The sequence below is a fragment of the Natator depressus genome, chromosome 20 (genome assembly GCF_965152275.1).
Source record: "Natator depressus isolate rNatDep1 chromosome 20, rNatDep2.hap1, whole genome shotgun sequence".
In the NCBI taxonomy this organism is placed as follows: domain Eukaryota; kingdom Metazoa; phylum Chordata; order Testudines; family Cheloniidae; genus Natator; species Natator depressus.
The window spans coordinates 11,406,665-11,477,494 of NC_134253.1; the positions used below are offsets into that span (position 1 = coordinate 11,406,665).

General features: G+C 48.9%; 2 protein-coding genes across 2 annotated transcripts in view; both read left to right on the top strand.

Annotated features, from left to right (window-relative positions):
- Window positions 1–18,716: 18,716 nt before the first annotated feature.
- SP1 (Sp1 transcription factor) lies at window positions 18,717–50,927 on the top strand. Its single transcript, XM_074934790.1, has 6 exons — window positions 18,717–18,740; window positions 20,827–20,927; window positions 21,824–23,312; window positions 42,754–42,919; window positions 45,095–45,294; window positions 46,418–50,927. Exons 1-6 carry the CDS (start codon window positions 18,734–18,736, stop codon window positions 46,732–46,734), a joined length of 2,280 nt encoding a protein of 759 aa, XP_074790891.1. The 5' UTR covers window positions 18,717–18,733; the 3' UTR covers window positions 46,735–50,927.
- Window positions 50,928–59,061: 8,134 nt separating this feature from the next.
- Window positions 59,062–70,830, top strand: part of AMHR2 (anti-Mullerian hormone receptor type 2) — a 12,334-nt gene continuing 565 nt past the window's right edge. The window contains exons 1-10 of the mRNA XM_074934975.1: window positions 59,062–59,171; window positions 59,330–59,512; window positions 60,332–60,484; window positions 63,910–63,996; window positions 65,433–65,572; window positions 66,828–67,055; window positions 67,491–67,605; window positions 68,113–68,273; window positions 68,762–68,909; window positions 70,647–70,783. Coding sequence (XP_074791076.1) covers window positions 59,093–59,171; window positions 59,330–59,512; window positions 60,332–60,484; window positions 63,910–63,996; window positions 65,433–65,572; window positions 66,828–67,055; window positions 67,491–67,605; window positions 68,113–68,273; window positions 68,762–68,909; window positions 70,647–70,783 — 1,431 coding nt within the window. The 5' untranslated portion in view covers window positions 59,062–59,092. The remainder of the gene's footprint in view (window positions 59,172–59,329; window positions 59,513–60,331; window positions 60,485–63,909; window positions 63,997–65,432; window positions 65,573–66,827; window positions 67,056–67,490; window positions 67,606–68,112; window positions 68,274–68,761; window positions 68,910–70,646; window positions 70,784–70,830) is intronic.

Consider the following 70,830-nt stretch of genomic DNA (forward strand, 5'->3'; position numbering starts at 1 on the left):
ATTCTACAGTCCCCTGAGAACCCTCTCTCTCCTACGTATCCCATTTTGCACCATGCAAAGTTGGCAGGTTTAGGTGACTCTTAGCACTGAGCACTAAGGTGTGTTCTACGTCCGAAATTCAGCACTCCAGAGTACAAGGGCTTGATTTCCCACTGCCCTACACCCTGAGTGTCTGTTACACCCATGCGAAACTGCTGCTAACCTGATTCAATAGCATTCAACAGCCACTTTCGCACTGGAACCAATGATTGACACGAGGGTGAGTCGGGGCCTAATTCTTTTGGAGAATGCCTAGATGGGGATAAAAAGTGTGGCTTTAAAATACATATGTTTGAAAACCTCAGGGCAGGCATGGCAAGTGGTAGTTTAACATGGGTTAGCAGCCTGGCCAACCCCAGGTATTCAAAAGCATGAGTCAGGCCCTGACAAAATTATGAGATTGTCTTAAAAAGAGTGATAGTTTAAAAACAAATACATTTGGGGTTCTTTCTGTTGGTCTTCTGGATTTTGAGCCTGTAGGGGTTATGTTTTCAAGCTTTGCTACAAAGCCAAGAGGGCTAGAAACTAACTTGTTATATTTTTTTAATGAAAGCTGAAATTCTCATGTAATCACATGACTCCAGGAGCTGGGGCTTTAATCCTCATCATCTAGCTCTTATATAAGCACCTTCTATCCTAAGGATTTCTAAGGAGGTCAGTATTGTTATGGGTTGGGTTAAAGCCATTAAATCGGTGGGTGTAACAGCTGCCCTTCCTTAGAGAAAAATGTAAGAAACAATTAAGCTCCTTTATGGAACCAGAAAGGTGAAACAAGAGCAGCCTCCACCCATTTCACAGGCACATGTAAGGCAGATGTGGCTGGTGGGGTTTCGCTGAGTATCATTTTAGTACAGGGGTATGTGTAAAAGAGAAGCAGCAAGAAAACACCACAGCCACAGAGAAGGAGCAGGAAGCCAAGCCCACAGCATGAGCAAACACTGGGACTGTGGCCTGAGAAAAGCCTAGAGAGAGAGCTTTTTGGGCTGGGTGCTGGCTTAAAGGGGCTTGGAATTGTGAGCACAGAAATTGTCTCTTTTGTTGTCTGATTCCTCCTCTGTGGTTCAGGGAAACAGACTTTGTACATTCTCTGTAAAGCAACAGGATTGCATCAAAAGACACTGGGATCCATCATCCATTTCTCCTCCTCATGGAAACAATGGGCAGGACTTGGCTACCCGCTCAGGTCAAAAAGGGGTAACAGTATCATCATTCCCATTTTAGAGCTAGGAAAACCAGGGCACAGAGAAGTGATTTCCCTAAGGGGCAGCAGAGCTGGGATCAGAACTGACGCCTTTTTAGGCTCAAGGCACTGCTCCCACCACTAGGCCATGCCACTTCCCTTTTAAAAAAATATCAACTATTCCGTGTCTCATAGGGAAATCATGTGAATTGGCAGCACTGTCTTGCTCCACCCGCACTAAGGTTTTAAAAACACACTGTTTACCCTAGTCTAGATGTCGCCTTAAAGATGCTGAGCCCTCCGCGCGTTGAATTCACCAAGGCCTTTTCAAGGCTGGGAGAAAAGACACTGTTCTAATCACGTTAATTGCTCCCCGTTATTCTGTAATTCTGTCTGCTACGCCACTGACCACTTCGGGCTTGTCTATACCTGAAACGCTGCCGCGGTGCAGCTGCCCCGCTGTAGTGCGTCAATGTAGACACTACCTATGCCAACAGGAGGTGTTCGCCTGTCTGTGTAGATAATCCACCGCCCGGAGAGGCAGTAGCTAGGCTGACGGGAGATTCTCCTGTCCACCTAGCGCTGTCTACACCAGGGCTTAGGTCGGTTGAACTGCGTCGCTCAGCGGTGTGGATCTTTCACGCCCCTGAGCAACACAGTTTTACCAACGTTATGCGGTGTCTATGCTACACGCACACAACGACACAGCTGCAGCGCTGGAGCTATGCCACTGTAATGCAGACACTTGCTACAGTGATGGAAGGGCTGTTTTCATCGCTGTAATAAAGCTGTATCCTCAAGAGGCAGTAACTAGGTTGATGGAAGAATTCTTCCATCAACATGATGGTGTCTGCACCGGGGCTTATATGGGCTTAACTAGCTGGCCTGGTCTACACCTAAACCTTAGGTCGACTTAGCTATATTACCCTAGGGTGTGAAAAAAAAACTTTCTCTCATTGTAGCAAGAGTCTACAATACTCCGGCACTACAGCATCTGTAAGTGTAGACATACCCTCAGAGGCATGAATTTTTCACACCTCTGAGCGATGTAGCTAGGTCAACCTAAGGTTTAGGTGTAGACCAGGCAGCTATGAGGGGTCACTTCGAACACCTAAGCCATAGTCTGCTACCAGGCCTGAGAAAGAGGAAGTGAAACTGACTAGCCTGTTTTGCTCTCTCAGAATAGGTGAAGTGCAGCTATTCTTTGTGTGGCAATAATCTAAAGTGTTATTACAATACCTGATGGCCCTGATTCACTATCTATCCCCATACACCTCCTCTATCTACCTATCACACAAGTAAAGACTATGGGGGAGCCTAATCTTTAATTTAGCCTGCTAACTTGTGACAACTACAAACTGCCTTGTTTTCACTAGGTTTTTACCTTGAGTTAATGTAACATGAGCAGGACTGAACCTGGGACCTCTGGAGTTTAGTGCATGAGCCTCTACTGCATAAAAGCCAACTGGCTGTTAGCTAAGGCTGTAGAGCAGACTCCTTTAACTCTCTCTAAGTGGTCTCAGCGTCACTAGATGGTACAGAACACCACACCCAGAAGGTGTGTGGGTTACATTAAGATCACACCTTTTTTTCCTCTTGGTAAAGACATGGCCTTAAAGGGCTTGTCCACACAGAAAGTTATCCAACTGTAAGGTAGGGTGTGAATGTTAAGTACTATCATTATACTGATATAACTCCCCTTATGGACACTCTTATTCCAGTATAACGCCATGTCTACACGACAGAATTATGTCATCCTAATTTATGTCGGAATCCAGCCACTGGAGTTCCTAAATCGCTTGTGTAGGCACACTTGGCTCCTGGTGTCGGCTGTGCACATCTTCACCAGGAGCGCTTGTATCGGTTGTATTGTCGGTACAGGGCATTGTGGGACAGCTCCTGAAAGCCAGTAACAGTCTATGTTAGCAATGCAGTGTCTACACTGACACTGCGTTGACCTAATTACATCGACCGTGACTCTGTACCAATCAGGGAGGTGGTGTTATTAAATCAGCGTAGAGAGGCACTTGTCATTGTGTGGTTGTGTTTCTTGTGGGGTCCCGTGGAGATTGCTTTTGGGCCCTATACTATTAAACATTTTTAACAATGACCTGGAAGAAAACATAAAATCATCGCTGATACAGTTCGCAGCTGACACAAAAACTGGGGGAATGATAAATAACGAAGAGAACAGGTCACCAATACAGAGGCAGCTGGATCACTTGGTAAGCTGAGGACAAGCAAACAATATTCATTTTAATACGGATAAATGTAAAGTTATCCATCTTGGATCAAATAATGTAATCCTTGCTTAGAGGATGGGGACTCTATCCTGGGAAGCAGTGATTGAAAAAGATTTGGAGGTCATGGTGGCTAATCAGCTGAGCAGGAGTTCTCAGCGCGACACTGTTGGCCAAAAGGGCTAATGCGATCCTGGGGTGCATAAATAGGGGCATCTTGAACAGTAAGGAGTAGAAAGGTTATTTTACCTCTGTATTTGGAACTTGTGCAACCGCTGTTGCAATCCTGTGTCCACTGCTAGCGTCCACTGTTCAAGAAGGATGTTGATATATTGGAGAGGGTTCCGAGAAGAGCCATGGGAATTATTAAAGGATTAGAAAACTTGCCTTATAGTGATAGACTCAAGGAGCTCAGTCTATTTAGTTTAACAGAGAGAATCATAGAATCATAGAATATCAGGGTTGGAAGGGACCCCAGAAGGTCATCTAGTCCAACCCCCTGCTCGAAGCAGGACCAATTCCCAGTTAAATCATCCCAGCCAGGGCTTTGTCAAGCCTGACCTTAAAAACCTCTAAGGAAGGAGATTCTACCACCTCCCTAGGTAACGCATTCCAGTGTTTCACCACCCTCTTAGTGAAAAAGTTTTTCCTAATATCCAATCTAAACCTCCCCCATTGCAACTTGAGACCATTACTCCTCGTTCTGTCATCTGCTACCATTGAGAACAGTCTAGAGCCATCCTCTTTGGAACCCCCTTTCAGGTAGTTGAAAGCAGCTATCAAATCCCCCCTCATTCTTCTCTTCTGCAGACTAAACAATCCCAGCTCCCTCAGCCTCTCTTCATAAGTCATGTGCTCTAGACCCCTAATCATTTTTGTTGCCCTTCGCTGGACTCTCTCCAATTTATCCACATCCTTCTTGTAGTGTGGGGCCCAAAACTGGACACAGTACTCCAGATGAGGCCTCACCAGTGTCGAATAGAGGGGAACGATCACATCCCTCGATCTGCTGGCTATGCCCCTACTTATACATCCCAAAATGCCATTGGCCTTCTTGGCAACAAGGGCACACTGTTGACTCATATCCAGCTTCTCGTCCACTGTCACCCCTAGGTCCTTTTCCGCAGAACTGCTGCCTAGCCATTCGGTCCCTAGTCTGTAGCGGTGCATTGGATTCTTCCATCCTAAGTGCAGGACCCTGCACTTATCCTTATTGAACCTCATCAGATTTCTTTTGGCCCAATCCTCCAATTTGTCTAGGTCCTTCTGTATCCTATCCCTCCCCTCCAGCGTATCTACCACTCCTCCCAGTTTAGTATCATCTGCAAATTTGCTGAGAGTGCAATCCACACCATCCTCCAGATCATTTATGAAGATATTGAACAAAACCGGCCCCAGGACCGACCCCTGGGGCACTCCACTTGACACCGGCTGCCAACTAGACATGGAGCCATTTATCACTACCCGTTGAGCCCGACAATCTAGCCAGCTTTCTACCCACCTTATAGTGCATTCATCCAGCCCATACTTCTTTAACTTGCTGACAAGAATACTGTGGGAGACCGTGTCAAAAGCTTTGCTAAAGTCAAGAAACAATACATCCACTGCTTTCCCTTCATCCACAGAACCAGTAATCTCATCATAAAAGGCGATTAGATTAGTCAGGCATGACCTTCCCTTGGTGAATCCATGCTGACTGTTCCTGATCACTTTCCTCTCATGTAAGTGCTTCAGGATTGATTCTTTGAGGACCTGCTCCATGATTTTTCCAGGGACTGAGGTGAGGCTGACTGGCCTGTAGTTCCCAGGATCCTCCTTCTTCCCTTTTTTAAAGATTGGCACTACATTAGCCTTTTTCCAGTCATCCGGGACTTCCCCCGTTTGCCACGAGTTTTCAAAGATAATGGCCAAGGGCTCTGCAATCACAGCCGCCAATTCCTTCAGCAAGATTAAGAAGATTAAGGGGTACTTACATAAGTAACAAATATTTGATAATGGGGGCGGCAATCTATGAGACAAAGGTCTAACAAGATCCAAGTTGGAGCGAGACAAATTCATATTGAAATAAGACGCACATTTTTAACAATGAGGGTATTTAACCTACGGAATAATTTACCAAGGGTTGTAGATTCTCCAGCACTGGCAATTTTAAAATCAAGATTGGATGTTTTTCTAAAAGATCTGCTCTGGGAATTATTTTGGAGCAGGTCTCTGGCCTGTGCTATACAGGAGGTCAGACTAGGTGATCGCAATGGTCTCTTCTGGGCTTGGAATTTATGAATCTTGTTCCAAAAATCTTGCAACCTGTGCAGATTGTTCCCATATTATATATTGATTGTCTCCACCCCGCCCTGCCCCCAGCTCTCTTGGCCTGGTTCAAGGTCTACAGAAGTTATTACTGAAGACCATTATGTTCAACAATAGCACAAGGGGTTACTTAAGGATGCAGATGAGAATTGGATGGTTTAGGGGGTTGGAAATGGGATAAACCTTCTGGATAAGATTTCCAGCAGTGACTTGATTGGGGGAGAGGGGCTGGTATTCAGTGGGGCCCAGCTTAAAGGGGCTGATTCTCAAGAATTGCTGGGCACCCGCCCTCTGAAAATCAGGCCCCTTTCAGGTGACTCATGCTGGGCTCCTAAAATCACTGGCTTCCATCTCTAGGCTGTTCATTGACATCTACCCCAGGTAGATGAAGGTTGTTGCCATCTGAAGGCTGTCAGGTAGCTTATGGGAAAGGAATTTGTGTGTGTGCAGCAGGGGGATTCTCATTTGCTAGAGGCACAGGTATCCATACTGCATTAGCCACTAGCCCAGTGATCACTGCGTAACCCTCTACTGAATGATCAGGCCAAGAGCTGAACGGATCATGGAGACTGGACTCTGTTAGGTCACGGACAAAGGTCACAGACAGGAGGAGGCGTGTGTCTGGCGGTGGGAAGGAAGTTTGTGGGACATCTGCCCACACTGGCGGAATCAGATGTCTTTTGTTCTCCAGTCTGGCACGTTGCACCAATGCTAAATTCATTTTAAAAACATAAGGCAGATTGGGGTTCCCCCCCCACCCCTTTGTTAAATATTGGCACGAAGTTCTGGTCTGGAGGAGGATCCGGCCCTTGGCGCCATTGTAGTCTCAGCATGGAAACTGTAAATTAAGAATCTCTGTTTCGGCCACGACACATGAGTGTCTCTATCTATCTAGCAGAGGCCAGGCGCCGCCATCGATTTCACCTCTAGGGAGTGTCAGATGGGCGCTCCAGGATGCTCTAGCTTTTGAAGTGCACTGTCTGATCCTAAGATAAGGCCAAAGGGGACTGGGGCAGGAGGGAGATGAAATAGACAACTCTAGAGATCAAAGGATGGAGAGATAGCAGCCTAAAATCCAGAGAGAGGCTCAAGGAAGTGCCAAAGGGATGTTTTCTCTGGTTTAAAGGGGCAATGCAAAACCATATTCAAACCCACTCAGAACAGACACAGGATTTTAGAGGGGAACTGAAAAGCTTCAGAGCCAAACTCTCCTGAGCAGATTGCGCTTCTCATTCACGCCCTCACCAGAAATTGGACTCCTTTTTCTGCCCCCACAAGCTACTGTTAGGATTTTGATTATGGGTCCCCTCTAGCATCCCCCAACACAAAAGGCACCCCATTGTGCTGGGGGCTGCCCAGTGATACTCCCTGCCCCCAAAGCGCTTGTAGGCAAGACAGATAAAGGGTGGGAGGAGGAGGGAAAATGAACAAGGAAAAGCACCAAGATCTCCTGACTCCCCATCCAAGGGCATACTCCTCCCAAGTACACTGCCTCTCAGCTGTTTAATTCACAGCATCACAGGCTTCGCTGAGTCCATTTCAATGTCAAGTTGCTGCAGCTGTGGATGCAGCTAGGTACTTGGATGTCCAAACAGCCTGAGTGCAGAAGCGTTTGCAATGATCTGTGCCTGCATTTTAAAGGCATTAAAAGGGAGGCCGGTGTCTGTACTGCTCATAGAAGCCCCTTTCTGAGGTGCTGAATGGCTCAGTGGCTGCAGAGTGGTCTAGGGCAGGGGTTCTGAAGAGAAATTATTTGGTGGCCTCAGAGTGCGGCCACCAACTCTTGCAGGTGGCCGCTCTCACACTTTTCCCTAAAATATTTAATTAGCTTTAGGAAAAATAAATAAATATGCACATAGACACGTCCAAATCATTGTCATTTATTATTTGCGTTAGTAAGTCTGTTGTGAAAAGCGATATTAACAAACGTACAGCTATAATTTTTCACAGCAGAATTACTCAGCCCTGGCAAGTCTTGGGCAAATTAAGCTCTGGTTGGGGGGTTGGGGGAGGCAGTGGGGGCCAGAGGTGATGTGGGTGGGTGGCTGGGGGAGGCAGTAGGGGGCTGGAGCCTGAAGCCCAGTGGCCGGAGGACAGAGCTGAAGCCTGGGGCCCACCACCGCGCAGCCAGAGCCCGGGGCTGAAGCCTGAAGCCCTGTGGCCAGAGCCTGCCGCCCCACTGCCCCAGGGCTGAAGTCCAAAGCCTGAGCCCCATTGCCCATGGGAAGGTGGGGAACTGACTGGCTGCCTACTCCTCCAGCTTTGTGCCCCAGGTGTCCCCAGAGGTGGGCAGGACCCAACCCCTGCTGGCAACCCCAGCAACCAACACCAAGGTGGTGCATCCAGGAGCACCAGGGAGGGGCTGCAGCTTCGCTCCTCTGCCCCCCTCCCCCAAATCACAGCCCAGGAGGCTCTGGCCCCAAGAAAAGCCCCAGGTGGCTGCATGCGGCCACAGTGGCAGCATTTGAGAAATGCTGGTCTAGGGTGCCTCATGCTTAAGTTGCTCATTTGAACCCAGCCCTGGTTTAAAATGACTTGTACCAGCTGACAGGAGTCTGGTGGCTTGGGCCAGTTCCCCGGGCCTGGTGCCTGTACCACAGTCAGCAGAGAAGCCAAGGAGTGTATGAGGCCCAGAGAGACTCTCTCCCCACGTCTAGAGGGGATCACCGGTGGTTGTGTGGGTGGAGGGCTGTTGTAGGGGGGGAACCGCCCAGACTGAATCTGCTGTGTGGCTGGAGGGATGACTCCAGGGATGTCAATCCGGCACTTTTCACAAGTGTGACATGCACTTAAAAATACAGGCAAAGAAATAGCCTATTAGTGTGAAAGTATTGCCTGATGCTTAGAGCAGGGGAGTGGCTGTGCAGACTTCGTGGCTCTATTCCCAGTTCTCAAATGGGAGCTATTGTCTAGAATGGGGGGGGAAGGGGTGTAAGCATCAGGACTCCTGGGTTCTGTTCCTGGGGAGTGGGATCTAGTGTTTGGTGAGCTGGCTGCAGATCAGGGCTCTTGGGTTCTGTTCCCAGTTGTGGGCGGGAAAATGGGCCTAGTGTTTAATAATACCTCACTCTTATATACCCCTTTTCATCCATAGAGCTAAAAAAATAAAAACACTTTACCACAGAGGTCAGTATCATTTGCCCCATTTTACAGAAACCGGGAAACTGAGGCCAAGAAGTGACTTGCTTATGGTGGCCCCACAGAGCAACAAATAGAACCCACAGATCCCGAGCCCCAGGCTAGTGCTCCATCGTCTGCTAGGCTTCACTGACTTGTTAGAGGAAGGTGGATGGACACCAGGACTCCTGGATTCTATTCCCAGGTCTGGAATGGGGATTGAGATCTAGCAGTAGCTGGGACAAGGCATCAGGACTCCCAGGTTTGATTCCTGGCTCTGCTGCTGCCTTGCTCCAAGTTACCTTTGGCCCCACTCCTGTGCTGTGCCTCCTAAGAGACAGGGCACTGGATCGGCCCTCCTGTTGCTGACTCAGGGCACAAAGGCTGTGGAGGGGGAGGTGCGCCTTACTTTCAAGGTGGGCAAAGGGAGAGAGGGACAGTTGGGGTGCGGGAGAAAGGGGTAGGGTGACCAGGTGTCCTGTTTTTTAAAGGGACCATCCTGTTTTGGGGGACTTTTTCTTATATAGGCGCCTATTACCTCCCACCACCCCCTGCCCCGTTTTTTCACAGTTGCTATCTGGTCTCCCTAGAAACGGGAAGTCTGCGGAGAACAGGACAAATGGATTCAGCAAGGCTCACTGCTTCCCATGTGACAAAGCCAGCATGGAAAGAGGGTGACCCGGGTGGGTGGGGGGATGTTGCTCTCTGATCCGTCCCCCCCCCCATCTAAGGCAATGTCCCCATACCGCAATGGGAGGAATGCTCAGCTAGAGGCTGGGGAGATACCTCCCCCCACACCCACACCCACACCCACTCCCTGTGGGGAGGAGATAAGCCTGTGGGGAGGGCTGGTGCTTCTGTCTAACCCCTCCCTGTGGTGTGCTAATCTAGATGACTAGCTGGGTGAGTCACCATCCACAGCACACAGTGCATGTGGGTGTGATGAGGAGGCTCAGGGAAGGGAGTGGGGGCTGGGCTAGTGCTTCTAAGCGGGGACTGGTTTCAGAGTAACAGCCGTGTTAGTCTGTATTCGTAAAAAGAAAAAAGAAAAGGAGTACTTGTGGCACCTTAGAGACTAACCAGTTTATCTGAGCATGAGCTTTCGTGAGCTACAGCTCACTTCATCGGAATCAGAATGCCTGGGTTCTGAGACCGTCTGCAGGAGGGAAGAGGTGGCTAATGGTTGGAGTGGGAAATTGTGGCCCTTCTGTGTGCCTCAGTTTCCCCTCCAGGCAAATAATACTTAAGAGGCGAGTGTGATGCTTGACAAAATCTTGGCTGTAATGTGCTTAGGGGACCCTCAGATGAGAGTCACTTGAGCAGAATTATTATGGAGCCTGCTTTCTGTGAGGCTGGAGGTCAGACCTCCGACTGGCTGGGGCTCAACTCAGCAAAACACAAGGCTGCCTTGAGTCCATCCACTGTGGTTCGCTGCCCAAGAACATTCCCTGCCTGGATTTTGGTGGTGGCAGTGGGAACAGGAGGAGGGGTTGCAAAAAACCCCACCACTTCTTGCAGAAAGAGACTATTAACTAGCAGCTGCTCAGAATAGCTGGGGCCACCCAGCAGCTGGGTGTCTGTGTCTGTGCAGTCTCTGAGGGCAAGTCAGAACAGCTCAGGCTCGAAGCCACACCCCAGCTGGCTGGGGTTTCAGGCATGCCTCACAGAGGTTTGCTTATAAAGCTGACTCCAACACTGGGCCATCCCCCTGCTTGCCAGCCCAGCCCCAAGCGGGAGGGGAAAAGGGATGAGAACTGGCAGCTTCACATGGCTTTGTTGTCTTTTCTTGTGTGTGGCTTAGTGGGATCAACCCATTGAACCGGGTTTTAAAGAGACAGGCCACCTTTTCAAACCATGGTGAAGGGTTGCTACAGGTCAGCTCCCTAGGTCATGGCTGTTAGGAACATTCATAGATTCCAAGTTCGGAAAGTTTCACTGTGGTCATCTAGTCTGATCTGTATAACACAGGCCATAGAACGTCCCCAGAAAATTCCTAAGGCAGATCTTTTAGAAAAACATCCAATCTTGATTGAAAGCATGAAGAGTGTCTGCTAGGAAGTACCTGTTGATTTCTTTTCTCCTTTACATTCTCCCTCTACTGTTATTTCATGGTGCTTGTACTCATATAACTGTAATATAATATATAAGAACACCTAGCTTTGGTCTGTTGCTTTTCTTCTGTTCTCAAAGCGCTTTACAAAGGAGGCTGGTATTGTTATCCCCATTTTACAGGAGGGGAAACTGAGGCACAGAGAGGCAAAGTGAGCCAGCAGGCCAGTAGCACAATCCAGGTCTTCTGATTCCCAGTCAAGTGTGCTATCCACTAGTAAACACTGCCTCCCATACTATGTTGGCTAGCATGTTTGCAGGGCTGCTTTCTACTGGATGCAGAAGGGGTCAGGATGGGAGACTGGGCTGGGATTCAGGAGACTTGCATTCAGTTCCTTGTTCTCCCACAGGCTAATCTAGTTCAATTGGTACAACTTTTGTATGTGTACAAGGCCAAAGAGAGGGGGGAAGGGGGAGGAATTAAGGCACAGAGAGGAGTCATACAGCAGGTTAGTGGTACAGCTAGGAAAAGAACCCAGGTCTCCTGAGTCTCCATTAGCTTCTTATGGTTGCATTATTCAAAAAAGTATTATTATCCCTATTTTACAATTGGGGAATTTAGGTCCAGAGAGATTGGGGCCATATTTTCAAAAGATCGCAGCTCCTGTTTAGGCACTTAAATTAAGTGGCCATATTTGTCCTCCATAGAAGAGCCGGGAGTAGAACCTATGCCTCTAATAGTGTGAATCAAAACTCACGCACTTAGCCACGCCAAAACAATCTACCAAACCTCCCTGGAAAAAAAAAACAGTATGTGATCAGGTTGCTAAAGCCTGTATTCTAATTGGTATGCACAAAGGGGGCAGAGTTAAGGTTGGAGGGACAACCTTAATGTTGGCATTTGCTACTTGTTGAGTGTTTAACTTTGCAAACTTAATGATGTTTTTGAACAAATTTGTTGTTGTTGTTGTTGTATGAGACAAGGTGGGTGAGGTAATATCTTTTATTGGACCAACTTCTGTTGCTAAGAGACATGCTTCATAGAGTTCTTCAAATTTTCACAGTGGGTGTGGGAGGGTTGTGTGTAAAATATATGCACATCCACAAACACATCAGCAGCTTTCACCAAGACTCTCCAATATACTTTAAAAACATGAGGCCTTGTGAAAAGAGTGCCCAAATCCCATAGGCCAGGGCTACACTAGAAACTTTTGCCAGCATAACCATGTCGGTTAGGGGTATGGGGTTTTTGCAACATTACGATACTGGCAAGAGCCCTAGTGTAGACACTGTTATACCTGCATAAAAGTGCTTTTGCCGGTATAGCTTATTTTGCTCACTGAACCAGTATAAAAGCTGTACTGGCAAAAGTACTTTTTGCTGGTATAAACGGTCTCTCCAACAGGAGAGTCTGCTGGCATAGCTATAGCAGTATGGCCTCAGGCAGCTTTGAAAATCTCAGCCTTAATAAGTAAAGCCACCTAGCCCTTGCTGCCTGGAGGCAAATTGTCTCTCTGTTCTATAGAGGGGGGAAACTGAGGCATAGACCAATCATGACATATCCAGCAAGTCAATGGTGGAGCTGCGGAGAGCATGTGGGTTTCCTGACTCCCAGTTCTGTTCTTTAGCCACATCCTTCCTTCCCTCTGTGATAATGATCTAATGTGAGGAGAGGGATGTTATTTAACTCTGCAAACCCTCTTGGGATATGGCTGGTATGACAGATGCTCTGCAGAACGAAGCTGCGTTGTAATAAATAGCTAGTCATCCCAATGGCTCATGGGCTGCTATTCCACCAGGTTTCTGTTTTCCCTATAATATCTGGTTTCACTTCCCGCACCAGTAGTTCTAGTTCCTCCATTTTGTTACCCAGACTCCTTGCATTGGTGTACAAACATCTTAATTGTTGCTGCTTGGCTTCACCCACATTCCTCGCCTAATTGGGTACAGTCATTCTACTGCCGATCTGACTGGTATCAGCACTATCCTTCCTCTTCATGTCCATTTGCATTGTCCACTGCTGTTCCCTTCTCCATTGCTGTATCCTTTCTTACTGTATTTTGCTCCCTCTCAATGTTCAAATCAAGTGTAGAGATTACCTGAGCATCTCCCAGCCATCTTCCCAGAATTTCTATCTTAAATCTCTTTTAATCAGTTGTGCTGGCCTCCATCCCAGAAGCCTATTTCCTTCAAGTGGAGTCCATCTGATGAGAACAGTCCTCTGTCCATGAATGCCTCCCAGTGATCAAACATCCCGCCAAAGCCCTCCTTATAGCACCATTCCCTGGGCTATCTGTTGATCATGTCCTTCAATGTCTTCCCTTTGTTCTTGTCTTGTAGGGACAGGCGGAATCCCACTGAAGATCACCTTAGCCTCCATTTCCTTAAGCATCTTCCCCAGTCTGGCACAGTCTCCCTTAATACGTTCAAAGCTCTCCTTAAAACTTCCCTGTATTGTGAACCCTCCAGAACACAACAGCTAGATGTCTGGTGTGCTCTGACCACTGCTTATTAAAATTACCTTGAGCACTTCCCACTTGTTTGTTGTATTCACCTGTTGTCTCTCATCTTATATTGTAAGCTCTTTGGGGCAGGCACCATGTTTTTGTTATGGGTATGTACAGTGCCTAGCACAACAGAGGCCCAATCCCTGATTGGGGCCTCTTGCCACCACAGTAATACAAATAATAAGAACCAGTTTGAATTTTTGCTTGTACTGGATCCTTGTATTTTAAAAACCCGTCGGCGTTATTTTAATCACTAAAGCTGTTGCAATCTGTTGGCTGGGACACACTGTTATTGGTCTTTTGCTGCTCTCTGATCTCCAGGAGTGAAAAAAACAAAACACAGTTCTGTCGGAGGTAGAGTGAGGTCATATTTAGTGATGGCAGAATTTTCCAGCTGCTGAGAGAAAGAAAAAAAAAGGCAAACAGCAGTCACTCTTAAGAGAGTCAGTCGAGGAACACTGAGAGGGATCAGACCAAGATTTTGACCTCTGACCTCTTGGTCTCAATGAAGCCTCCAAAATCAACAAGAAGAAAATGTTTCACTTCATCCCATCAGCATCAGGAAAGCCTATCATGAACTGCTGCAGAACTGTTCCGCTCATTTAAAGGGATTGTACTCATGCTGTCGCCACTGGCTGAGTCCACCAGACTTACTTGTATTTGTCATCATGGCACGAACAATAAAATACATCAAATTGTCTGCAAACCTTGCCATTTTCAGTTATCTCCATTTTTTATGTTGGTGTATTGCATTGCCACTAGACACAAGTGCAGTAGCATTCATACAGTTTATGACTGGTGTCTGTATGCAGCACACAATAAGAAGAATTGTGAAAGAACAGCTGCAGAAAGCTGCTGCCAGCCAAACAACAGCAACAGCAAAAGTGTCTTTATGCCTCTGCCTTGGGCCCATTCATCTCAGCTAGGTGTGAACTCTACCCATTCAGCACCTCATTCGTTCAAAAAGGTGTCAGTTTCACCTCTGTTGGCCCTATTGACTGCCACAATATTAGGATAAATCAAGAAACAACATACAATTGGGAAGGCAGTGCAGTAATTCATCCCTGGTGGAACTCCAGCTTCATTGTTGGATGTGAAAGAGATTCCCAAATGGCTGAGGATGTGAGAGAGATTCCCAAACCTGAGCCATTCTTTTTAGGTGACAAATCTGAAGAACTGTCCCAGATTGAGGTATCATTAGAGGAGGTTTTGGAACAAATTGATAAATTAAACAGCAATAAGTCACCAGGACCAGATGGTATTCACCCAAGAGTTCTGAAGGAGCTCAAATGTGAAATTGCAGAACTACTAATTGTAGTCTGTAACCTATCATTTAAATCAGCTTTTATACCAGATGACTGGAGGATAGCTAATGTGACGCCAATTTTTAAAAAGGGCTCCAGAGGTAATCCCAGCAATTACAGGCCAGTAAACCTGACTTCAGTACCGGGCAAACTGGTTGAAACTATAATAAAGAACAATATTGTCAGACATATATATAAACATAATTTGTTAAGGAAGAGTCAACATGGTTTTAGTAAAGGGAAATCATGCCTCACCAATCTACTAGAATTCTTTGAGGGGGTTAACAAGCATGTGGACGAAGGGGAGCCAGTGGATATAGTGTACTTAGATTTTCAGAAAGCCTTTGACAAGGTCCCTAACCAAAGGCTCTTATGCAAAGGAAGCTGCCACGGGATAAGATGGAAGGTACTCTCATGGATTGGTAACTGGTTACAAGATAGGAAACAAAGGGCAGGCAGTCCTATTCAACATATTCATAAATGATCTGGAAAAAGGGGTAAATAGTGAAGTGGCAAAATTTGCAGATGATACAAAATTACTGAAGATAGTTGAGACCAAGGCAGACTGCGAAGAGCTACAAAAGGATCTCTCAAAACTGGGTGCTGGGCAACAAAATGGCAGATGAAATTTAATGTTGATAAATGCAAAGTAATGCACATTGGAAAGCATGATCCCAACTATACATATAAAATAATGGGGTCTAATTTAGCTGTTTCTACTCAAGAAAGAGATCTTGGAGTCATTATGGATAGTTCTTTGAAACATCCACTCGATGTGCAGTGGCAGTCAAAAAAGTGAACAGAATGCTTGGAATAATTAAGAAAGGGATATGTAATAGGACAGGAAATATCATGTTGCCTCTATATAAATCCATGGTACGCCCACATCATGAATACTGTGTGCAGATGTGGTCGCACCATCTCAAAAAAGATATATTGGAATTGGAAAAGGTTCAGAAGAGAGCAACAAAAATGATTAGGGGTATTGAACGGCTTCCGTATGAAGAGAGATTAATAAGACTGGGACTTTTCAGCTTGGAAAAGAGACGGCTAAGTGGAGATATGATTTTCAGCTTGGAAAAGAGACGGCTAAGTGGAGATAAAATCATGACTGGTGTAGACAAAGTAGATAAGGAAGTGTTATTTACTACTGCTCATAACACAAGAACTAGGGATCACCAAATGCAATGAATAGGCAGCAGGTTTAAAACAAAAAAAGAAAATATTTCTTCACACAACACACAGTCAACCTGTGGAACTCCTTGCCAGAGGATGTTGTGAAGGCCAAGACCATAACAGGGTTCAAAAAAGAACTAGATAAATTCATGGAGGATAGGTCCATCAATGGCTATTAGCTAGGATGGGCAGGAATGGTGTCCCTAGCCTCTGTTTGCCAGAAGCTGGGAATGAGCGACAGGGGATGGATCGCTTGATGATTACCGGTTCTGTTCATTCCCTCTGGGGCACTTGGCACTGGCCACTGTTAGAAGATACTGGGCTAGTTGGACCCTTGGTCTGACCCAGTACGGTCATTCTTATGTTCTTATGTTCCCCAGGATGAGAAAATGTGATCTTATTTATAAAATATACTCATGATATTTTGACAGGTTTCAGAGTGATAGCCGTGTCAGTCTGAATCAGCAAAAGTCTCGAAGGTGCCACAAGAACTCCTTGTTCTTTTTGATGATATTTTGAGTTTTTCTTAAAGCTCCAGCTCCTGAAGTCTCCTCATTACATGAGACTCAATCTCAGCTTTCATTTAAAAAAATAATAGATCAATTTGTAGCCATCATCATTGCAAAGAAAAGCTTGGAAATATAAAGTGAATATCACTTAAAGGCTCAAAAAACAAGAGGCAAAGAAAAAGAAGACAACTTTGGTTATTTTGAAGCCATTTCATGATTTTTGGGAGCCTGAGTCATGATTTTTAAATGCCTCACGGGAAGCTGGGTGGGAAAGAACATGGCATCCATTCTCGCACAGTGCTGGGCCTGGCCTTCCAGTGAGGCCAGGCAGGGAGAACATTGTCCACACTAAGGTGGGCCCAGACCCTCAGAGCACTCTCGGTGGCAGCGTTTTAGGGGACTCAGGAGATGTGGTGACAACTTAGGAAACACCATTGTGTTTCGGGGCGGCAGGGAGTGGTGCAGGGAGAATTTCAGGGGGATGCACAGGCATCTAGGGGAAACACATGAGCATCTTGGGAGAACATGGAGTGGATGTCTTGGGGGGACGTCTGTGTCTCAGACATTCATGTTGACATGACAGGGTCTCAGCGTGTTGTGTCAGTATCTTGATGGGAGGCGTGCGATGTGACATCTCAGAATAACTTGTCTACGTCCTGGGGGGACATGGAAGGGCTCTCAAGGACACTAGAATTAGGTGACCAGATGTCCTGATTTTACAGGGACAGTCCCGATATTTGGGGCTTTTTCTTATATAGGTGCTTATTACCCCCCACACCCTGTCCTGATTTTTCACCCTTGCTATCTGGTCACCCCAACTACAACGTCCCATAACATTAACAATGTCTTGGGATGACATTTGTGAGTTTTGAGGAGACGGGTATAGTCGTCCCAGTGGGATATGGACGGCTACACACTCATGGGATGCTGTGATATTTGGGGGTGACCAGAGTCTCTGCAGGCCAGACTGTGACACGACTGGGGTGACGTGTCTGTATCCTGGGGATGGACATACTGACATGGCGGAGGCACAGGCTGACAGGAACTCTGGGAGATGTGTGGCTGTGACAGGGTGTTATGGGGGAGGTGCTGACATGACAGGATCTCAGGGGGACACGTTGTTCTGATGGGTCCCGGGGTGGGGATGCTGACACGACAGGGTCGGGGGGGGACACAGTTGCCATAGTGAGGGAGTCTCAGGGGAACGGGCTGCTGACAGGGCCTGAGTCCTGTGCTCGCTGTCGTGGCAGGGTAGGGAGGCTGTCGTGCTTGGTCTGGGGGACGCGCTGGTAACACATGTCCGTGGTGCGGACAGCGTCTGTGAGCACGGTGGGCTGAGCGGGGAGCGCCGTGCCACACGCCGCTGGTGCAAACACGAGAGCGAGCAGGGCGCCTCCTCTACTAAATGGGGGCGGGGACAGGCGCTCGGAGCTCGACATAAAATGGCGCCTCTTCGCCCACATTCCCCAGCGCCGGCCAACCCAACCCTCCAAGGGTTCAACCGAACCTTTTTACAGCCGCCTGCACGCAGTTCCCATAGGTCGATTTCGGTCTGCTCACCATCCTCATTGGGTCTGTGATCCCTTGGCCGGGATCCCGCCCGATCGCTGATTGGGCGCTCTACATGTCAGACTCTAATCCCGCCTTCTCCCGTCTTTCACATTATTGATAGCTCATTGGTGTTGTCTCGCGTCAATTGAATTTTAGTCCCGCCTTACCTACATAGCTAGCGTCTTAGAAGCCCGCCTAACGGCCGATTGGTCAAATTTCACGTCAATCACAACTTCGTTCCATGCTCTCCAAGCCTCTCCCGTACGGGGTTTCCTGAGGAGCCCGCATGATCGCTGATTGGCCATCTGTCACGTCAGTTGTTCTTTCGCCTCATCGCTTCGTCCCACCCTTCCCCGAAAGGGCCTTCTGATTTTCTATTGGCCACAGCCTCCGTCAGTTCCTCCCGCTGCCCTCCCTCATTGGGCGGAGCCGCGAAGGGGGCGTATCCTAGGGCCGGGGCTTTTCGTGGACTGCTACCACTCCCTCTTAGAATCCGCCTGGTTTCCCATTAGCCATGCAACCTGTCATCCGCCATTAGTCCCGCCCACAGGGTGCCTCCTTGCCTCCTGATTGGGCGGGGCCGAGTCGGGAGGCGTGTCTCAGGGCCGGGGCCGTGTCGCACAGCTCCCCCAGTCCCTCCCTCGCCAGCCCTTTGGCGGTCACCGGCGGGGTTAGGCTGCCTCGTCAGCGAGTCGGACTCCCCCGCCCCTCCCCCCGCCCCGAGAGCGACTTGGGCTCGCCCCCCGCAGCGACCATGAGCGGTAAGGACGGCACCACCCCGGCCCCGGGGGACGCGAGTCCGGCCGACTCCGACGGGCCGGCCCCGCCCCGGCCAGCCCCCACCCCCGGGCCGAGGGGACCTGGGAGGGGAGGGACCCGGGGGAGGGGAGGGACCCTCGGGGGGTGGGACCCGGGGGGAGGGGGCTCGAGACGGGGGAGGATCCCGGGGGAGGGGGTCGGGGAGGGCCAGGATCCCCGGAGGGAGGGGAACTCTCGTGGGGGCGGTCCCGGGAGGGATTGGTACCTGAGCCCGGGGGAGGGGAGAAACCTCGTGGGGGAGGTCACGAGGGGAGGGGGCTCGAGATGGGGGAGGATCCCGGGGAGGGGGGACCTTTGTACCCTCGTGGGGTGGGTCACGGGGGGAGGGGGGCAAAGATCCCGTGGGGGGGCCATCCTTCGTGAGGGTGGATCTCGCAGGGACTGGGAGCTCCCTTGGGGGAGGATCCGGGGGGAGGGGCACCCCTCGTGGGGGTGGACCTCAGGGGAAGCGGAACCCTTAAGGGGGGAATCCCTGGAGAGGAGGTAAGGATCCGGTGGGGGGGGGGACTCTCGTGAGGTGGGGTCCCCTGGGGGACGGTGTAAGGATTGGCGGGGGGGGGGGAAGCTGTTATGGGAGAGGGCTCTTGGACGGGGTAGGATCCCAGTGGGAGGGGGATCCCTTGGGCAGAGGGGTGGCCAGGATCCTGGTGGGAATAATCCTGGGGGAAGGCACCTGGAAGTGGGGAGGGCGGATGTGAGGGCAGGGAGTGGAACCTTCCTGAGAGCGAATCTTTCATGCAGCCTTTGTGGAACAGACGGGGGGGGGGGCAGGATTTTTGGGGAGGGGGAATCCCTTGTGTGATGGATCCTATGAGAAAAGGGGCTGGGATCCTGTTCCTTGGGGAGGGGGAGGGGGGAACTGGGGAACTCTCGTGGTTTAGTCCTGGCAGGAGGGGTAGCCCTTGTGGAGAATCCAGGGGGATGGGAGAACTATTGTGGGATGGATCGGCGGTGGGGGGGGCAGAAACTTGGGGAGAGAGAGGCCTAGTGGTGCAGGATCCTAGGGCAGTGGTTCTCAACCTTTCCAGACTACTGTACCCCTTTCAGGCATCTGATTTGTCTTGCATACCCACAAGTTCACCTCATTTAAAAACCACTTGCTTACAAAATCAGACATAAAAATGGCACAGCACACTATTACTGAAAAATTGCTTGTTTTCATTTTTACCATATTTATAAAATCAATTGGAATATAAATATTATACTTACCTTTTAGTGTATCGTATGTAGAGCAGTAGAAACAAGTCATTACTGTATGAAATTTTAGTTTGTACTGACTTTGCTAGTGCTTTTTATGTAGCCTGTTGTAAAACTAGGCAAATATCTGGATGAGTTGATGTATCCCTGGGGGTACTCAGACGTCTTCCAGGGGGTACATGTATCCCTGGGTGAGAATCACTGTCCTAGGGTGTAGAGGGAACCTTTGCAGAAGTGGAATCTGGGTGGCGGGAGGTTGGGAAGGTCTGTGGGAGGGGGAACACTCAGGGGAGGGAGGGAGCAGGTGCAATGGGGCCCTGAGGAAGGGAGGGCATGGGTGGAGAGGGGAGCAGAAGAAGGGACTTGCAAGAGTGGAATGGGGAGGAACCTGAGAGAGGAAGAGAGCACATTCCTCCCGTTTCCTCCTCACTGAGTTTCTATGCTAACCCCCATTTGTCAATTTCTTCCCCAGTCTCTCTTCTCTACAGCTTAACAGCCCCCCTCCCCTCTTCTGCTTTCCCTTTCTGTCTCGTTCACCATCTCCCCCTTCACCATCCTCTCAAGCCTTCCCTTTACCTCTCTCTGTCCAGTTGAGTGCCTAGATACTAGGGGTGGTGGGTGCCCTTTAAATACTTACAAAGACCCTCCTTCACCTTTCTAGTCCCACCTCTCTTCTTTCTGTTTTTACCTTCCTGGGTGTTCTCTTTTTCCTTAACTTTCTTGTTTTTAAACTGCTCTCATCACCCTTCTCAACCCTTCCCTGTACTCTGCTTCTTGTAAACTTTTTACAGTTTAATTGTAACAGTGTTTATCGTTTTCCTCCCCATGCAGACCAAGAGAGTCCAGAAGAAATGGCTGTTGTGAAGTCTGAGAAGGAAGAAGAAAGTGCTTGTAGCAGAAGCAGTAGTATTGGAGGCAATGGTGAGGGTCAGGTGAGTGGAGTCCCAGCATGGTAGGAAAAGAGAAGATTGTGTATGGTGTCGGTGGGGAATGGGATTTGAAAGGAGGCAGGTTGGTGGTACCCTGGCAGTCCTCATGCACACTGTGAGAGTGCAAAAACCTATGACTTCTGTGTGGCAAGGTTCCCTGTGATGGCCCCAATAGTAAAGGGTAGGGGCTAGCTTTGGGGTAGAGAGAGGAGAGTTTTAAGACTGGGGAAATCAGTCACTTCTTTGACCTTGTATAACATATAAAGTGCGTTCATGCATATAATTTCAAAACAAACGCTCCACTGCACACGTGTCTTCCCCTGGTGGAAGGAGGAGAGAACAAGCATGTGATGTGTTAGTCATATTGCTTGATGCACACCTAGAAGGTGCTCAGCTGTTGTGCTGATGAGCACAGTATGAGACCCTATAGAGAACGGAATATGGTTGTCCCCCGAGATCATATACAAAACCTCTGCCAATGTTAACATTTCTGCACCTCCTCCAAGAAATAGTGGTGTTAGCCCTTTCTTTAATCCTCTTTTCTTTCTAGGGGATGCATGGTCTCAGGGTCCATAGGTGCCTAGTAGCAATAGTACTGCCTCTTGGGATCTCTCCTCTGGAGATGTGCCAAATATCACGGCAAAGGGAAACTTCCTGGTCTTGGGCTGAACCATGAAGGCAGTTTCTACCATCTCTCCTTGTGTTCATAGAAATCCTTCCTCCTTTGATGTTCCTCCACGTGCTCATGCCTGACAGCCCTATGTTTGCTAGCTGTATTTTCCAGCTGTGTGTGTCACTAAGGGCTGTTTCCCTAGTCTTTAGCCGAACACTCCTCCTTGTTTTTGCTTAGTTTGCACGGGGCTGGCGATACTTAACTCCTTCTCCTCGTTTGTCTTTAGGAATCCCAGCCTTCCCCCCTGGCTCTGCTGGCAGCCACGTGCAGCAGGATTGAGTCTCCCAATGAGAACTCCAACAGCTCCCAGAGCCAGCAGGGGGGCTCAGGTGAGCTGGACCTCACAGCTGCTGCCGCTCAGCTTGCCCAGACTACAAATGGTTGGCAAATCGTTTCCACTGTCCCTGGGACATCCACCTCCTCCAAGGAGCAAGGGAGCAACGGCAGCGAGTCCTCACCAAAAAACCGACCTGTGACAGCTGGGCAGTATGTGGTTGCCGCTGCCCCCAATTTGCAGAATCAGCAGGTGCTGACCAGTTTGCCTGGTGTCCTACCAAACATTCAGTACCAGGTGATCCCACAGTTTCAAACAGTTGATGGGCAGCAGCTGCAGTTTGCCACCACCCCAGCCCAAGTTAACGTCCAGCAGGATGCCTCTGGCCAACTTCAGATCATCCCCGGGACAAATCAACAGCTCATTACAAACAGAGGTGGGACAGGCAATATCATAGCCGCCATGCCAAATCTGCTGCAGCAGGCTGTCCCAATCCAGGGGGTTGGATTGGGCAATAACGCCCTCTCGGGACAAACTCAATATGTGGCAAATGTCCCAGTGGCTTTAAATGGTAATATCACCTTGCTGCCTGTCAGCAGTGTTGCCACGAGTTTGGCGCCCACTTCTCAGACCGTCACTTTAAGTAGCTCTGGCTCTCAAGACAGCAGCTCCCAAATAGTGACTTCTGGTGCTGCAATCAGCTCTTCCAACATAGTGACGTCCCTTGCCACCTCTGGTGCTTTTTTCACCAATGCCAACAGCTACTCTACCACGACCACAAGCAGTAACATGGGTGTCATGAATTTTTCCAGCAGTGGCACCATGGGAACAAATGTTCAGGTCCAGACACCCCAGAGGGTTAGCGGCATTCAGAATTCGGACTCTCTGCAGAACCAGGTTTCTGGCATGGGACTTCAGCAAGGTCAGCAGAAGGATGCTGATCAAAATCAGCAGTCTCAGCAGCAGATCCTAGTGCAGCCTCAGCTTGTCCAGGGAGGGCAAACCATTCAGGCCCTCCAAGCTGCTCCACTCTCTGGCCAGACCTTTACCACCCAAGCCATCTCCCAAGATGCTTTGCAGAACCTTCAGCTTCAAGCAGTCTCCAACTCTGGGCCAATCATTATTCGAACACCTACTGTGGGGCCAAACGGGCAGGTCAGCTGGCAGACTATTCAGCTGCAGAATCTTCAGGTGCAGAACCCCCAAGCTCAGACAATCACCTTGGCCCCAATGCAGGGAGTCTCTCTGGGGCAGACGGGGCATACCAACACGCTCACACCAATAGCATCTGCCTCACTCCCCAGCGGCACTGTCACTGTAAATGCCGCTCAGCTGTCTTCTATGCCAGGCCTTCAGACCATTAACCTCAGTGCCTTGGGAGCGTCTGGAATCCAAGTACACCAGCTACAAGGGCTGCCGCTGGCTATAGCAAATGCTACTGGTAAGTTGGACGTTTTGTTGAAATGGCTTCTGAATTATTCTTTTTGTTTCTGATCTCGCTTCCTGTAAGGCAGTGTCTAAACCGTACTGTGCATTAGCTTTGCAGGCCCCCTAGGCAATTGCCCTGCTTCCTACCCCCTAACACTGAGCTTGCTTGTGACCCCCGCCCAAAGTTGTCCGATGACCGCCTGGGGGTCATGACCCCACAGATTGATAAACACTGCTAACGGGAGGAACCTAAAGACATGAAGTTTCCAGACAACACAGCCAGCTGTGGGAGAGGTGTCAAACACCCAGTCTGCAAGCCAGATCTGACCTTTTTCGTTTATGTGGGCCATGTGACAGGTTCAGATTCAGCAGAATCTAAGCTTCCATTTTAAAAAGTTTCTACCCTTCATAGTTGTGAAGATAAAGTCCTGCAATAGGAACAAAGTATTACAGAGGCAATGTTGGCTCCCTGAATCTTCAGACAACCTGAAATGAACTCTGAAGAGGTGTGAACTAACTGCCCACCCTTCCTTAATCATGGAATTCACACCTAAACCCAATTATGAAGGTTAACTCCTTCATTGCTGATCATTTTAACAAATGAAATGGAGGGAAGTGATTGTGGCAGGCAGGTCTTGTGTTCCAGCTTTGGGGTTTCAGCCAGTCATCCACAGGGGTTAGGATAGAAGGGGATTCTCACTCCCCAAATGCATTTCTGGGAGGTGTCATTTTAATCTCCTCCTTCGGAAGCATCCGGTATGGCCATGGCTGGGGATGGGACATGGGGCAGGGTGGGCCAGGGCTGGGTGGCACCAAGCATCCTGTCTCTCTCAGGTGCTTGGCTGGCTGGTTCTTGCTCACATGCTCAGGGTCTAACTGATTACCACATGTGGGGTCGGGAAGGAGTTTTTCTCAGGTCAAACTGGCAGCAACCTTGGAGATTTTTCACCTTCCTCTGCAGTGTGTGGATCACTTGCTGGGATTATCTGGGTATACCTCATTTAATCCTTTCCGTGTCACTGCAGGAGCTGCAAGCACTGGTGCACCTCAGTCCCTCTGCCTGTACCACATGGTTGTCTAATCTGTTGGTCTCATATATTTTGGTCTCACATCCGTTGTTGAGTTAGGTGTGCGGGTGGTGTTAGTGGCCTGCGATAGTCAGGAGGTCAGACTAGATGATCTGTGATCCCTTCTGGCCTTAAACTCTATGACTTTGTGAAGTGTGGGAGTGAAGCCCAGGGAAGGAGGGAATTGGGAGAGACCTGAGCCAGACAGGGAAGAGGGAGACAGACAGAAAGGAGGATGAGGAAAGAAGAGACACAAAAGGCAGAAATAGCAGTGATTCTAAAAGGGAACGTGTTCTCCCACTATGTACTGCTGAGTGCAACAATGAAGCCCTGAACAAATTACGAACAGCTAAAATTCAGTTTCTAAATAAAGCCTATATTCTCCTCCTGATCGTTATCCAAACCCCTTATTGACATGAGTAAAAGATCCATTGTATGTTGGAGGAAGTATGTGGTCATTATGGAGGCCTAAATGTATATGGACCATCCTTAAAAGTGGAATTCAGTATGAGTTTGACATCCCTTGGGTCAGGGGAAAGCCAGACAGGGTCGCAAACTCTACAAGGCAAAAGAGTCAAATTGGGGGAGCATTTATAATATTTCTTCCTCATCTTAAATTAGGAATTTCCATACAGTGACTTGAAGTTTGTGGCCAGAAGAAAGTAGGGGTGGGTACAAAATGCTATGATCTCATTACTTGGAGATGTTCAAACATTGAGACTGGCACAAAGCACCCTGATTGTTTCCACTGAATCAATACTGTCATCTCACAAGTGGTCCCTCTCGGCAATCGACACTGTAGTTGGTACAGCCTTATGGTGTCATAGTGCAATGTGCATTTATGGTCTTGCTAGTCTTGACACTCGGAAATTTTGTTCCTACTTTTGAGACAGAGCATTTCTTAATTTCTTTCACTGAGTGAACTTAATGCTGAAGGGTAATATTTTTAAACTATTGCCTGTACTTGGTAATAGCTTCTTAGGATGGTGCATGTCACATCATTTTGTATCTTACTTAAAAAGGCAACCACTCAAGTGAGTCACGTAATTTAGAAGCAGTTTAAATGTTGTGCAATTCAACTTCTGTTTCCTTCATGAAAGAGAATAAAGCCACTTCCTTGGAATTGTTTTGCAGTGTTTTATGACCTGTTGAACTGCTGTTAAATTGATTTGGGTTTTGTATGTCTACAAGCTGTTTTCATATCTGATTAACTGTAATTATTGGTTTTCCACTGTATGAAGTCAATGAAATAACGTGGAAATTCTCATAAGCATTGTGTGTGCGTCATATAGAGCCTGTTTTTGTCATTTCATTTGTCTGATTTCTGTGTTCAGTGGATTCACTAGTATTGTCTAGTATTCTAACATCAGGTTTCAGAGGAGCAGCCGTGTTAGTCTGTATTCGCAAAAAGAAAAGGAGGACTTGTGGCACCTTAGAGACTAACCAATTTATTTGAGCATAAGCTTTCGTGAGCTACAGCTCACTTCATCGGATGTCCTCTGCAGTTTCCACAGTATGCATTATATACACAGAGACCATGAAACAATACCTCCTCCCACCCCACTTTTGAGTGGGGTGGGAGAAGGTATTGTTTCATGGTCTCTGTGTATATAATGTCTTCTGCAGTTTCCACAGTATGCATCCGATGGAGTGAGCTGTAGCTCACGAAAGCTCATGCTCAAATAAATTGGTTAGTCTCTAAGGTGCCACAAGTACTCCTTTTCTTTATTCTAACATCGTGATCCTCCCAAGTACATCCTGTGCTGCCTGCTCTGAGCCTATTCAGCTTGTTTGAAGCATATAGGCAACTCCTAGTTCCTGTATTTGTGAGATGGCTTTGCCCTGGATGGGTGGATCAGGGAGGAACTGTCTTGGAGACTACCCATCAGATCAGGGGTGGGAAAACTTTTTGGCCCGAGGGAATAGAAATTGTATGGAGGGCCATGAGTGCTCACAGAATTGGGGTTGGGCGGGGCAGGAGGGGATGAGGGCTCTGATTGCGGGGGCGGTGTCCAGCTTGGTGCCAGAAATGAGGAGTTCAGGGTGTGGGAGGGAGCTCTGGGATGGGGCTGGGGATGAGGAGTTTGGGGTGTGGGAGGGTGCTCTAGGCTGGGATCAAAGGGTTCGGAGGGCAGGAGGGGGATCAGGGCAGGGGTTTGGGGTGCAGGAAGGAGTGCAGGCTCCAGCTGGGGGTGCAGGTTCTGGGGTGGGGTTGGGGATGAAGGATTTGGGGTGCAGGAGAGTGCTCCAGGCTGGGATCAAGGGGTTCAGAGGGCAGGAGGGGGATCAGGGCTGGGGCAGGGGGTTGGGGCATGGGGAGACGCTCAGGGGTGCAGGCTCCGGGTGGCGCTTACCTCAAGCGGCTCCTGGAAGTAGCGGCATGTCCCTTCTCTGGCTCCTACGCGGAGGTGCGGCCAGGCGGGTCTGCATGCTGCACCATCCACAGACACCAGCCCTGTAGCTCCCATTGGAGTGCTGGAGGGGGTCATTAGAGCGCGTAGGAGCTGGAGGCGGGCCATGCCGCTGCTTCCGGGAGCCTTGTAGAGCGGCCCCTGACCCTGCTCCCCAGCTGGAGCCCCAGACCCCGCTCCCCAGCGAGAGCTCGCTTAAAATGACTGGTGGGCTGGATCCGGGCCGCGGGCCATAGTTTGCCCACCCCTGCATCAGATGGCTTATTTCTGAGCAGCCATTTTTTTTTTTTTTTTTAACCCTTAAATCCATGTGTTAGAGTAGAAAGAGGGCTGCTCTTAGTGGAAAACCCCTCATTTGTGATGACATGTTTGCTGCCTTAAATTTTAATTGTCTGACATAATGCATTCCGCAGCAGAGATGGCCAGAGGCCTTTGTCCTCAACTTGGAGGATACGATGTTCAGGTGACTGATAGATATTGTGGTGCAGGCTTCAGACCTATGGGAACCTACTTGGATGTTTTTGGCCAAGCTCTCATGTGGTGAGATATAAATAAATTATAGGCCGAGCTGGAAGTGATGCCTATTGTTAAAGTTGCCTAACGTTTTCTATTATGATCCCCTGTTGCTTATCACTGTGCCAAACTTTGAACAGTTTGTGCTGGGACTTTCCATGCTTGCACTCTGTGTAAGGACTGTTTTTTTGTTTTTTTTTTTAAGTTTTGGCAGAAACAGTTAATGCGCTTCAGAGAATGAGGTGAAGGGAAAAGTGAAATTGAATTATCAGGGGTTAGCCATATATAATCATTAATGTGCCAGCCCTTATTGTCCGCATCAAAACCTAACCGGATCTTGCCAAATTATATGACTCTGAGCATCATCATTTGTATGTGCTCCGCAGAGATTGCTCGAGGTTTGCTGCTAAAATCGCTGAACATTCCACCCGCACTAAGAATACTTGCTGACCCATCCTGTACACCGAGCCTGCTCCCGGACCCCACAGAGCTTGAACTACAGATGGGGAAGAGCAGAAGCTGCCACCCTGTCCTCAGGAAAGTGGTGGGAGCTAAGAGAGCAGAGCTGTCAGCTTGGTTCTTCCACTAACTCTGTGCACTTCCTGGCTTTTGGCTGTATTATTGAGTAAGAATATTGTTTTTCTCCTTTAACAGAAGTAACTGAGTGGTTGCACAAGCTCACTTATAGAGAGCTGAGGGATAGAACCCTGGTCTCTAATATTAGAGATTCAAATCTTCTCCGCAGCCATTCTGAGTGTGCGTGCGTGTACGCGCGCGTGTTGGTGCTGTCTGTAACCACCCAGATCTCATTCCCTCGAGAGCCAGGAAATACAACTGTGGAATCCCGACTTCCACTTTGTTTCACTGCTTTGTGCAAATAGTCGTGTAAGCCAATAGTGAGGTGTGTGTTGTGTGTACCTTTAATGGCTAGCCCACGCAGAAAGCCGAGTCTACCACTGCTGCTATTTATACTCCTTTAGCTCAAGTGATAATAGTTTATACTGTGGATCTAATGGTTCTGGGTTCCAACCCTGCTGATCATCCATGCAGGGAATCGGTATGGCTCCATGTGATACAATTTCTGTCTTTCAGTTTTCTCTTAAAATCCAAGGGAATTATAAAAATTAAATGAACTAAGGTTCAAAGTCAAGTGCTAAAGAATTGGCAGGTACAGGTACCAGAAGTAAGGGTGCATATGCAGTCTTAATTCTGCTCCTGTGTGTTCTGCAATTTTTAACTGCATGGTCATGTAGTACTTGTTCTATGGGACTTCTGCTTCTTTCATTGTTGTGGATGAATAGTAAATGGGACAGAGGGTTATAAGAAGAGAGGATGTTCTCTTGTGGCAAAAGCACTGGATTGGGACCCAGGAGAGCTGGGTTCTTGATTGTCTCTGTCATAGACTCCCTGTGTGATCTTGGGCAAGACTCTTTTGTGTATGCAAAAGTGGGTAAAATTAAATTTGCACAGACTACCTGAATTCTAGAATTCCCTAACTCTTGGGTGGCTAAATCCTCTAGGAAGCCTTGGAAATCTCATCCACCCATAATTCTCAGAAGCTATCACGTTCCCAGAGTCCCCGTAATGATTTTCAGCCTTAATGGTGTTTTTAATATAGTTTGTTGCATGGAATAAATATATACATAAAATTAGGCTCAGTTATTGTGTTGAGGATGTAATAGTGCCAGGCAGTGTTGCCTGGTGAATAGAACACTGGACTGGTACTCAGGAGACTTGGGGTCTATTTCTGGCCTGCTGGTGACTTTGAACAAGCCACTTAACCTCTCTCTTCCTCAGTTTCCACATCTGAAAAATGGGGATAATGATGTTTATCTCCTTTGTAAAGTGCTTTGAGATCTCCTGGTCTGAAGGGCTATATAAGAGCTCAGTGGTGGTATTATCATCTCAATAGTCACCCTCAAACTGTGGCTGCTTCTGTTTCTTAATGGGAATGAGGATTGTCTCGATGAAGTGACAAAGGGGATTGTGGTCAAACTTTGTCCTACATGCAGCTCCAGAACAACTCCAGAATTTGGTTTTAATTTTACATGTTTGTAGTGTGGGATTGCAACCTTCAGATAGCTCATGAAAGCTTATGCTCAAATAAATTGGTTAGTCTCTAAGGTGCCACAAGTACTCCTTTTCTTTTTGCGAATACAGACTAACACGGCTGCTACTCTGAAACCTTCAGATACCACTCATCTAAGGATCAGTGAAGGGGACATCACTCCTGCTATACGTCTTCTAAAGATGTAATTAAAATGTCATCTGTGTCAAAAAATGTAAGCCTGCATAGAGCAGGGAAGCCAGTTTGAATGTTGATACCTTTTTTGCGATGTGGAAAAGACTTTGTGGACATTCTGGGGCATATGACACTTACAGAAGTACTCAATCCACTGTAGTTTCTTTTCCCCTTTCTGCTTCACTTTAAGAAACCAACCTTTTAGCTTTAGGACATTAACTGCAAAATCTGTGGCACACGTGGTGAAATGGACAAGGCTTGCATGTTGGACACCTAGTTAATAGTAAAGCACTTTTATATAGTACTGTAAGTACTGCTTTGCTTTTGGTGTTGGTTGCCTTCAAGAGATAGGGATCGTCTACTGCCTGGGTAAAGTATGTGCTAGGTAAACAGGCTACTGTAATGTGTTCCCATTAGGTGTCTTTGATGCAAGGCATTCAGGACCTTAACTGATGAATGCATGCATGAAAGTACTCAGCTGAGGCTCTTTTTGTAGTGCAAAACAGCTGAGTACAAAAGAGGAGGCTAACATTCATGCCACCTGCCAAGCCCATGCAGCCAGGGGGTGGAGAGTGGAGCTCACAGGGTTTTCCACCTTCCAAACACAGCGGGCTAGTGGCTGGAACAAGGCTGCATTTTTAAATTTCAAATCATTGTTTACCTTTTTGATCTGGATGGAAGCATTCTGTGTGAATTGCTGGAGAGCACAAGCTCTGAATGGCGGCTACTTGGGTCAGGGCACTTGTTTCCTAATCAGGGAGTCTCGCAAGAAGCAGCGGCCTGTGTGGTCAAACAGAATTATTGTAATGTGTTTGTTTACAAAATCTGCACCAAGGAAATACCCTGACTCTGTCTCATCAATTTCTCCTCCTACACTCAGTTTGGCTGTCATTCGACCACAGGGGCAACTTGGGCCCCAATCCTGTAGAGGGATCTGTGCAGGCAGACCCTTACGCTCTCTCACTGTCCCATTGCATTATGGACCGCACTGGATATTCTCCTTCTCATGTTCCCCTCAATCGCAGTCTTGAGACATTTTGTAGATACTAGCTTTGAGCCTATGCCATCAGTTATAGTGTGAGTTTCTGCTAAGAGTGGTGTAAAATTTTCACTACTTTAGTTTTCTCTGCCATTCTCGGACTATTTGTATCTCAATCCCTTGTGATTAGTTTTGCAGCAGTTTGTTTCCTGTGGCTTCAAATAGTGTTTTGTATTCCTGTGGAGCAGTTAGCAGAGATAGTGCTGTCACACTGGGGCTCTCTCTATAACCTTCATCAAAATATGGTGCATCATTCATGTTTCAGCCATGTTTGAGAATGTGAACCAGTTTCTTCTCCTCTTTCCTTTTCCCACTACCTGCACAAGCATGCTGGCAGAAGGAACTTGGCTTCAGGGTTCAGTAAAGTATTTGAATAGATGCATGCTAAGCCATTGAATGTAGGAGAGGAACAGAGCAAAAATGTTGTTTTTAAAGGCCCATGTCAAAGAAATAACCCTTTGAAACATGTTTCTTTGTGACAGGTTTCAGAGTAGCAGCCGTGTTAGTCTGTATCCGCAAAAAGAAAAGGAGGACTTGTGGCACCTTAGAGACTAAGGTTACCAAATGCATCCCTAACTTGCCCAACTGTGTGTCATAACTCTGTTCTTGTGGGGTTTCCCATAGCTGTTGGGTTGCCGGCATAAATACATGATTTTTTAAATATTTTTTTTAAAGAGACCTTGTATCTGGGGGAGATGAGACCTCCACATGGTACGTACTCCTGGGGGTGGGAAGAGGGGTAAATTAGGTTCCACTTTAGGGCAAGGAGCCTTGACAAGATCCCTTTTTAACTTACTGTAATTGTTTCATTGATCACATCAAATTACCCAACTTCAGAAAATAATTCAGTTGTGTAATACTTAACGTTCAGTATCTCAACTTCTTGTAGATGGTTTGTTTCTCTCCCCTCACTCTCCACAAAAGATAGTTTCATTTTAATCGAAGAAATATCCATAATACTGGTGATCTGAGAAGTCGAGTCCCCACCTTGTATGATTCAGTAAGAGGAAACCGGTTTGTTTGGGAGTTTTTCCCCTGAAACTGTCAAAACAAAACCTTGGTACTGCGTGGCTGGCTTCAGCCAAATTTGAACTCTGTTCAGCTTCAAACCCTTGATAATAGGAAGTGTGTACTGGAAATACTCAGAACATCTTGCCTCATATTACAGCATTGTATTTACATAGGCTTTTATACTGTCTTTAAGTCAGAGGAAAGTATAAAGGAAAGCCATTAATTAGTGAAAATGCCCATGTCTTTCATATAACAATGTTCTGGAAATTTTCACTCCATTTAATTCCATCCATTGCAGTGTTCAGGTTGTGCCAATTTTAAAGTCACTCTCCCTTCTGGAGCCAGAATGAAGTTTCTGAGAACTGTAACTGAGTTGATTTAGCAGACAGGTACCACAGGGCTGCTGCAAACTAGTCTGCTCAGAGACCTGTTCCTTAACTTGCACCTCGCTTTAGAACTTTGACTTGTACAACTTATGATTCAGGAAAATATTGGCAGCTATACTGGTTTGACAGGTTTGGTATTCTGTGCAAATGTCCTGCATTGTTTACATCAGATCTGACTGTAAGTAGCGTCTGTTAACAAGGGGTTAGAATGGGGGACAGGGGATGGATCACTTGATGATTACCTGTTCTGTTCATTCCCTCTGGGGCACCTGGCATTGGCCACTGTCAGAAGACAGGATACTGGGCTAGGTGGACCTTTGGTCTGACCCAGTCTGGCCATTCTTATGTATTACTCAGTTGCCACTGTGAAACCAAACTTGTTCTCTTACGTCAGGAAAAAGCGGTTAAAGTTTTGTGAGGTTTTTTTTGTTTTTTTTCCCCCGAAGGAATTCAATTTAATTTAACTTGCAGCATAAAAACCTCTAACAATTAAAGGATATCATAGAACTTGCTGAGTAGCTTCAAGTCATTAAACACCAAACTAAAATACAATTACTCAATATGCTTTAGTATAGCTTCGAAGCAGCACGCTCTTCTTCAAGGAGTACCATGTGTTCCCCACTCAGCTGTCCATAACTCAAAAGAATTAACATAGAGCCTCTCCAATTTACACAAATGACTATGATTGCAGATTAATGAATTTTGCAAATTAGCAAGTTAAGCAAACAAGATAAAAATCAAGGATACTGCATTGCAAAGTGTACTTTACTACTTTATGTGGCTAGTGTAGTTTAATTTTATTTGATCTGCTAGAGTATCTGTAGTGCAATATATTTTAGAGAAATTACAAATACTGGATAGTGTAGGATCTTGCTGTCGTTCTGGGCTATAAAATCTGCTGAGAAATGGGAAGAGAATGGGGTCTTGGGAGAATTATTGGATTTGTGAGCTAGAAAGCTTCTTTTAATGTGTTTCTGAAGCTACCAACTACCACAGACCAAAAATAAACTTTCGTACACAGAAATATTGCATGTATAAGAAATATTTTAGGTGCGTTTGGATTGGTCACGTTAGTTCCTCTTTTTGCTTTATTTGTACTTGGCAGTGTCACTTTAATTAAAAAAAATCTTGTGGCTTTTTTTGTCTCTTTGTAGTATCCCTTACATTTCAGAGTTAAAATTTATTTTCTCATTTAGTGATTTATTTATTTATTTATTTTGCTTTCCTCTTTATCCAGGATGGGTTTAACTGTTGCAAACATTGCAGAGTTTGCATAAGACACAGTTGTGTTCGGATCCTACATAAAGGTGAATATTGTGGGCATTTTTTTCAAGGTCAACAGTGGCGGATCTAAAAATATTCTGTCTAGAATCCAGAGGGCATTCCTCACCCAGTTTTAGAACATAAAAAAAAAAAAAATCCCAACCTATCATTTTGCTCAGACCAGTGGCTTGAAAAACAAGAAACCACTTTGTCTGTAAAAACCGTCTGCCAAGACTCTCTCGTTTTTGGGTCTTCCGTCTTTAGCTTGAGACTGATGCAGAATTAGCATAGTGCTTACAGCATTTTGAACCCCACTCCAGAGGCAATCATAGGCGCCCCCCCCCACCACCACCACCGTCCATCTTCATACACTGTTACCTACAGGATGTAGTTTGTCTGTTTCCTCCTGACTGTGGTCAGTGAAAGGGCTCCTGTTTTGCTGCATTTGTGTCATCCTTGCTCGTCTTACTTGTTTGTATCTTTCATTTGTACTTCATCCAGTTGGATTAGTAATGGCCACCTAAATTGTGAGACCTTCACCTTAATGCGGTGGCACATTTGGTTACCCTTTAATGCCTGCTTTGCTACCGCTTCACCATTTATTTTTAAGCACCGGGGTTCCCCTTTGACACTTACAATTAAGGTGCTCCAGTGTCTCTATCAGTGTACTGGCACCTGGTTGGTGTTTCAGCACCAGAAAGGGGTGGGTGTACTTTGTCTGCAGGTATGTCTGGGAGGAAGGGAGGAGGTATGTCTGTGCTCGGCATGTTCAAACTGTGTTCATACAACAGGATTATGTCCATGATAGGCAGTCTTGTGTGACGCCGGCTTTTGCCATGTCAGGTGAAGGAACAACAGATACATATGGCCAAAGCAGGGGTGAAACTGCTTCAAAATTAAAGGGACCGTATTAGAATTGGGTCAGCTTCATTTTGAAGATGCTGGAGCTGTACATCCATGGCAACTCTCTCATCAGTCTTATCTGAAAAAATATTCCTTATTGTTTGGAACCCAGAGCACTGAAAAATATACTTGCATAGCGATTAATATACATCAGTAGGTCTCAACATATTTACCGTGGTAGGCCACATATGCAGTTCTCTGTGTTATGTGGGCCGCATTCACACAATATATATACTACTTGTATGACCCTGAGGATGTCACATGGGCTGCAGCTGTATGCTGATCCTGCCATGGGTTGAGAACCACTGATGTACATTCAATGCTTCTGTAACCTGGGAATGGTCTGTGATCTGGGCAGAATGATTTGACAAGCAGTCTGTATTAATGAAGATGATAAAAGTAAATTGTCAGGCTTTGTTCCTTCTCCATAAAATACCGCTGTATTCTGGTGACTTCAGAGCATTCTGTTATGTGAAGAATGAAGATGCATGCCTTCCCTTTTTTTTTAGTGGTCTTTTTTCCCCCTCTTGCAATAATTTGTTTATGCCATGATTAGAATCAAATAATTGCTTGCCAGAATGCACCCTTTTTTTTCTTCTGTTTATGAAATGCCAACAGAAGATGGCGTAGAAATGTAGTTTTTTGCATGTTTGAAGATTGGAATGAGGCTAGGAGTCAGTAATGACAGGAAGCTGGGGTTTTTCAGGCCCATTGTTGTGTTTGTACATATCTCTTGTGCACATTTTTACTCATGTAACAGCAGTTCCTCAAAGACGGCACACAAATGATAGAGTGTATGCACAGTGCTATACAGGCTGTTGTTAATTTACGAAGTTTAAAAAAAAAAAATCCTTGTTTCCCTCCACTCTGTTGTCAGAGTGTAAACATGTTGCAAGAACTTGAGTAATGAAAATGTTCTGTCCTAAAATTGCTAAACTTTGTAGGGAGCCTGGAATGCTGCTGCTGACTAGTACAGGAGCTCCAAGCCAAGACTTTCAAAAGTGACTAGAAAGCTTGTGTGGGTTTTGTTTGGGGTTCTTTTTTTGGGGGGAGGGGAGCTTATCTTGAGACATCAGCCCTCTTTAAAGGTGTTACAGAAAGTGCTAAGCCACCTATAGTGGTAAACTCACGCATCTGATGAAGCGAGCTGTAGCTCACGAAAGCTTATGCTCAAATAAATTAGTTAGTCTCTAAGGTGCCACAAGTCCTCCTTTTCTCCTAGTGTAGATGCTTTTGCTGATATGTCTTATACCTGGTTCCCAAAGGAAACAAGCTGTAGTAGCAAAACCACTTTAACGGTGGTATAAAGGCATAGGGCTTTTGCCAGTAGAGAAATATCATTTAAAAAAATGACAGTCTCTAACTGACATTACTGTGCCAGCAAAAATTTCTAGTGTAAACCTGTCCTGAATCACTAGCCACTTAAAAAAACCATACTTCAGTTCATGGCGGTAGCTGTTTTAAATAATCTAGCAAGTGTTTTCTGGGGCAAGATACTGCATTTGTGTCTAAAAATTGTTACATTGTGTTTACCTGAGAAGCCAATGCTAGTACGGCCTGAAAAGGAAGGCCAAACTGTCCTAAGAACTTAAATTTAATTGTGTGAATGGGCTAGTCACATGGATTTTATTTGCAGTTTTTTTCAATTGGTTCTAACCTGGTCAGTCAGCCTGCAGTGTTTGTTGTTTCCTTTCCCTTCATCCTTCTCAGTGCTGTTTATATGATGCCATTTGTTTACATATGTTCCTAGCAGCATTGAAGAATTTGGAGTTGATTGTGTATGTTCAGATACCAAGTGACCAGATCAGATAATGAATTGTACTGCGCTTCAAAAATGTCTGAGGGAAGTGTTGTGCAATGCATGGTTGCTTCTGAGAGTTCCCATGGGGGATGCTTGTTCTAGGACTGATATTTTGTTGGGTTACAGAGTAGCAGCCGTGTTAGTCTGTATTCACAAAAAGAAAAGGAGTACTTGTGGCACCTTAGAGACTAACCAATTTATTTGAGCATAAGCTTTCGTGAGCTACAGCTCACTTCATCGGATGCATATGCTGTAGCTCACGAAAGCTTATGCTCAAATAAATTGGTTAGTCTCTAAGGTGCCACAAGTCCTCCTTTTCTTTTTGTTGGGTTAGTTGCTGCTAACTTGTGTAACTGGTAACGGAAGTGGTAGGGGCCACATGAATGCAAGCAACTTGCTGAAGAAGGCAGAGGATCTTGCATGGATTCATGACTTGTGGACCATCTGGATTTCCTCTTGTAGCAGTGGGACTACAGAAAGATGATTTGCTTTCCCAACGTGTTAAAGTATGATTACCTTTACATAGCTGCATAGAGTTGTACCTTACATCCACATTTGGGCTGAAGTGTTGATTTGACTGTAACTGTTCTTTCTAGCATGCTTATTCTGTGCTTTCACTTATTCCCCGGCATAAGGTCTGATTCCAGCACACAGAGACAGGGCAACTCAGAATCTCTCCTCTAACCTGTATTCTCAAAGTATTCACTGATGATAACCAACCTTCTGAGGAGTTGTGGTGGCTCTGTAGTTTTCCCCTGGGCTTCTAAAATGCAGCCCCATCATGCATTCACTTTCTGCCTCCTGCCTTCCTGCTTCATAAGCCCCTCTGTATCTTACTCCGGACAGACATGCTGAGCTGCTGCCCTTTTATTTTAAGTTCCCACTTTTGAGGTGCACACTGAGCTTATTTGCAAATTGTGACTGAGCTCCCTCATCCAAAAAATAGTGTTCATTAACTCTTTCCCTGCAAAGTAAACCATCAGGCAAGAGAGTCTGATTCTTCCCCCCCCCCCCCCCCCAATTGGTTTTGGCTGGTGCTCCTGGCCATATACTGGTTCTTGCAGCCTAAGGCCTCATCTGATTACAGCCATGAGTGCAAGCGCTTAGTGCAGGCAGGCAAAACCACCAATTGCACTAGTGGTATTTTCCCTACTCTCAAACAGTCGTCAGCTCCCTTGGTGCAAATAGTGGCTTTGCCTGCAGACAGTAGGGGTTTTATTGATGCAGCTGTTCTGATGGCTGTAAGCAGGGCAAATTCCGTGCTTGGACAAGGCCTAATTTTGGGGGTGGGAGAGGAAGAGAAAACGTGTAATGTTTAAAAGTATATATAGTCATTTTATACATATTCGCTTGCCCACAGTCAAATATGTAGCTTTTCATGCACTTCACAGGTCTCTGGAGCCCTTAACACATGGTAGATGGTCACTGACATCTGAAGTTAGCCATTTATTTATATATTGTTCTTAGCTTGACTCTTGGGCCTTCTGCCATGTCTTTATTCTGATAGGTTTAGGACTATAGTGACACCTGCTGGTGAAAGCAGACTTTTATTAATCAACTAAGAATAGTTGGTTAGGTCTCAGAGGGGTAGTAGCCATGTTAGTCTGTATCCATGTTGTAATCCTCGTTGTAGTAGTTGGTTAGGCAACTTCTTGTGAACCTTTTACCCAATCAGTATTGCTCAAAGTGGGCCACTGTTCTTCAGCTGCAGGAATAGAGTATAATACTGATCGTTAAGTGCTGTGTTTTGACTGGAGAGTCTCAACATTTAAATTCTATGTGACTGTAACATCTCATATCTCAGTGAAGGTGTTTTCATGTTTGAAGTATCTTAGAGTGAAAATTTCACAGTGGTCTGGGTTTAAATCTAATAATTTTTCCTGTCTTGCAAAGATAGAGGTGACCTTTTCACTTCACACCCAATCCCTCAAACAGTCTCATTCTTTCTTTTCAAGTCTTTGCTTTTTGTGTGTGTGGTGTGGTGTGGTGTTCTTTAACAAGCATGTTCTAACTATGGAGAGTGAAGCTTCTCGTCGTTATGTATAGAGAGTTATGGGAAATAACAGCTGGGTTGAGGCTGCAGAGCTGCTTGACAAAGAATGTGCGTGGGTGCTGCCTTTGGAGCCTCTGAAGGCTTGTAATCTGTAGCTCTGCTTCTCTCCATAATCACCTCGTAATCCCAGAGGAAGAATTGAATTTTCAAAGGATCTCAACCGAGTCTAAATGACACATGCAAGGTTTTGAGGCAGCTTTTGAAAATGGGGATCAATAATTCCAGGATAGCTGGGTGTTTATCTCTTCCGGGCAGGTTTCTCCAAACACTAGCCTTTGAAAGCACACCCCCACCCCACCTCCCCACGCGATATTACACTAGTACCTTGATGCACTCAAAAAAACCCACCTCCGCTAATGGCATAGCATGTCTCCCAGCGCTAGGGCACTGTCTACACGGGCGCATTACAGCACTAAAACTTGCTGCGCTCAGCAGGATGTTTTTTCACACCCCTGACCGAGAAAGTTGTAGCGCTGTAAATTGTCAGTGTAGACAAGCCCCAAGACAGCACAGCACTTAGCACAAGGCAGCTGCAAACATGAAGTGAGACGATCCCTGCCCAGCAAGCTTTCAGTCTAAGTAGAGGAGTCCAGCAAAGGATGAGAGGGGAAACAGAGGCATCAAGAGGTGGGGTTGCCCGACGCCACGCAGCAAATGAGTACTGGAGCTGGGAACAGAACTCTGGTCTTCTGAGACCTGGACTAGTACATTATCCGCTGGCCCATGCTTCACCTCTCTTCCTTGGTTTTTTGTGTCTTGAAGAAGACTTTAAATCAGGAATTTTAAATGGTCCCACACACTCTAATGGGTTTAAGCTAGTCCATACTGAAAGGCTTATTTGTGAGCTCTGTACAGGTCTGTTGTCTATATACTTGAATTGCTTTAGCTAAACTGAGAGAGCCTAGCTTTGGATCTGCTGAGCTTTAACTAGACTGGTCTGTATTGTGCAGAACTAATTCATGTGAATTGTCTGTGTCCAATTGGTAGGCCTGTCTGTCTGAGTTGTTTTTAAGGCACAGTTCCTTAACCTTGTGGTATTGTTTATTGATTTACAGCAGTGGTTCTCAAACTTTTGTACTGGTGACCCCTTTCACACAGCAAGCCTCTGAGTGCGACCCCGCCCCCCTTATAAATTAAAAACACTTTTTTTATATATTTAATACCATTATAAATGCTGGAGGCAAAGTGGGGCTTGGGGTGGAGGCTGACAGCTTGTGACCCCCCATGTAATAACCTCATGATCCCCTGAGGGGTCCCGACTCCCAGTTTGAGAACCCCTGATTTAGGGATATAGATAATCTTTTAGGATTCTAATAAAGACAAATTACTCATCTCACTTGGTTACAATCTGCATAAGTGCTCTACTTGTGGTATCCCAGATCCTTCACTTCATAACCCTTCTCCATATCGCTAAAATAATTCCATACTTTATCAGCAACCTGAGTAGTAGCTTAAATGGCTGTTAATGAGAGGGTTAACCTCTCATTTTGCTCATTAGTATTGCACAACAGAGGATTGATTCACTTTTGTACGTGGACATTAACAGTCATTTTGATTTGAATCAATGCAGACTGTGGCAACTCCACTGAATTCCTAACCATACCTTAGTGCCCAAATTCACATTGCCACAAGAAGCTTCCTTCTGCTTCTAACTGATAAGGAAACTCGCAACACATTAATCTCCTTCAGACTTGCCTACGGAGAAACTGTAATGGAGTGGCACCAATTGCAAGCTGACTGGAGCCTTACTGTCTTCATTTATTTGCTCTGATACAAGCCATCTGTGATAGCTGTTGGTGTACTGCACCAGTGCAAACCCCAAGCTGCTATAAAACAGTTTGCACAGGCTCGGCCTATTCCAGTTTCCTGCAGCGTGAGCTGCACCTGTGCAAACAGCAGCTGATGATGGTTGTGTTTTAAAAATCAGGTCACTCTTTGGGGGAGGGCCTGTATCTTATCAACCAAATGGCCCCCCAGATTTGCACCTCAGACTACACCCGGGATCCTGAAGCGACATTCCAAATTTCAAACTGATCACAGTATGGATTTTAGGAAAGGATCAAAAATTTGGCTTTAAACAGCAACCTTAACTATGCTACAGCTCTTACAATGCCATAATCACTTCATGCATCAGTCCAATGAAAACATATGAGTTTAAATCTGTCGTTGGACCTATTGGCATATGTTAATTGCAGCTGAAAACAGATTACACAGCCTGCTGTTTCTGCACCACTTACTGTGTTTTCAGCATTAAAATAATCACGCAGTGGAGCTTGAAGGAAAGTAAAACACTTGAGAAGTGTAGCTAGGGTTATTGAAGAAGCAATTAGATGACAGCATAAGCGTGGAGCAATAAAATGGAAATGAAAATTGATAGGCTTAAAAGCTTGCCATCCCTCCCACCCCCCTTTACAAATGTTTAATATGTTCGTCTGTATTTGGAAGCTTGTCGGTGACACGCTTTAGTTCCTATGGTTTTTGTAATTAGGTATCGCTCCTTGAGATGGAGAACGCCTCGCGTGAACCGTGCCAGACGATTTTTCAACTTTATACATCTCTTTCTGTGCTCACAGTCATTAGCCAGCTAGTGAGTGCCAGCAATATCTTCGCTGATAGACGCTACTAAAACTTCAGTCTCTCCCAGGCTGCTTTATTTATTGCTGTTCCTCATTTTATTGTTGGGAGGCTTTGCATCTGTTTTGTGGATTAGCTCCTGGATTGTTGCTTTAATCATTTTAAACTAAACAGATACTTAAAGGAAAACTGTCCTCATTCTGATCAGCCTAGCAGTCTAAAAGTACCAAAGAGAGAAACTTTTTTTGCCTTGAATAAACTGTGAGACGTTATTAAAACCTCTAAAATTTGCACACATCTGGCCTTTGTGTTGCAAGTGGAAACTGACTATGTTTTTTTCCATTCCTGCTTGCTGCCCGTATCTGAAGGAATGTCATTTTTAGTGTATGGCTAGCTCTGGGCACGGAAATGCCAGCTTGCAATGGAAAGACTACTCCATTTCTGTCTGGGCAAGGTGAGAACTGCCCTTCTGCTCCTGCTTCATCTTCGCCTGTAGGCTCATCAAACACACAATCTACAACTGTTGCCTTGACTTGGGAATAATGTTAGCTAAGTAGTGACCTTGGCGAAAATACAGGCTGTCCTATGCCCTAACTCTCTCTCCTGCCCATAAGACACAAGTAACCAGCATGTTAGGATGTTGGCTGTAATAGTGTTCTGGGTTATACCCTGTGTATTACTCAGGAATCTGCCCATTTCAGAGCTGTGCCAGAGAAACTGTACATTTTCCATTCAGTAACAATAAAGGAGTTCTTTAGTTTATGCTGATGCCGACTCTGGTAACATGTATTTAACATAGTTTGAACTTTTTACATTTGCAAACATACTGTAAGCACTTCTGAAAAGTTCTACTTACAACAGAACTTCTGAGACTGAGCTTTCCATTAATCCAAGGTCTGTTTTGTTGCCTTGAAATCTGCATAGTGTGAGAATTGTGTAGATTGTCTCTGGGGTCTGTACGTTTAGAATACTAAAGTTCTGGTTGGACTTTATGCTCACAGTTCTTGCCAGAAGTGGTACATGCTTGGCCTAGGGAAATGCTATGTAATATAACTTGGCTGCAGACTTTTGTGTGTACTCTCAGGTTTAGCTTTAAAATTGTAGACACTTTTTGGAAGCTGGGGGCAAGAGAAGAGTAAAGTCACAGTCAGTAATCCAGAGTGTGTTTTCCTGAAGTACATATTTTCATAGCTATGATTATGTAGCCCAGCTAATAAAGTCTCAGACTTACAAACAAGTAGGAGAAGAGACACCCATTCTTTGGAAATCTGAACATCTGGGGTGAAATCCTGGTCCCCGAGGAGTCAGTTGCAGTTTTGCTGCTGACTTCAGTGGTGGAGTTTTGCACGCTTATTTTGTCTCTGTTTTCCAGAGTGGGTTAACCGAAATAGTTTAAATAGTTGACAGATAAGAATATTGACTTACTCAATTCTATCTTCCTGAAAGACACATGCTCTACAACTGCCTTAAACCTCGATAACTCTGGCAAATCTATGGAGTAAAGAAAGGAAGTTTTGTTTTGATCTCCTCTCCTGGGTCCATTTTGGATAACGATGCCAGTGATTCGCTGGGGGAGGATAAAGGCAAAAAGTAACTTGTTCAGTGTTCCCTAAGGGGAGTGGGGGAGGATTGGACCAGGTTGTTTCTTTTTCACCCTGACAATGGTTTGTGTAAGGAAGCTTTGTACAGGAAATGGGGGTGGGGCAAAATTAATAACTTCCCAAATCTAAATTGAGACCGCAAAAGGGTCTGTAGGGGGCAGCTAACTCCTGGCCACATAACTGTCTAGAAAATACAGTGGGAGAATTCACCAAGATTAGTCCATAATAGAATCCAACTGATGCCATCAAGATCCCCATCCATAGGTAATAGTAGAGTTTGCTCGGGATTTTTACATCTACACTTAGCAGAGCATTTATGCTCTTCGCTCCATTTACTTGTATTTAAAGCGCCTGGGCAAGGGTGGAGCTGCTTTACAAATATCACTGTGGACTTCCACTCTTCACCCAGGATACCCCCTTCGTAGGAGCTCCTTCAGATGTGTGGCATGACTCTCCATCACATGTATAAAATGCCAGCTAGCAATTAGACTAGTGATTGTAGTTGTTTTTCCTTCTTTTTAATTTCCTCATTGCTTAGGGTTTGCTGGTTAAGATGCTGATCCAAAAGTAATGCAGATATTTCCCTCTAGGTGATCATGGTGCTCAGTTGGGCCTGCATGGTGGAGGGGGTGACGGAATGGGAGACGAAAACGCTACTGTGGAAGAAGGGGAGACTAGTCCAGACCCACAGCCACAAGGCCGAAGGATGCGGAGAGAAGCCTGCACCTGCCCATACTGCAAAGACAGCGAAGGACGGTAGGATTTGCTAACTGGGTACCTCAAACTGTAAGCGGGATTGTCAATATGATGGTAGGGAGTTTCAGAAACCCAGAGGGATGGAGACTGTAGGTCACTTAGCAGCCTTGGCCTTCAAGAACTAAAGTCAATCCAGGCCGCACCCTTAATAAAATAGGTTGACAGGTCGGATGATTGCAGTAGTGCTCTCTCCTGGGAGCCCTAGGCCAGGTCTGGTGAAGGGTGGGTAACAGTAATTTTGGGGCACATGCTGGGTGCCTCATTTTACACTGACATGGTCAGAACTGAGCAATCTTGGTCTCTCCGGTTCCCATCCTTGTAGGACTGGAATAGTGGAGTGAGGGGCTGATGATGTCAGACTGGGTTGGCATCAGCTCAGTTGCATGAGAGGAGGAGGGAAACTTGCACTAAATCTACTAACGTTCTGCTTTGGTTACAGCTAATGTGTTAGTCCCTGGGTGCTCCTGAAACTAAACTTACACATGAAAGCTGTTCAGAGTCTTTTGTTTTGTTTTTCCCCTTAAAACTTTGCCATGAGTAACTGAAAGATTTGTACTGTCTCTGGATTGAACATGCACTGCGTTTGTGGTCATCAGGCTATAAAGTGTTTGCTTCAGTGGCTTCCTCTTCCATCGCTAAAGTATTATCGGGTGCAGAAAAAGGGCTAAACCTTATGGCTGAAATGAGCATGTTCCTGTTGTGAGAAATTGAGGGCTGAGCCCTCTATATTCCTGTGGCCTGGGTTCTTCTGCCAGAGAACAGTGCTCCAGAATGGCAGGGTTTGTTTAAAAACGGGGAGAGACTGGTCAGAGTGAGGCGGAGTGGAGTCTAGGCTCCTAGTGTCTACTCTGTGCTTTGGTTCCTGCATTGGAGAAATGCAGCTAGCTCCCTGCTTCGCTGGTGAGGAGACCTTAGCACGTGTTAAAGCTTTGAGAGCGGTATCGCAGAAGGCGCTAAAGTAGGGCTGAAATAAAATACAGAGTCAGCGTAAACCCCACAAGGCCAGAAATGTGCATTGGAGACCGTAATTCCCTCCCTTTTGGCACCTCGTCATGCCTAGGTCTTTAGGGGGTATCTCCAAACAGTGGCAGGGCCATTGGTGTACATTAAGGACAGAATTTCAGTTGTCAGCTATGTGATGGGCCTGCCTGGCCAGTAGCGGTCGCTCAGAATGAACAGCAGCTTGAGCTCCCCTTTAAAACCTGTGAACGCAGCCATTCCCGTTCCCTCTGTCCCCTCCCTCCCACTGCCTCTTGCTCTTTTCCCATTGACTTGCTCTTCATGTCATACCCCGCGTGCCCCATTGCTGGGCCCGGCCCGCATGCCCCATTGCTTTCACAGTGGCTTTGTTACACTGGAGAATTTTTAGTTAAAAATGTACTGAAAAGGGGAGTGGGGAGAGACCCCATGGAACAAAAAGTTTCTTACGCACACAGTGAAAATAGGGACAGATTTGTTGAGGAGCCACCTGTCGGGCCGTGTCTTCTGACGACTCCTGAAGAGGCTCCTGGTTGCAACCTCTTCTGTTTTTTCACTGAGGATTTAAGTGACTCCTCTGTGGCCCCTCTGAAGCCCTCACACCCACCGTCTCCCCCCCCCCCCCCCCGACTTAGACTTTTTAAAACTAGCAATTTACCTGCTCGTAACAGTTCCCAGTCTGACTTTAATTGGGGAGTGTTTTCATGCACATGTGGTACAGGTTTGACTCTCCCAATAACACTTCACTCTTTATAAGAACCTGTCATCCAAAGGTGTGGATACAGTTACCAACCCAATAGTGCTCAGCACCTTTTATCTCTGGAGTACCTTGTAGTCACCAATCCCCAAGGACGCGGATGTCCTCTTCGTTTGACAGAGGGTTAGACTGAAGCATCGAGTGGGAGCTGACTTGCTGGTGGTCATTGAGCAGAGCCAAGACTAGAGAGCCCTGATTCCTCTAGCCAGGAGACCGTTCTGCCCACTTCCCTGTGTTTCTAATGTCAGCCCAGCATCTGAGCAGTAAGTAGGCATGTCTAGTCAGTGCTCTGATCAGTGACTGGTAACCTGGGGTTTCCATTGTGTGAGCTCAGCAGCCACGCCGGATGCCACGTTTAGGAAGCTGATGTTTCACCTCCCTGTTAGCGAGAGTGGAGAGGCTCTATAAATTAATGCCTTGATTGATCTGGATTCTTCCAGGGGTTCTGGGGATCCCGGTAAGAAGAAGCAGCACATCTGCCACATCCCTGGCTGCGGGAAGGTGTATGGCAAGACGTCCCACCTGCGGGCTCACCTCCGGTGGCATACCGGGGAGAGACCTTTCGTCTGCAGCTGGATGTTCTGCGGGAAGCGCTTCACGCGCAGTGACGAGCTGCAGCGGCATAAGCGCACGCACACAGGTAAGCCCGGGAACCTGCCCTGGCTGCAAAGGGAGCAAAGGCGCACTTAAAGCCGGGGCTGGGGGCGCCTTCGCTTTTTCTCTAGCCTTGTATGTGTGTTGCAAGGGTTTCCAAGATCCTTGTGATTGCCAGCGCTCTCCACTATGTGCTTGGTGTTCGCCCAGTGTTCATCATCTATTGCTTTGGGTTTCTGCAGAACAAGTATATTTACAGGTTCTGTCACCAGCTGTACAAAACCATGACTCTTCTGTTCGTTGGCAGCTGCATCAAGTGAATCCTCTGCAGTACTTTCAGCTGAGATGTTTTCCTCGCCTTAGGAGCCCCGAAACAAGGGACAGCTAGAACTGTTCAGAAAGCCGCCCGCAGGGGGAAGTAACATTCAGAGTAGGGGGAGATAAATGTGAGAGGGTCTGAGAGGCCATCATGGAGACAGAGCCAAAGAAATAACACATCTGAGCCCGATCTCACTCTTGAGAGCATCCACACTGAGCAGAGCCCTGTTGAAATCCGGGGGGGGCTCTTTGTGAGTGCATGATTCACAGTTCAGGGTTAGGGCCCACAATGTTATTGGGGAGAGGGTGTGTTTTACTCCACATAATAAGTTCAGTTTGGCAAGTGGGTGGATGAATTCTTCTTTGCTACATCCCACATAATTCTGAGACTTTGGTTCTAGTGCTGTAACTAAATGTGGCTTTTGACACCTGGTATGTTTTCATCACAAGTAAATCTGCTTTGGTCAGAAGTTGTACAGAGTGAAAGAGAAAACCGGTGAGAGGAGAATATGAAGACACTTGGATGTTAGCAGCTGGCAGAAGGCACTGACTGCAAGTCTTGTGAGAGCAGGGCTCCGCCCCTCAGAAATAAGCTATCTTTCACTGAAGGGCAGTTGAAAAGTGCTGCGCCCCCTCTCTCCCTTAATACCTGTCGAGGTTGCTCTGTGAGCTTCATCCAGGCAGTAGCCGAAAATTGCTTCTTATTCAGAGTTCAGTTTGTATGTTGAACCCTTGTTTGTTTGTTACAATGTGGCTCTTCCTGGTGGAAAGGTTTGGCTTCCCATAAGGACGTTAAGCAAGCGCATTGTTGCAATGGCTGAGCGGTTCTTCTCTCCCGTTGCTGTTTACAGGTGAGAAGAAATTTGCCTGCCCGGAGTGCCCAAAACGCTTCATGAGGAGCGACCACCTGTCCAAGCACATCAAGACTCACCAAAACAAGAAGGGAGGCACAGCCAACAATGTGGCCATGAACGTCTCTGCGGTCTCTATGGACACAGGGACTTCGGAGGGAAACAGTGGGCCAACCCCATCAGCCCTCATCGCAACCAACATGGTGGCCATGGAAGCCATTTGTCCCGAGGGCATCGCACGCCTTGCAAGCAGCGGCATCAACGTCATGCAAGTGGCAGATCTCCAGTCCATCAACATCAGCGGGAATGGATTTTGAGACTCTCTGAACCACAAGTCATGGACAGTGTCCAAATCTGGGGTTCAAGGTAGCATGGGTCTAAGAGCCGACTGGAGAGGGAGAAGATAAATATTTCGTTGCTAGTGTGCTGAGAGGGTAGGGTCAGTCACACCTTCTAGCACGAGAGCCCAGTTCCTCTCTGCCAGGAATGCTACTTGAAAACAAGGCCCGGCGATCGGCTCAGACCTCTGAGGCCCAGTGACTACATGGGGATGCCAGAGCTTTTTTTGACTCGACTTTCCCCTCTCCCCCATAACTTCTCCCCTATCTTTCCCTCAGTAGGTACCCCTGATGCCAACATGCCTTGGTAAATGTATATGATCATTGAAATACTTTTTAGCGCAAAAAAAAAAGATTCTATATTATTATTATATATATAAAAATATAAAACATGTTCATTTGAGCAAGGGAAAAAAATTGCTGCGACCAAAGTGTTTGGTCTATTTTGGATGCCTTATCTTTGAACAGATGACCCCGTGGGTAGTTAATGAGACAATACCCAAGCTGTTGTTCAGATGCTATATTACATTTTACATTGTAACCTTAAGAAAATTAGCCTTTTGTATGCTCTGCTTTTAGGTTTCTTTTTTTCCTTAATTTTTTTAATTATTTGGGTGAGGTTTTCTTCATATAAAACAGTCACCCTCTTCCTTCCCCGCCTTAATCCCTTCATCGCTTTATTTTAAATTGTATTTGCTGCAGAGATTCTCTTATCCAAGTTATTTTAACCCTTTCTGTTTCATTTGGAGCATAAGTGTACATGTAAAATTGATTGTAAAGGTTTTTGTGCGGGTTCACTCGAGCTATTTACCAGAAGAGGGTCCGGGACCCATAATGCAGTCTGAGTTTTTTGCGGGGGAGGGAAGGGGAGTCTTGGGCAAATTTATTTTTCTGCAGTCGGTCTTAAAAACAAAACGCCAATGTCAGTGCGTCCAGGGCTGGTGAGATGAAGACACCTCAAGTGTCGAGTGGCAAAAAACAATGAATTAGCTGCAAATGCAGTGGAGAAGAGACCACCGATAACACTGTGTCTATCCAGAGTATTGTGCCTAGTCTGATTAAAATGTAGCATGAGGGGATGCCTGTTTGCATCCCTAATCTGAGGGTTACTGCAGAGCAGCTGCTGATGCTAGTGCAGAGGGTGAGTAGAAATACACTGTTGGTCAGACTGGTAGGCTGCTGGTACATTTGTAAGTGGCAGGGAGTTTATGTGCCAGACATGGACATCAGGCATCGGGTGCTTAGTGGACATGTTACACGGCCCCGTGCTGGGGCTGTTTGTTAATGGGACGCAGGTCTCTTATTCAGATTAAATCATCACATCATCTTGCCGGATTTTTTTTCTTCCAACACTACATTGCTTTTCTGTCTCCAAGGCTTCCCCGTTCTGTCAGAGATTTCCAAACCAGTAATTGGAAACAAAGAAATTTCCTGGCCGTGTTTTTCAAGCCCATGGTGGGTCTGGAGGCTGGTAGTTCTGAATCGTTCTAGACTCCTCTGTCCAACTGACTCTTGGTCCCCCGCCCTTCCTGCTGCAGCCACAACAAAGTGAGTGTTCCCTAAGGCCCGTCCATTTCCCCTAGCCCTTCTGTGAAGCCCAGCTGAAACGGAGCGAGCTGTCCCTACAACAGCATAAAATTGCAGGAAGAGGACATCGTGCACTGTAGATTATGTGGGGGCTTCGGGATTTAGAATCCCTCCAGATGAGAATTCAGTCACCTTCATGTGTGTCACCCACCCTCCCTTGACCCACAAATCATCCTTGATAATGAAGCTGTGTATCATTCGTGAACTCATGCATTTCAGTGCTTGGTGACTTCTTTAGTAAATCCTTGGTTCAGAGACACCTGATGGAAAGACAAGGGCTTGAAGAATCCTCTAGGAATGGGGTGAATTTTATTTAATTAGGACCATAAGCAGTGTTCTGGTGTGTTTTCATATAAAAATAAATGCAGGAAACTGCCATATACTCCTGCAACCTGGTGTTTGATAGCTTATTAGTGCAGGCAGGTGGTGGTGGTTTTAATTTGTAAGCTGGATCTTCTGTTGAATCCCTTTGCTAGGGAAGGTAGAAACATTGGGGTTTGCATTAACCAGAATCAAGGCTGAGCTGCAATAGAGCCCTTGTCTGGAAGAGCAGGAGGCAAAGGTCTGTGTCTGATGTGTGGAAAGGTTTTTATATTTGGAACTCTGTTGGAAAATGCAGCAGCTTTGGAAGTTAAAAATTAAAATCCCTTCGTATGGGTTGCTGTTGATTATGTAACTATATATAATATCTATCAAACCATGTAAAACAAATCTGGTGTTGGGTGCAGAGGATAGTGTTAGGCCAGTGTTAATTGTTCCTCTCAAAAAGAGGAAGGAAAGAGGTAAGTAGGTGGGAGGGCAGGTATTACAGTGGAATCAGTGTCTCTCTTCACATTTTGGTCCCATGGTTCTTGCTGATTTTCAGCACACATGGAGGTGTTGGACTCTCTTCCATTCCCTTTTCATGCTTTTTGCTGGGAGGCTTCTAGGAAGTTTTTTATGCATGTGCATGGAATTGCAGGAAGGCAACCTGTTTGGTAGGGAGAAACCCCAAACAACGTTGGGGTGAAATAAAACTTTATATGAACCTGAATCACACCTGTAAATGGTGCTTACTTTCTCTCTAACTAAAAGCAAGTGTGATTCTGCTGTATATTTTATATACACCTTGCATATAAACACTTCTTTTCACCTGTTCTACCTAAGGAGAATACACTTGAAATGAGGCAAATGCCGTGTGCTTAGGGGCTTTATAAGAGAGTTCAGGAATGGTGGATGTTCTTAATTATTTCAATAGCTCTCCTAGACCAGTTGCTGAGAGCACAGAGGCAGTTTTGATAAGAAAGCCACTCATTGGCACCGACACTGAGAGGTGGTTTTTGCTGAGTCTAGTACAGCAGGTTTCTTCTTTATTCTAGTGTTGCTTGGAAAGTGAGGGAGATGATGCATCAAGGCTTTTGGGTCAGGAATAGCAAATGAGACCATGGTGTTCCAATCAAACAGAAGCTAACAGTGTGCCTCTCGGAAGATTATTGCTTGGACACTGTGCAGTTCTGGGATCTAAGCATCCTTCCTGCGTCAAACCAGCTGAGTTCTAGAGAACTGAATTCTTGGTGAGGTGGGAAAACAGATGTGTTAGTCAGACTAGTATCATGGGATAGCAGTAACAGATCATTCTAAAACGACCAGGGGCTTCTGTGCTGCTAGCTTACAATACCACAGACGGGCAACTTCTCTCTGAATTCCCTTTTCTCTTCCACGAGAGCCAAATTCTTTCCCCTCGTCATGGGATGTGATGCAACCCAGAACACCAGGAGCGGGTATTTCTAATCAAGCTGCCATTAAGACACACAGGCTGACCATGGTTGCCAAGGTAGCTGGGCTCTGAAGAGCCGATCACTCAGAAATAACTTTTTTTTTAGTGTAATGCAAACCTCAGCACTAATCCCCAGTTGTCTTGTTTGCTTTAAAATCCTGTTGTTGTTTTTTTAACTCTGTATGAAAATTCCCTGCAACTGGGGGATATTACAGGTTCCTTTCTCAGATCTGAGTTAAATTTTTGGCAAGGTCTGTCTGTCAGCCAGTTCCCTCATCTTCATTCTGGGTGTGGCTCGCTCACTTAGGTTTGGAGAGAGATTTCTTACACAGCGGGATGTGAGAGTTTTGTACCTTTACCAATTCATGACTGCTTGGTGACCTTCCCTCACCAGACTCTGTGTCTGTGTTGTCAGATCATCAGCATGCTTTGTCAGTTTCAAACAGCAGTACCTCCCCCTTTGCACCTGCAAAATGCCTCCTTGTCTTCAAAGCAGAAATCGGTGCATGCTGGCAGGAGGCAAAGTCCTGCCAAACTGTGAAGTGTGAACACATTTTTACCTTTTAAAAAAAAAAAAAATACAGGGAGGGAGGAATCTTAGCTATCACTGTAAATTCCTCTGGCTGATTTCTTTCTTCTCTCTATCTCTATTTTTGGACTTGTATATTTTTATATAGGAAACTTTAAACATTTGTATTTTTTTAACAATCTGTGAAGCACTATGAATTCCAGTTGTGTCAAATGTCAATATCTTCCGCATCTTGTGAATACTGGAAGCTACGGATGGTTAGTAGAAAGCAGTGTTTAAAAAAAAAAAAAAAAAAACACACATTTCAGTAACTGCCTCATTAGGCTATTCGGGTGCCCATTGCTAGAACAGCTACCTGAGAACATTGCCAATTCCTCCTTGTCACTTGCATTCTTTAATGTATTGAGGTCCAAGGTAGATTTAGAGAAGTTCTGGAAACTACCCAGGTTACATCACTTGGTGACCACATTGTCAGTAGTTATCCAGTATGTCAAATGCAGCAGAATGCTGGGGGAGCCCGTGTCTCCACTGAGAACATAATGTACTTTCATCTTCCGTCCACATAGCTGTCCACTAATCCAGGATTGTCACTTAAGAAGCCTAGTATAACCTGAGAAGGGTTTGAAAGGATCCCTAATTGTAATCTCCTTATCCTTGTGGGGCTGTGTAACCTAACTAGAAGGGAAACTGGTGGTCAGCCTGGACGGTATTGTCTTGTTTCTAAAGCTCCGTCTTTGAGGAATATTCTTTGGACTGAGGTTTCTACAGGTTTCACTGTGACATTGTTGAACAGGTCCCAGCAATGGAAAGTTCACCACAGAGGAATGGTGCTTTTTTTCCCCCCATTAGGGAACCAGAATTAATCTGTAGTTTCCTGTGGAAACAAATGGCCCTGCATGTGTCTCCGCTCCTCAGTGATTTAAAATCTTAAAAATCAGACCCGTTACACTCAGGGCTGTGAAAGATTGTGAGCCCTGAGTGCTGTAGATAGGTCATCCTAACTCCTGGTGTAGATGGGGCGAAGTCAATGGGATCTTCTATTGACCTGGCTACTGCCTCTGAGAGGTGAATTAGCTCCATTGACAGGAGGAGTTTTCCTGTCTACATAGGAAGCATGGACACTTCGGCACAGCTTGTAGACATGGTTATACCGTGTGTCAGATCCAAGAGCAGCAGCACCAACGTAGGCGTCAGGACAAATTTTTACAGATTGGAGATGGAAAACAAGCAGAACACCATGGGTATGGACTGTGCCTTGAACCTATGTGAAGTGGCTGGTCCTAGCTGCAAGGGCAATGCAGTTCTTGCCCAAATCCAGGCAAACTGTAGGATAGATGTTTGCTAAAGGCTAATTCCCAATGTCTCGTCCCCACCCCGGTCCTGTTAACGTACATGATGGACCAGCTAATACAAAGAACATAAAGTATCTGAGAACCTCGGTACAACCCCATAGCCTCTCTGGCCCAGATCCACAAAGGTTTTTGGCTTCTAACTTTCATTGATTTCAGTGGAAGTTACAACCCTAAATACCTTTGTGGATCTGGGCCTTTGTGTCTTAGATAAGCCCAGCTTTTTGGGGGCAGTGGGAAGAAGAGGTGGCAGAGGGAGAATGTACTCTTGGACTGCTGCAGCTCCTGGGGATCTGAACAGCCTCTCCATTTGCAAAAGAAAATTTCGCCTTGGGGTTTAGAAATGAGATTTCTCCGTCCCTGCTGACCAGCCACAGCTCTCACAGACTTCACCGGGAGCCTCATTGCCATTGCTCAGCTCACTTTGGCATGCATTAGCCTCTCTGGTCTCATTAGACAGTCGCTTGTTAATACCCATCACCCTCCTCTGCTCATTCAGCTTGCCCTGTTTACCCAACCGAAGTTGAGGGCCTGTAGCTGGCTCGCAGCAGACTATATCCCGTGCTGTGCCAAGTTCCATGTGCCATACTGGGCCTGGTATCCTTGCTTTGTAGCCTACGGTAACAAGTTTGGGTTGGTTTATGGTGGTTTGGGCCGCAATGCTGATGGCCTGTTGCAAACTCAGTGGGGGAAATCTTGACCCGTTTACAACCAAGGCAAAGCTCCCGTTGACGTCAGTGGGGCTAGGTGTCACCCCTGTGTCTGTTGCTTCCGTTAAATGAATTGCACTGTTCACCCAAGCACATGACTGGCTGCTTCTGTGTCAGGCTCTCAGGTGCGACGGGGAGCACCTGTATAAATTTGAGATCTGCAGTTCCCTGTGGAATTAACTGTGCCTTTTTATACAGGGGTTCCAAGTGGCCAAACCGTTTGCAGGCAGGATTGTACTGGGCTGTTTTTACCAATTTTTTTTTTTTTTTACCCCACGATGGTTCAAAATGATCTCTTCCCGCTTTAATCTACCCAGCCCTGTTTTTCCTCAAACTTGATTAGCAATTCACTTCCCCCACCCCGCCTGCTGGGGAAATAACACGTGTCCACTACTCTATGCATTACAGTGGGGTTGTGTGCATGGGGCATGGCTAGTTCAAGCCAATGCCTGTTGCTTTTGTGAGCTAACGTGCGCCAATTCCCCCCCCCCCCCCCCGAGGGTTAGTGAAACCATTTCACCAGCACTTCCTGTAGCTCCCTGGTCCCTCCTCCGACCGCCTCCCCCATCATTCCAAAGAGGAGCCTCAATTCGATTCACCTTTTGGGTGCTGAGAGCACACGCTTCGCGCAACCTGTAACACTGGCAATAATTCTTTCGCTGTGTAAAGACTGTTTTATCCTGTAATAATGTCTTTGTGCTTTTTTTTAATCCAATTGCCAATGTAATGATGTCAGAAACACATTTTAAAAGTGCTTTTTTTTTTTTTTTTTTTTTTTTTTTTTGTACAAAGATTAGATTAAAATGTAGTTTGGCTCCTTTGTAAACCGATTACAACTTTTTTTTTTTTTAAGGTAAATAAACAAGTGTCTACGGACGGCATGGTGACGTTTGTGCTTTAAAGAGTAAAGAATATTTCCGTGCCCGTCGGCATTCACCTTGAGCTCAAGCGCCTTTCCCCAATCCCTGTAGCCTTGCTTCTTGGTGACTGCAGTTTGTAAATGTATTTTTGTTCCTACAGCCCTGTCGCAAATGAGAAAGCAAGTGTTGCTGGATGGCCATAGGCTATCTTTCCGTGGACTTCATCGGGCTGTGGATCAGGCCCTGTTGGAATCTGGTGGAGAGAATCTTTATCACAGATGAAGAGACAAACCCAACTCGTGTCCATCTGTCTTGAATTTTATTGTTCATAAGAACTGCCATGCTAGGTCAGACCGGTGGGCCATCTAGCCCAGTATTCAGTCTTCCAATAGTGGCCGGTACTAGAGCTTCAGGGGGAGAGTACAGAACAGGGCAATTTTGGAGTGATCCACCCCCGTCTTCCAGTGCTGTTTTCTGGCAGTCAAGAGGTTTAGCATCACCCTGAGCATGAAGTTCCAGTCCCTGACTATCTTGGCTGATAGATCCAACAATGGCTATCTTCCATGAACTTACCTAGTTCTTTTCTGAACCCTGTTATACTTTTGGCCATCACAATATCCCATGGCAATGAGTTCCACAGGTTAATTAAGTGTGGAGTGAAAAAGTACTTCCTCTTGTTTTTGTATAAAACCTGCTACCTATTAATTGCATTGGGTGACCCCTGATTTTTGTGTTGTGGGGAAGGGTAAATAACACTCCATTCATGATTTTATAGACCTCTATCGTATCACTCCTTGGTCGTCTCTTCTCTAAGCTGAACAGCTCTGATCTTTTGTCTCTCATACAGAAGCCATTCCATACCCTTGATGGTCTTTGTTTCCCTTCTCTGAACCTTTTCCAGTTCCACTATATTCTTTGGTGAGATGCGCGACCAGAACCAGACACAGTATTCATGCGGTTATTTGTAGTGCTCATACTGCCTACTGGAGATTTCCTTGGAGGTTTTATCCCAGAGACTGCAGAGTGGGCCTGCTATCTGTTAAAGCACTTGGCAGAGAGGAATCTATACAGATAGTGACTTGCCCATCAGGCCAGTGGCAGAGCTGGGAATCGACCCAGGTCTCCTGAGTCCCAGTCTAAGCTGCCCCCTCTCCCTCCAATGTACTAATGTTTTGACCCTCTGTAATGTCTCTTGGCCATGGGATACAATGTCCCAAAGCACCTAAGTCACTTAGGGTATGTCTAGACAGGGATAAAGAAGCCATAGCTGGCTCAGGCTCACAGGGCTTGGATTCAGGGGGTTGAAAAATTACAGTGTAAGACATCCAGCCTCGAGCCACAGCTTTGGGACCCTTTGAGGGGGGAGAGTCCCAGAGCTCTGGCTCGAGCCCGAATGCCTACACAGCAATTTTTAGCCTTGCAGCCACAGCCCCCGTGAGCCTGAGGCAGCTGACCCGGGCCAGCCATGGCTGAGTTGTGGGGCTTTTATCCCTAGGTAGGTGTACCCTTAAGTTCTTTTGAATATTTCATGCCGTGATCTCCAAGCTCATTGATTGTGATCTCTTTTACAAACATTCATTAACTTCCTTCCATGAGATCTACTGATTACAATATGTAAGAGCTATGCATTGCTACTATTTAAAGGGGCACCAACAACTTAAGTCACACCGTTCTGAAGAACCTCTCCGTAGTATTGTTACCAAGGAATTACACAGAGGAAAGGGACGGTGAACCAAGTAATATGAAATGTGTGAAGTAAACAACGTGGGGAAAACAAAAACTGCCCCTTCCTGCAACCTTCCTTGCTACTTTTAACTACAGCAAGTTTCTGCTCAAAGGGGCGGGGGCTTTAGGTTGATTATCCCTCCTGAAACCTCTTGATGAGAGCTGAGTCAATAATATCCCTCTTTGTCTAGCTGTGGAAATAGAGACAGAGGCGGTTGCCTTGAGCTTACTCAGCAAGGAAAGGGCAGTTGGGAACAGAACCCAGGAGTCCTGATTTCTATATTCCCTGCTCAAGCAAGCCTCATTCCCCTCCCATGGGGCTTGTGCTGACCACTAGCTAGCACTAACTCTTAGGGCCTGACCCACATGAATAGCTACCCCTTAGTTCTGCTGCCCCTACATGGTTCCACATGTTGAGGGCTCCTTGGTGTTTCCAGCCTCTACCTCTGGTCAGCACAGGCCTGACCCTGGGTTAAAGATGCTGGGCCCCGTGTGGATGAGGAGGGCTAGGACGAGGGAGGGCTGCCTGGTGGTTACTGTCAGGCTCTCCTGCCTCTGGGGTGGAGTGGGAGAAGTGTTCTTGATCTGAGCAGGGACCTGGCCCTCAGAGCAGTGCAGGGAATTGATTAGCTGACAGGTGCCCGGATGATTCCCATTTTAAGCTGCAGAGAAAGGAAGGTAAAAACCCTTCTGAGGTACCAAGAGATCCAGCTTCAATTCCCTGCTCTACCACAGACTTCCAGTGTGATCCTGGGGCAGTCACTTAGCCTCTCTGTGCCTCAATTCCCCTGCTGTACAATGGGGATAACAGCACTGCCCTGCTAAAAACATTAAAGACTGGGAGCTGCCCAGACACCATGGTGGTGGATGCTATGTTGTACATACCAGCCCCACAACACAGCTCTCCTGCAGGGTTGCCAAATCTCACAACATTTCCACAAGTCACTGCTACCCTTGTGAATTTCAGCCCTGCTGGGGTGGATGGGGGGATGGAATACCCCTTCTGATTGGCTGCCCTTCCCCACTTGCCTGCCTTTTAGGAAGAGCAGCCAATCAGGAGCACTGCGGAAAGGTGGTAGAGTGCACTGTCCCCAGCAAGGAGCAGACATTCTCACCAGTGTGCTGCCCCTGACACATGGGGGAGGGGACTGAGAACTCAAAAGCCAGTGTAATGATTTGGGGGGTGAGGGAGAAGGAGGGAGGCTGCCTGTAGGCTGCTGGCCTGACTCCCTAGGGCAGGAAGGAGTCTGTTGCATCCAGCACAATTTTATTCTCCAGACAGAAAACTCTGGCAAAACCTCAACCACAAAACAGCTCCTTGGCCCACCCTGGGCTACTGCCCCTGCCCCACTCCTGCTTCACAGCCTTGGGCCGGAAGGCCAATTACAGGCCAGTAAACCTGATTTCAGTACCAGGCAAATTGGTTGAAACTATAGCAACGAACAAAATTGTCGGACACATAGATGAACATAATTTGTTGGGGAAAAGCCAACATGGTTTTAGTAAAGGAAAATCATGCCTCACCAATCTACTAGAATTCTTTGAGTGGGTCAACAAGCATGTGGACAAGGGGATCCAGTGGATATAGTGTATTTAGATTTTCAGAAAGCTTTTGACAAGTTCCTTCACCAAAGGCTCTTAAGCAAAGTAAGCTGTCATGGGATAAGAAGGAAGATCCTCTCATGGATTGGTAGCTGGTTAAAAGATAGGAAACAAAAGGTAGGAATACATGGTCAGTTCTCAGAATGGATAGTGGTAAATAGTGGGGCCCCCAGGGGTTTGTTCTGGGCAGTCCTATTCAACATATTCGTAAATGATCTGGAAAAAGGGGTAAACGGGGCAACATTTGCAGATGATACAAAACTACTCAAGATAGTTAAGTCCCAAGCAGGCTGCAAAGAGCTACAAAAGGTGCTTACAAAACTGTGTGACTGGGCAACTAAATGGCAGATGAAATTCAATGTTGATAAATGCAAAGAAATGCACATTGCAAAGCATAATCCCAACTATACATATAAAATGATGGGGTCTAAATTAGCTGTTACCACTCGAGAAAGAGATCTTGGAGTCATTGTGGAGAGTTTTCTCAAAACATCCACTCAATGTGCAGCGACAGTCAAAAAAGCGAACAGAATGTTGGGAATCATTAAGAAAGGGATAGATATTAAGACAGAAAATGTCATGTTGCCTCTATATAAATCCATGGTACGCCCACATCTTGAATACTGTGTGCAGATGTGGTCGCCCCATCTCAAAAAAGATATATTGGAATTGGAAAAGGTTCAAAAAAGGGCAACAAAAATGATTAGGGGTATGGAATGCCTTCCATATGAGCAGAGATGAATAAGACTGGGACTTTTCAGCTTGGAAAAGAGATGACTAAGGGGGAATAGGATAGAGGTCTATAAAATCATGACTGGTGAGGAGAAAGTAAATAAGGAAGTGTTATTTACTCCTCAACACAAGAACTAGGGGCCACCAAATGAAATTAATAGGCTGCAGGTTTAAAACAAACAAAAGGAAGTATTTTTTCACACAACGCACGGTCAACCTGTGGAACTCCTTGCCAGAGGATGCTCTGAAGGCCAAGACCATAACAGGGTTCAAAAGAGAACTAGATAAGTTCATGGAGGATAGGTCAATCAATGGCTATTAGTCCAGATGGGCAGGGATGGTGTCCCTAGCCTCTGTTTGCCAGACGCTGGGAATGGGCGACAGGGGATGGATCACTTGACGATGACCTGCTCTGTTCATTCCCTCTGGGGCACCTGGCAGACAGGATACTGGGCTAGGTGAACCTTTGGTCTGACCCAGTATGGACGTTCTTATGTTTTTATGATCCCTTTCCAGCTGGGTCTAATAATTGAACAGGGCCATATGATCAGCTGGGAGGGTAGCTGATCTGTCGCCAGACCTTGATGCCCCCTACAGGGCCAGCCAGCCTGTGACAGGATCTGGCTCTTGAGTTTTACACCTTTGGGGAGAGCGATACCGTTACCTCCTTGTCTGTAAGTGGGCATAGGAGCCCCCACTACCCTGAAGCTCCGGTTGGTGGTGGTGCTACTGCGCTGGCACAAAGCAGGGGATCGCTCTTTTGAGCAGCTTTGATGCAGCCCTTTTCCCTGGGAAATGCTTTTGCCAACAATTGCTGAATTGCAGCTGCCTCTGGGGTGGGGCACAGCAGCTGTTAACAGCCACACAGAAGTTCAGGCCCTGATCCATGGAAGTATTTAGCCCAATCCAGCTGCAGCTCAGTGGGGTGGGAGGTGTATTTAGGGAGGCAGGATAAATACTCCAGCTGGCATTGGCACTGCATCTGAGGGCCTTCTGCTGGGGCTAGGGACACGGAGCCCAGTGTATGTACCTGACCCCTGGACTCTGATTATAAATGGAGACTGGGCTTTATGAGGAAGGCTCTGGGCTGGGAACGGGCCTTGGAGCTGTTTGCTTCCAGATGGGGGCCCTGGGCACTGAAATTGCTGCCCAGCTCCCAGCAGGCTCTGAGCAGGCAAGAGTCACTGATACAGAACCCAGCAGGATACGCTGGGCTCGGGGCTGAGCACCAGCCTGCAGGCCAGGGGCCACGGTGGGGAGAAGGGCCCATGGGGGCTGAGTCTCAGGGTGGGGGCAGGATCAGAGCGGGGCGCCGGGGAGCGCCACCCTCCTTCCCTGTGCTCCTTTTGCTTCCTCTGGCCGTTGACAGCGTCTCGGCCCCATCCCACGCGCGGAGCCAGCCAAGTCCTTCCCACCTGTGCTGGGCCCTGGGGGAGGGCCGGCTGGGCTCACAGGCACGCTCCAGGTGCTGGAAGAAGGACCACTGGATGGATGGGGCGACCATGCATCCCCGGGCCCCCCGCCTGCTTCGGGGGCTGTGCCTCTGGCTGAGCCTGGGGCTGCCGGGTACGGGGCAGGGTGGCCCTCCCTCCCCGTGCTCTCCTAGTGCACAGGCAGGGGGAGACGGGCGGAGGGCCAGGCTGCTGCCCCTGGGGGGTGGGCGGGAGGGAGAGAGCGGGTGTATGTCCTGCACCCACCCAGCTGAGCCTCCTGTGTCTCTCCAGGCACCCTGAGCTGGAACCGGAGCTGCGTCTTCTATGAGCACCCCCACAACCTGCAGGGCTCCATGCGGCACCGGGGGCATGTCCTGGGGGGCGCCGAGAGCAGCACCATCCTCTGCAACTCCAGCCAGTGCTGCTTTGGGATCTGGAACCAAAGCCACAGCAGGCTCCAGGCAGTGATGCAAGGTGAGGGTCTGCTGAAGTGATGGGGTGGGGGTGGGGCATAGGGTGACCAGACAGCAAGTATGAAAAATGGGGACACTTTTACTTTGGTGTGGGGGTGGGGATAGTTGCCTATATAAGACAAAGCCCCTAATATTGGGATGTCTGGTTACCCCAAGGAGGCAGGATGCCTGGGTTCTATTTCTGCTCTGGGAAGGGACTGGCGGCTGGTGGCTAGAGTGTTGGGACTGGCTCTCTCTCAGGGCTGGGAGTCAGGACTCCTGGGTTCTATCCCTAGCTCTCCCAGGGGAGAAGGGTCTAGTGGTTTGAGCAGGGGAGGCTGGGAGTCTGGACTCCTAGGTTTTATCCCTGGTTCTCTCAGGGAAGTGGGATCTAGTGGTTTGAGCAGGCTGGGCTGGGAGCCAGGACTCCTGAGTTCTATCCCTGGATCTGGCACCAACCTTTTGTGCGCTCTTGGTGAGCCACTTCCCAAGTGTCTGTGAAAAGTGAGTCTAAAAGCGGCGGCTGGGTTTATTGCCCCTGCAACTCCCCATGGAGGGAAAGGCCTGTCTGCTGCCCATGCAGTGGCTGCCCCCTCCTCGGACAGCACCCCCCCCCCATGTCCAATTGGGCTGTGGCTGGCTCGGGCCAGCGAGGGGGAAGGTCTCTCCCATCCCCAGGTGGCTGCAGGGTCAGGGCTTGGGCACCCACATGGCGGACACTATGCCTGAGGGCACTGCATGGGGAGGGAGTTGTGCTGGGGTGGGGGGTAGAAGAGGTGAGGCTGGGGGGGCTCAGTTCCCTGACAGCTGTCTGTCTGTCTGTCTCTCTGTGGGAGGCCAGGTTGCTGGGGCAGCGACCGAGATGGCTGCGACTCCCCAGCCTGCAAAACCAGCCCCATCCACACCATGGGGGCCATCCTTCAGCGCTGTCTGTGCCACTCCGACCTCTGCAATGCCAACGTCAGCTGGCTTGGGGCCCCTGCAGCGCCGCAAGGTGAGGAGGTGTCGCCGGGGAACATGCCCCCAGAGCTAGGGGGGCCAAGGGTGGTTTTAGCAGGGGACTGCGGGTCAGGATTGAGGGGCCCTGGCGGAGCTGGGGGAGGGAGATGTCTGAGGTAGCGGGAGGAGGGGGTCGTGTTGGGATTTAGGGGCACTGGCAGGGCTGGGGAACCCCCAGGCTGGGGTTAGCAGGGGGCTGCGGGTCAGGATTGAGGGGCACTGGCGGAGCTGGGGGGGCCCCAGGCTGGGGTTAGCTGGTGGCTGCGGGTCAGGATTGAGGGGCACTGGCGGAGCTGGGGGAGGGAGATGTCTGAGGTAACGGGGGGGAGGCATCGGAATTGAGGGGCACTGGCGGAGCTGGGGGGGCCCCAGGCTGGGGTTAGCTGGTGACTGCGGGTCAGGATTGAGGGGCACTGGCAGAGCTGGGGGAGGGAGATGTCTGAGGTAGCGGGAGGAAGGGGGCGTGTTGGGATTTAGGGGCACTGGCAGAGCTGGGGGGGCCCCAGGGTGGGGTTAGCAGGGGGCTGCGGGTCAGGATTTAGGGGCACTGGTGGAGCTGGGGAACCCCCAGGCTGGGGTTAGCTGGTGGCTGCAGGTCAGGATTGAGGGGCACTGGCGGAGCTGGGGGGGCCCCAGGCTGGGGTTAGCTGGTGGCTGCGGGTCAGGATTGAGGGGCACTGGCAGAGCTGGGGGAGGGAGATGTCTGAGGTAGCGGGAGGAGGGGGGCGTGTTGGGATTTAGGGGCACTGGCAGAGCTGGGGGGGCCCCAGGGTGGGCTTAGCAGGGGGCTGCGGGTCAGGATTGAGGGGCACTGGCGGAGCTGGGGGAGGGAGATGTCTGAGGTAGCGGGAGGAGGGGGGCGTGTTGGGATTTAGAGGCTCTGCCAGAGCTGGGGAACCCCCAGGGTGGGATTAGCAGGGGGCTGCGGGTCAGGATTGAGGGGCACTGGCAGAGCTGGGGGAGGGAGATGTCTGAGGTCGTGGGGGGGACATGTCGAGAAAAAATTGAGGAGGATACAAGATAAAGCATAAATAATTTGATGATTTGATTGGGGATTGGTCCTGCTTTGAGCAGGGGTTGGACTAGATGACCTCCTGAGGTCCCTTCCAACCCTGATATTCTATGATTCTATGATTCTATGATAATTGCCCTTTCCCTTCCTGTCATGTCTGTCCCATGCCTCCCCTTTGCCCCCCTCCCCCCATGTCTGGCCCTGCTCCCCTCCCAAAAGTGTCCCCATCCCAGTCTCCTCTCTCCATCCCCTCTGCAAGCCCCCCCCCCCGGCTGGGAGAAGGACCCTGTTTAGCATGGGGCAGTCAGTGTGTAACCACCTCCCCAGCCAGACCCATGAAGGCCGGGCTCTCCTCTCCCCGCCCCGCAGCAGGTGCGCAGTCCTGGGGGAGACCCCGGCTATCTGGATGCTCTTGCCTGGACGCTGCCCCACAGACCTTGGGGAGGCGAGCCAGGCAGGGGAGTGCGAGCACCAGAGCTCTGAGTCACCCTGATAAGCAGCTGGGAGGCAGGCGAACCCGGCACTCACACGGGACTAGGTTGGGCTGGCGGGACTGAGTCCAACCCAGCAATGCTGCCCACGATGCATCCCACCGAGCAGCTGCCATGTGGGGCTGCTGGACTTCCTGTGGGGAGTGGGGTCTAGTGAGGGGAGCCAGGATGTCTGGGTTCTGTACCCAGCTTGGGGGAGGAGTGCGGTTTAGTGGGTTAGAGCCGGGGGGGTGGGGAGCCAGGACTCCTGGGTTCTATGCCCAGCTCTGAGGGTGGGGAGTGGTGTATAGTAGTTAGAGCCGGGGGATGGGGAGCCAGGACTCCTGGGTTCCATGCCCAGCTCTGGGGGGGGGGGAGGGAGTGGTGTATAATAGTTAGAGGAGGGGAGTGGGTGTTCACATCCTGATTCTTACTCTATCCCTGGCTATCTGGACCCAGGCTGTGGGCTGTGGGATGGGGTAGCTATGGATGGGGGTGCTGACCCAGAGGGCTCAACACAGGGAAGGGAGTTTTGCCCTGGGGCTGTACCCTGGGTGGCACCCAATGGGCTGCTCCTATGGTGCCGATCCCTGACCCTCTTGTGTGGGCTCCTGGCCTAGGTTTGCCCTGATTAGGCATGAGGGCCCCATGCTGGACCCCTGGCCGAGCCTCTGCCTGGCTCCCCAGTGAGAGTGCTCGGGGCTGCGGAGAGACCAGGGAGCAAGCTCTGGCCCCTGATGCTGTAGACAGGGCCAGTCTGATTCCAGTGCATTAGATCTCGGGGGGCCTGTGTGGGGAACGGGGGTCGAGGACCTCTGGAGCCCCAGCACAGGGCAGTAGGGTGCAGCGGGGGCAAAGTGGCAGTGGAGGGGTATCACAGAGCAGCAGAGGAGGGGTAATTCCCTCTGCTCTCCCTGCACCCCTCCATCCCGCTGCTTCCCTCTCATCTCCAGTTCCTTCATTCCTGCAGCAGGAGGAAGCATTTAGCCGCAGACAGGCTCAGTGGGAAGGAGAGAAAGGGATGGGACGAGCCCCCTGTGCCTTGCCCCGAGATGCAGCTCCCCTGCACTAACCACTAGACCCAACTCCCTTCCCCAAGCTAACAATAGAACCCAGGAGTCCTGACTCCCAGCCCCCTGCTCTGACCACTAGACCCCACTCCCTGCAAGAGGACTATCTTGGCATCTGCCAGTAAGGATGCCTAGCTGGAATTGGCCGGGCCAAGGATCTGACTGCCCTGCTCCTTTAACAGCATGCCTGGGGCTGGATTGGGTCCCCCCACCTAGCTTTGTAGTGCTGCGACCCAGCTTCCCCCTCCCCCCCAAAACCGGCTTTGATGGGCTGCAGCAGAGGGAGGATACAGGAATGTTGGCAGCTGAGAGGAGGGGGGGGGGAAGCCGTCCTTTCTTCTGGAGTTTAATTAAAACTCGAGCAGAGGAGCATCCCGTGGGCGGGTCAGGGAGCGAGGGCCAGATGTGAGGGGCTCTGACAGCCCCTGTCCAGTCTATGCCTCTCTGCTCCAGGAGGGGGCTGGCTAGTGGCTAGAAGGGAAAGGTGGCCACTGGGCCCCGAGGAGACGGGGGGTGGGGGAGGGAGGGTCATGGGAGCTGATTAAGAAAAGGGTCACTTAGGCTGAACATTAGGGGTGGTGGGCACCCCGACAGGCAGCATCCGGATGAGGAATCGCCCCCTGGGAGACAGGCTGGGACAGATCCAGCCGGGAGCGGTGCCCCAGGGACGTTTAGCGTAGGGCTGGGCCTGGTGCAGGGGGGAGCACCCAAGGGGCAGCCAGGCGACGGCTGGAACCCAATGCCCCAGCGGGAGCGGTATCCCGGGCGTCCTCCTCATCTGACCCCGAGCCCCGTCGCCCGCTGCCCATGGGCCGTGCCTGGGGCTGGGTTCTCAGTTCAGCCTCTGCCTCTCTCGGCCTTTCCGCAGCCTCGGCTGGGTCTGCTCCGACGGGCACCATCTGGATCGCCGTGGCCTGCCCGCTGCTGCTCTTCCTCGGCTGTCTGGCCTTCCTAGGTATGGCCCCCGCCCCCCCAGCTCCTCCAGACCCTTGGCCCAACGGGGAATATGGGGTTTTAGATGCACCGGATCAAGCCATCCTGCCACCCCCTGCCCCCCATCATGGGTCTCCTGGTCGTCCCAGTCATGGAACCTGGGCCCCATTAGCACGGGCCCCAGTGGTGTGAGGGAAGGAGTGGCTCCGTAATGCAGCTGTGGTATCTGGTCCCAGCCAGCAGGGAGCGCCCTGGCCAGGGACACAAAGCCAGTTAATTGCCCATGGACAGGCTGGACGCAGGTTGCCCTCTAGTGGGCGCAGCCTGAATTCTGTACAAGGCCCAACACCGACAGCCCCAGGGGGGAACTCCCTTCAGCTCAAGCGGCCTGTTAAGATCACAGGGCTTGGGGTGCTGGGGGGGGTTCTTAGTATTTATTAGACTCCCTCCCCCTCCCCCTCAATCCCTGCCTCTGCCTCACACGTAGGTACACGCACAGCCGGACACACGCACGCACTGGGTTGGTTTACAATTCACACACACGCACGGGGTCTGTCTACACAGTCTGTCTCTCTGTACACACACACACACACACACACACGCACGGGGTCTGTCTACACAGTCTGTCTCTCTGTACACACACACACACACGTGGTCTGTATACACAGTCTGTCTCTACACACACACACACACACACACACACATGTGGTCTGTATACACAGTCTGTCTCTACACACACACACACACACACACACACACATATCTGGATGTCTAAACACACACACAGTCTGTCTCTCTCTACACACACAAACTGGGTTAGTGTACGATTTACACATACGCGCGCACACACAGTTTGTCTGTCTGTCTATATACACAGTCCGTCTCTCTCTCTATACACACATGCACACACACTCAGAGTCTGGATGTCTGTATACATAGTCTGTCTCTCTCTAAACACACAGTCTGTTTGTCTCTCTATGTACACACATACAAACTGAGTTGGTGTATGACACACAAACATACACACCCACACTGTCTGTCTATCTATGCACAAACCATCTGTCTCTCTCTCTCCACACACACACACACACACACACACACACTCACTCTGTGTTCGTGTCTGACTCACACATACATACACACCCACACTATCTGTGTATACACTGTCCGTCTGTCTGTACACACACAGTCTGTCTCTCTCTGTCTACACACACACACATACTGGGTTAGTATATGACTCACCCTGTCTGTCTATACACACACACACACACACTGTGGGTTGATTGGTGACTCAAACCCACACACATTCTCTCTCTCTCTCCTGAGCAGCCCGTGGGCCCTGCAGCTCTGTGTGCTAGTCCCAGGGCACTGCACCATAGTTGGGCATTTGGCCCAGTCCCAGTGTCACCGCCCCAGAGGAGCCCCTGCAGGGGGAAATCTCTCGCTTTCTCTCCACAGTGCTGAGAAAGGTGAAGGTCTGTGCAGTGCTGCTGCGCCAGGAGGAGAGCAGGGAGCTGACCAAAGTCACCATGGACCCCCATTCCAGCCGTGAGAGGGAACCTCCCAGCCAGGAGCTGCCAGCGCTCCAGTTCCTCCAGGTCTCGCTTGGTGGCTGCGTTGGGGTTGACAGCACGGACTGGCCTTTGCCTCGGTCTCACCTCTGTCTGTGCAGGTTGCAGGCTGGTTCTGCAGGGGGAGAGCACGTGTTGCCTGGCATGTCCCTGTTGAGCTTAGGGAGGAGGTGGATCAGTCTTGGCCCATGCAAGCAGGTGTTTGTGCTGGCAGTGCCAGGAGGGGGCTCCAGCGCTGCGAGCTTCCCCAGGGCAGTGCCAGGTTGTGGCTCCAGCGCTGCAAGCTTCCTCGCAGCAGTGCCAGGCAGGGTCTCCAGTGCTGCAAGCTTCGGGGTGGACTGGTTTAAATCCCTGATTTTAATCTTGATTTAAATCAACAAGCAGGAAACCTTGACTTAAATCACTGATTTTAATTGCATTTTGCATTTGTATTTTTTACTTCTTTTCCTAACAGTTCGTTCTCGTTGGTGGGTAACCATTCAAACATGTTGATTCGCTACTAAATATAACCTGTTCTCTAAATTTGGTCCTTCTCTTTGCTAACTGGAGGACACATTATGTCTATACACATTTATTTAAGCAGTTACGTCGCTTAGCATTTATTTAGTGAGAATCTTAAATTTGACATTTTTGATTATGTTCAGAAAAGGCCAAGGACACATTTCTTATTTGCTAGCAAATGATTGTTTACTTGTGATTTGTCTCAAGCTGGATGGAAATTGGCATTCCAGTAAAAATGCACAAAACCAGCATTTTAAAACATTTTGATTAGTGAAATAAAACTCCTTAAATGCCCTGGATGCTTAAGGGGCCAAAACTGTAAGTTTAGCCAAACACATTTTGCATTCGAAACTAACTGGCTTATTCAACAGTGGGAGAGTGATCTGTCGTTAGTGAACTGAAGGATTGTTTATGGTCACTATGGAGACTTTCAAAGGTATTTAGGCACCTAAAGATTCAAATAGGTGCCTAGAAGTATTTTCAAAGGTTAGGAACCTAACTCCCATGGGAGTTAAACAAAATAAAATAAATTTTATCCACCCTGCAGTAGTGCCCAGCCATGGACTCCAGTGCTGCAAGCTTCCCTGCAGCAGTGCCCAGCCATGGACTCCACAAAGCTGCAAGCTTCCCCGCAGCAGTGCCCAGCTGGGACACCAGTGCTGTGACCTTCCCCGCAACAGTGCCTTACCTAGGATAAGACTAGGTTCTGTGCTCCCCTCTCCATCCCAGGGAGCTAAAAGACAGGTCAGCGTGTCACCCTATCTGTCTTTGTCCCCCGCAGGTGCTCCAGGACGGGCGCTTCTCCGTGGTGTGGCAGGGCACCCTGCACCAGACACCCGTCGCAATCAAGGCCTTCCCCGACACCTGCTTCCAGCACTTTGCGGCCGAGTGGTCCGTGCACAGCCTGCCCCTGATGAACCACGAGAACGTGGCCCGGCTCCTGGCGGCTGGGCGAGGAGGGGTGCGTGGGGATCAGGGGAGCCTGCTGGTGCTGCAGCTCTACCCGGCGGTGAGTGCTCGCCCCACGGCCAGCCCTGGGCATGGGGGGTGGGTGGGTGCCACTGCCCTCTGCTGGGCATGTGCAGAACTGCACCGGGACTGAGTGACTGCATGTGCACAGGCAGGGAGGGGATTTTGCTCTCAGATTCTGCTTGTGCTCAGATATGGAGAGAGGAAATTTAGTGTATTCAGAAAACTCTTCCTGATGGGGGATGCGTCCAGGCAGGGAATCATCTCTGGGGAAAGGGCTGGGGGCCCCATCGTTCCCCGTCAGGGGGATGGATCCAGCCGGGGAAGGATCGGGGACCCGCCTCCCCACTTGGGGTTTCACAGCCAGACTGAACGGGGTCCTGGTAAGAAGACTGCACGGGGCCAGGGCTGCACCCGATGGGCCCCTGTGATTCTGGCCTGGGGTCCGACTGAGCCGGACTCTGTCTGCCCGCAGGGCTCTCTGAAACTCTTCCTGAGCCAGCATGTCAGCGCCTGGGATGGCACCGTCAGACTGGCCCTGTCGCTGGCCCGGGGGCTGGCCTTCCTGCACGAGGAGCTCTGGCACAACGGTGAGAGCCGCCCTGGCTCCTGGAGCCCTGCAGGGGGAGCAGCAGGCCCCTGGGGCAACACCTTGCCCTGCCCGAGCCCCAGGGCTGCGGACACAGCTGTGATCCCCTTTTCCCCGCACTCCTGGTGCCCAGCCAGCCGCAATGTGGCAAGTTAGCCCCACCCACCGCCTCGGCGCGGCGAGTTCGTCCATCCTCAAGGGGGAGCCCAGGAGCTGGGAGGTGGGGATAGGACACATGGCCCAGCAGCCCTTCCCTCTACTGGCCAATCACAGCCAAGGGTCCGCCATGCCCCCACCAGCCCGTCCAGTGCACCAGGCCCACGAGCCAGGCAGGTGGGGTCTCTGCAATGTCCCGTTCTCCGTGCCTATCCCGTGGGTGGGGGCCAGGATTCAACCCTTCTTGCCCTCTGTTGGCACTGAGAAACACAGTGGCTCCTCCGCCCCCTCCCTCCCCCCCCGCCCACACACACAGCTGGACCCTTCCTAACCCATGTCTCCTTGGTGCCAGGCCTGCACAAACCCAGCGTGGCGCACCGGGACCTGAGCAGCCAGAATGTGCTGGTGCGGGAGGACCGGAGCTGCGCCATCGGGGACTTCGGCCTGGCCACGGCGCTGCCCGCGCACCTGGAGCGATGGGGCGGGGGCCGCATGGAAGCTGCTGTCAGGAAGGTAGCAAATGTGTGTGCGCGCGCACGCGCGTGTGTGTGTGTGCAGCAGCACTTGTGCTCAAGGCTCAGAGAACTGGACAGTGGGTCCAGCTGGAGAGCTGGGGGGGGGTGTCGTGATAATCCCCCCCACCCACACATCTAGGGCAGAGAGGGGAAGTTTTAATGGGGGGGCGAGGGTGGAGGCCAGGGGAGTCTGAGCTCCCCGGTATATGAGCGCATGGGGGGGAATGTGTGTGATCACACGTGAGCGTGCCAGAACGTGATTGAGCATTGAGGTAGGGGGGCAAGGTAGGAGAGTCCCTGGAAAGGAAGCTGTCTGGGGGGAGGCTGGGAGCCGCATATGAATCAGCCCCGTTCATGGGTACATGCCTGGGAGCCTCGGCCCTGGCACATGCAAACAGTTGCACTAGCGTGGGCAAGCTCACCTTCATGTGGCATGTGAGTGGCTGGTGGTCGGCAGCTGGCGTTGACCTTCCTGCCTGATCCCAGGCAGGGACCCAGCGGTACATGGCCCCTGAGATCCTGGACGACAGCCTGGACCTGCAGGATTGGGGCCGCGCGCTGAAGCAGGCCGACATCTACTCCCTGGCCCTGGTGCTCTGGGAGATCCTGACAAGATGCTCGATGCTCTCCCCAGGTGAGCGGCTGTAGGGCTCGGTGCTGGGCGTGACCCCCTGGACCCCAGCTGGGCCGTGCCAGGCAGGATCCAGGCCTAGAGCCCATCCCCCAGGCCTCTGTCCTGCCTGGCTTTAAACATCCCGAGCACTGGGAGGTCCCACCCAGCCGGTCCCTTCCTGCACCCCGTGGCTCCTCATGCCACCCCTGTATGCCCCCCAGCTTAACTATTGCTCAGCTGACACACCCCCCCCAGCCATGGCCGTGCTGATGTATGCAGCCCCCAGCCCTGTGGACTGTGCTGCAGGATCAGCCCCTAGAAAGCCTCAAACCAAGAATTTCTCTGCCCCCCCCCACCCCTGCCCATGCACCATCAAATCAAGAGCCTCCCCCTGTCTGTGTGGTGGCAGCACAGACAAAAAAAGTGCTGGAAACTCTGCCACCTGGTGGAGGTTTGGAGAAATATCACCCAAATTTTCACACACACACATCCGCACCCGGCGCTGGGCTGTCTGCACTGCACAGTGGTCCCTGCCCAGGGGAGGTGTCTGGGAGCTCAGCCCCTGGGGAGGATACCTGCCCCCGGCAGGAGGTGGGAAGGGGAAAAGGGGCATTGCTTACAGGCTGGTTTCTGGGAGCAGTGAGCCAGTCTGCCCAGGAGGGAGGGGGCCCTGAGGCCAGAGTTGCACTTCCATACACTCCAGATTCAAGGGGGCTGATTCTCGTTTACCCCCTTCCTGGGCTGGGCAGGAACAAGTTTGTACTTCCTGTATTCTGGGCCCAGTCCCACGCTCCTGGTGTCGGAGCAGCCTCAGGGATGCTCTAGGGTTACCATATTTCAACATTCAAAAAAGAGGACACTCCATGGGGGGGGGAATTTGCTCGTGCCCCCCTCCCCTGGTCCTGCCCCAACTCCACTCCTTCCCTGCCTCTTCCCTGCCCCCATTCCAACCCTTTCCCCAAAGTCCCCACCCCAACTCCACCCCCTCCCTGCCCCATTGGACCTCTTCCCCAAATCCCCGCCCTGGCCTCGCCTCCTCTCCTGAGCATGCCGCGTTCCCCCTCTTCCCCCCTCCCTCCCAGCCGCGCCAAACAGCTGTTTCGCAGCGCAAGCGCTGGGAGCTAGGGGGAAAAAGCAAGCATTCTCTCCAGTGATCAACATTCACTTTCTTTCTCGAATGATCAGCTCTTCTTTGGGGAAAAATAATAATGGCAAAATCCCGGATGTTTTTAGATATTTAAAAATTCCTCCTGGATGGCGATTTAAAAACCAAAAAGCTGGACATATCCGGGAAAATACGGACGTATGGTAACCATAGATGCTCTAACTTACACTCTGCTCCCATGGGCCCCGGGAGGTAGGGAATACCCATAATGCAGTGTGCTTTGGCCATGCCCTACTCCACCCCCTGCACTGGGGCTGGGAGCAGAGCCCTTACGTGGTCATGCCAACTCCACACCAACTGGGGAGCCCACTGCATGGGGGGAGATTCTCCAGGGGGCCACATATCCCCACTGGAAGGCCCCTCTGTGGTGCCAGTGCAGCCTGAGTGTGCCAGTAATCAGGTCTCTTGGGTCCAAGGGGAATCCCCGTTAGCCAACAGCAGTAGTTGGGCTTTTATCTGCTCTGCTGGCCACTTTAGGGTGACACACACCCACACACTGAGCCAGTCGCTGGTACCCGGGTCATCTTAGGGGCTGGGCTGGATGGAAGCCACAGCCATTTGACCCCCACATGTCCCACTCTCTCCTCCCCCAGGCTGCAGGGTCCCTCCCTTCCAGCTGGCCTACGAGGCAGAGCTGGGCGGCAGTCCCACGTATGGGGAGCTGAGGAGACTGGCCGTGGAGGAGAGGAGGAGGCCATCCATCCCCGAATCCTGGAAGGGGACAGGCCAGGTAAAGGGGTTTGGGGGGAGGGGCGATGGGGGCAGGGGAGGGGGGAC

Coding starts and splice junctions, on each gene's coding strand:
- SP1 (XM_074934790.1), top strand. Junction 20,928..21,823: donor GAGGCAATGGTGAGGGTCAG/GTGAGTGGAGTC, acceptor GTTTGTCTTTAG/GAATCCCAGCCTTCCCCCCT. Junction 42,920..45,094: donor TGCAAAGACAGCGAAGGACG/GTAGGATTTGCT, acceptor GGATTCTTCCAG/GGGTTCTGGGGATCCCGGTA.